Raw genomic sequence first — 72,089 nt, forward strand, 5'->3', positions numbered from 1 at the left:
TGGTCACCTTGCAGCCATGTTTCTGTAATGGCCACCAGATCATACCCATGTGTAGTTATTTGTACCGTCAACTCATCTATTTTGTTACGAATGCTGCGTGCATTCAGATAAAGAACTTTTAAATATGTTTTGTGACAATTTATTCCTGCTTTTACCCCCTTTACTACTTTACCTTTATCTTTATACATTCTGTCCCTTTCTGACATGCTCTGGTTTTTAATTCCCTCACTACTACCTTGCTGTATTGCCTTCTCCGCTCACATTTTTATTTTTTGCTCTCTTGAAACCTCCCCCCCACTAATTAGTTTAAAGCCCTCTCTACAGCCCTAGTTATTCGATTTGCCAGGATTCTAGTCCCAGCACTGGCCAAGTGAAGCCCGTCCCAAAGGAACAGCTCTCTCCTGTCCCAGTACTGGTGCCAGTGTCCCAAGAAGCAAAACCCATTTCTCCCACACCAGTCTTTGAGCCACGCATTTAACTCTCTGATTTTATTTACCCTAGCCAAATTTGCTCGTGGCTCTGGTAATAATCCAGAGATTATTACCCTAGTGGTTCTGTTTTTTAATTTGGCCCCTAGCTGCTCATACTCCCTCAGCAGAACCTCTTTCCTTGTCCTATCTATGTCATTGGTGTAGTGTATGTACCTTTAAGAGGAACTATGTTTTTGAAGCCCTTATATACTGTAGTACCAGTAGTGACCACTCGGGTATATAAGCCTGTGTAGCGTATTGTGTTGTTCGTTCACCTCCAGACTTTGTTCAGTAAACATTTGTTAAATCAACTCCTGCATTCCGTGTCTCCATTAACACACGGATCTAACAGTGGCGACTAGTTAGAAATGAACTTACCTGCAATTCGGCAGCACCTCAAGGGGATCGATTCCTCAGATGAAGGTCGAAGCCAGAAGCAAGAAAAAAAATAATAACTCGAAGAAACTCGAAAACGAGGGCCAGGCTTGGTCTCCAGTCTGTGGTTTCCCCAGCTAAACGGGCTGGTGGCAGGTAGTGCACTGATCCTTCCTGGGCTGTGGCGGGCTAGAGCTCGATTGGGTGGCTCTGCAACGGGGCTGGGCAGCGAGTCGGGAAGCAGAAGCAAAGAGAGAGAGAGAGGGTGGAGCACTCAGGGCATGGCTGGTGCTGCAAAGCAGGTCGGCGTTCGGACCGCGCAGAGGGAGGGGAAAGTCCCAGAGGGTCCGCTCCACGACGGGAACGGTTCTCCAAGTAACGGAGAAACTATTGAAGCGATATATAAAAAAAAATACGAAAAGCTGCAGGTCGCAACGGGAACCGCGGAGAACAGCGTTGACAGCAGCGGCAGGAAAGTGCGGGAGGTGCCATCTTAACTCGGCGGGGAAGAAAGAAAAGCGCGGGAAGCGCCATTTTAGATTTTCAAGATGCCAAAGACTGGCAATATTACTGCTTTCGATAGTGATATAGAAGATTGGACCACATATGTGGAAAGAGTGGAGGTATATTGCAAGGCGAATGAAGTAACGGATGATAAAAAGGCATCGGTACTTCTAAATCTGATGGGCGCAAGGACATACGGGCTGTTACGAAACTTGATCACTCCAGCCAAACCGATGGACAAGAATTTTAAGGAGATTGTTGATAACTTACAGGAACACTTAAACCCAACACCGCTGCTGATAGCGGAACGATTCAAATTCTTCAGCAGGAATCAGCACAAGAATGAAAGTAACGCTGATTACCTCACTGAATTACGAAAGCTGTCAAAGCACTGCCAATTCGGGGCAGGACTGGCAGATTCTCTATGAGACAAATTCGTCTGCGGTCTCCTAAGCGAAGGAACACAGAAAAGACTACTTTCTGAGAAAGATTTGACATTGGACAAGGCTTTCAGTGTGGCTGTATCATACGAAGCAGCAGCAAGAGGAGCTGCAGAGATACAGCAAAAGCCACAGGACTTCGGCACCCATGAAATGACACGGGGTTTCGAGAGATTTTATCGCTGCGGCAGATCCACCCATGACCAGAAGGACTGCTGGTTCAAGGACAAAGCATGCAGGCAATGCGGGAAGATGGGACACATTGCACGTGTATGCAGATCTGGAAAGAAATCCGCTGACAGTAATAAGGTCAATAAGGAAAAGTACAGAAAGGTACAAATGATGACGGACAGTAGCTCCGAAGACCAGAAGAGCGATAGCGACTCCGGAAACAAGAGACTAAGCTGTCTCAAATTACATAATGTAATTGCCAAAGAAGATTACCAGACCATTTGGGTTACCCTCACGATAGCGGGGTCCCCAGTCAAAATGGAGCTAGATACAGGATCAGCTCTGACCGTCATGAGTCGATGGGATTACGAGCGGCTATTTCCGCATATACTTTTGAAAGACACATCCATTGTCTTGAAGACATATACGGGGCAGAAAGTATACCCCAGAGGGAAAATAAGGGTGCCTATTGTATACAACAGCAAGGAAATACGGAAGTTGTATTTATACGTTCTGCAAGATAGTGGTCCACTGTTGTTGGGACATGAATGGATCAGAAAGATACGTTTAGACTGGCACTCCATTCAGGCACTGACGGTGACCAGTAAGAAAAAAAATGATGATGACGTCATACCTGGACTGTCGTGTCCGTGTGTAGATAAAGACACTGAAGACAGGAGTTGGTTCATAGGTATTTACGAAGCAAGTCTGGGGGGGGGTTTCTAAAGGATATACACAATACATAGGCTTATATAGCCCAAGTGGCAATTACCGGCATTACGCACACCTGGGGCTCTTAAAGGCACATACACCATAATTGCTCTTAAAGGCACATACACCACAATTCCTCCCCTTCTAGCTAACTAGTACATCATATTTTAAGTAATTATTAATTACATGTTATATGCAAAATAATATACATTGCTGTATTAATTAATTATAAGTTAGTCTCTCAGGAGGCTTCCTGACTCGGTCCGGATAACGCCTCGGGGGTGTAGTAGTTTCTGGTGGTGTAGTAGGTTCTTCTGGCAAGGCTGATTCGGCTTGAAGGCCAGTGTCGGGTTCATCGGGCTCCAGTATCACCGGATCGGAGGTAGATATGGGTATCTCTACTTCATCGTTAGATGTATAGAGTTGTGGTGTAGGTTGTCCCTTTTCGGATGACTTGATGATTTGGTCAGCATGGCGCCTTTTTATGCTGTCTCCGATGTCCACGGTATACATCAGTGGTCCTAATCGTGTGCAGATAGTTCCAGGCTGCCATTCCTCGGTACGGTCGTCCCGGGCCAAAACCGGTTGGCCTATCTGGAAGGCCCTAGTTGGCCTTTCATTCATGCCCTGAAACTGCCGGTTCTCCACGTCCCTTCGGATGTTGGGCTTGACCAAATCCAGCCGGCATCTTAGGTTTCTATTGTAGAACATCATGGCGGGAGTTTGGATAGTTACCATATGCATTGCATTCCTATATGCAAATAAGAAGTTATCCACCTTGTGCTGAAGTTTTATGTCTTCATTACCCATGGCCTTGATGGCCTTCTTGAAGGTCTGGACAAACCTTTCAGCCAATCCATTGGTGGCGGGATGGTATGGGGCGGACGTGTAGTGCTTTACCCCATTGTTCTTTAAGAACTTTCTGAATTCTTCGGACACAAATTGCGGTCCATTATCAGAACATATCTGCTCCGGCAGCCCATTCCTGGCAAATATGGTCCTTAATACTGTGATGGTTTTTTCCGTGGTGGTGGAGGACATCTTTATTACCTCCGGCCACTTGGAGTGTGCATCAACTGCGATTAAGAACATTGAGTCCAAAAATGGACCAGCAAAGTCGATGTGCACCCTTTGCCAGGGAGATGAGGGCCACTCCCATGGATGTAGAGGGGCCTGTGGCGGAGCATTTTGGACCTTCTGGCATCCTTGGCAGCTCTTGGTCATGTCTTCGATGTCTCCATCGATACCTGGCCACCATACAAACGCCCTAGCTAGGTTCTTCATTTTCACTCCACCCAGATGCCCCTCGTGAAGCTCCTTTAGCACTTTATCCTGGAGTTTGGGTGGAATCACCACTCTGGATCCACACATCAAGGTTCCTCGGCACACTGACAGCTGTTCTCTTCTTTGCGAGAATGCTGGCAACAGTGGTTCGCCATGTGCTGGCCATCCCTTCACTGTTAAATCGTAGACCCGTGAGAGAGTAGGGTCATTTCTTGTCCCCCTTTCAATGGCAGAATTTGTCACCGGTAGACATTCCACTGTGGTAGAGTGGAATATCTCTACTGGGTCTACTGTAGGTGCCTCTTCTATCATTGGCAACGGTAGGCGTGATAAACCGTCAGCATTCCCATGCTGTTTTGACCCTTTGTATTCAATGTTGTATTGGTGTGCCCCTAGAAAAAGGGACCACCTCTGTAGTCTTTGTGCCGTCATAACGGGGACACCTTTTTTCGGGTTGAATATGGAGATGAGGGGTTGATGGTCAGTCAGCAAGGTAAATTTTTGTCCGTGTAGGTAATGGTTGAATTTCTTCACTCCCCATACCAGGCTGAGTGCTTCCCTGTCTATCTGGGCATAGTTACGCTCAGCTGAGTTCAATGAGCGTGACGCAAAAGCTATCGGCCGTTCCGAGCCATCAGGGAATCTATGGGACAATACCGCTCCTATGCCGTAAGGGGTTGCATCGCACGCCAGTCTGATTGGTAGTGATGGGTTGTAATGAGCCAAAATTTTCTCGGATGTGATTAAGTCTTTACATTTATGGAAGGCACGTTTACAGTCTTCGTTCCATTTCCAAATCACTCCTGTCTGTAGAAGATCATTAAGAGGGTATAGAATAATTGATAAGTTCGGTAAAAATTTATGATAGTAATTTATTAATCCCAGGAATGACCTCAATTGTGAAACATTTTCAGGTGCTGGGGCTTTTATAACTGCTTCAATTTTTTCAGGTGACTTATGCAACCCTTCCTTATTAATTATGTGGCCACAATATGATATCTGATTTTGGAAAAATTCGCACTTGGGGCGATTTGCTCGTAGGCCCCGTTCTTTCAGCCTAGTGAGCACCTGCTCCAAATTGGCAAGGTGCTCGTTGTCGTTTTCTCCTGTTATAAGGATGTCGTCTAGGTAGCATTGAGTCCCCGGAATCCCTTGCAGGACTTGCTCCATAGCTCTTTGCCAGATAGCTGGAGCTGATGCTATTCCAAAAACCAGTCGATTGTACTGGTACAGGCCTTTGTGTGTGTTTATTGTGAGATACTTTTTAGATGTCTCCTTTTGTATTTCTTTGCCGTTGTATACCACAGGCACCCTTATTTTTCCTTTGGGGTAGACTTTCTGCCCCGTATATGTTTTTAAGATAATGGATGTGTCTTTTAGAGGTATATGCGAAAATAGCCTCTCGTAATCTCGTCGATTTATTACGGTTAGAGCTGATCCTGTATCTAGCTCCATTTTAACTGGGGACCCTGCTATTGTGAGGGTAACCCAAATGGTTTGGTAATCCTCTTTGGCAAGTACATTATGTAATTTGAGATAGCTTAGTCTCTTGTTTCCGGAGTCGCTATCGCTATTCTGGTCTTCGGAGCTATTGTCCGTCATCATTTGTGCCTTCCTGTACTTTTCTTTATTGATTTTTTGTTTTCTGTCAGTGGATTTATTTTGTCCAGATTGGCATACCCGTGCAATGTGTCCAATCTTACCACATTGCCTGCATGCTTTGCCCTTGAACCAGCAGTAGATATGCCTGTGCCAAGTCAATTTTTGTGAAACATTTCCCTCCGGATAGTGAGGCGAAAATATCTTCTATCCTCGGAAGAGGATACTGTACCGTGTGAAGGACACGGTTTACAGTCACCTTAAAGTCTCCACAGATGCGAATTTTTTTCTGTTCCTCAGAGTTATTTTTCAATGTTTTTTTCATGACTGGAATGATGGGTGTTGCCCATTCGCTCCAATCTATTTTGGATAATACGCCTGCCTTTTCCAAATTCTTCAGCTCTGCCTCGACTGCCGGACGTATTGCGTATGGCACCGGTCTTGCCTTAAAAATTTTTGGAATTGCTGTATCTTCCACTTTTATTGAGGCGGTGATGCCTTTCAAGGTTCCTAGTTTCTGTTGAAACACTTCTTTGGCGTTGGCCAAGATGTCTTTTAATCGTTCAGGTATGATGTCATCATTGTTTTTTTTCTTACTGGTCACCGTCAGTGCCTGAATGGAGTGCCAGTCTAAACGTATCTTCCTTTTCCATTCACGTCCCAACAACGGTGGACCACCATCTTGTAGAATGTATAAATACAACTTTTGTATTTCTTTGCCGTTGTATACCACAGGCACCCTTATTTTTCCTTTGGGGTAGACTTTCTGCCCCGTATATGTTTTTAAGATAATGGATGTGTCTTTTAGAGGTATATGCGAAAATAGCCTCTCGTAATCGCGTCGATTTATTACGGTTAGAGCTGATCCTGTATCTAGCTCCATTTCAACTGGGGACCCTGCTATTGTGAGGGTAACCCAAATGGTTTGGTAATCCTCTTTGGCAAGTACATTATGTAATTTGAGACAGCTTAGTCTCTTGTTTCCGGAGTCGCTATCGCTATTCTGGTCTTCGGAGTTATTGTCCGTCATCATTTGTACCTTCCTGTACTTTTCTTTATTGATTTTTTGTTTTCTGTCAGTGGATTTATTTTGTCCAGATTGGCATACCCGTGCAATGTGTCCAATCTTACCACATTGCCTGCATGCTTTGCCCTTGAACCAGCGGTCCCTCTGGTTATGGGTGGATCTGCCGCAGCGATAACATCTTCCGAACTCCTGTGTCATTTTATGGGTGCCGAAGTCCTGTGTCTCTTGTTGTATCTCTGCAGCTCCTTTTGCTGCTGCTTCGTATGATACAGCCATACTGAAAGCTTTGTCCAATGTTAAATCTTTTTCAGAAAGCAATCTTTTTTGTGTTCCTTCACTTAAGAGGCCGCAAACAAATTTGTCTCGAAGATAATCCGATAGTCCTGCTCTGAATTGGCAGTACTTTGATAGCTTTCTTAATTCGGTTAGGTAATCAGCGTTACTTTCATTCTTGTGTTGCTTTCTCTTGAAGAACTTGAATCGTTCCGCTATCAGCAGCGGTGTTGGGTTTAAATGCTCCTGCAGGGTATCAACAATTTCTTTAAAAGTCTTGTCCTTTGGTTTGGCTGGAGTGATTAAATTTTGTAACAGCCCGTATGTCTTCGCGCCCATTCAGTTCAGAAGTACTGAAGCTTTTTTTTCATCTGTTATTCCATTTGCAGTGCAATAAACCTCTACTCTTTCCACGTATGTGGTCCAATCTTCTATTTCGCCATCAAAAGCCTCAATATTACCAGATTTAGGCATTTCAGAAAAGATATGGCGCTTCCCGCGCTTTTTTTTTTCTCTGTAGCAACGATATGGCGCTTCCCGCGCTTTCCCGCCGCTGCTACCGATAACAACGCTGTTTTACTGTGGTTTCAGTTTATTCACTGTTGGAGACTCGTTCCCGACGGAGGTCTAAACGCTGACCTGCTTGCCGCGCCGGCCGTCCCTCGAGTGCACCCTCCCAGTCCGTTATTGCTTGCCTCCGATTTCGCTGCCTGTCTCAGCTGTAGAGCCTGCCGCTGGAGCTCCAGCCTGACGCCCAGGAAGGATTAGCGCAGTACCTGTCACCAGCTTGGCCAGCTGGTGAAACCACAGTTTCTCTTACTTCCTTGAGTCTTCTGGATGCTGGAGGAATCGATGTCCTTGAGGTGCTGCCGAATTGCAGGTAAGTCCGTTTCCACTTCGTCGCCACTGTAGTGTCCGTGTGTAGATAAAGACACTGAAGACAGGAGTTGGTTCATAGGTATTTACTAAGCAAGTCTGGGGGGGGGGTTCTAAAGGATATACACAATACACAGGCTTATATAGCCCAAGTGGCAATTACCGGCATTACGCACACCTGGGGCTCTTAAAGGCACATACACCATAATTGCTCTTAAAGGCACATACACCACATGGACGATTAAAAGAAATCTTGGCTAACGGCAAAGAAGTGTTTCAACAGGATCTAGGAACCCTGAAAGGTGCCACCGCCTCAACAAAAGTGGAAGATGCGGCAATTCCCAAGTTTTTTAAGGCAAGGCCGGTGCCATACGCAATTCGTCCAGCAGTTGAGGCAGAGCTGGAGAATTTGGAAAAAGCAGGCGTGTTATCCAAGGTAGATTGGAGCGAGTGGGCAACACCCATCGTCCCGGTCATGAAGAAAATGTTGAATAATGATAAATCTGAAGAACAGAGAAAAGTTCGCATCTGTGGGGACTTCAAGATGACTGTAAACCCGATTCTTCACACGGTACAGTATCCTCTTCCGAGGATAGAAGATATTTTCGCCTCACTATCCGGAGGGAAACGTTTCACCAAAATTGACTTAGCATAGGCATGTCTACAGATGGAGGTTGAGGAGGCCTCTAAAAAGTATCTCACGATAAACACACACAAAGGCCTCTACCAGTACAATCGACTGGTTTTCGGAGTGGCATCAGCTCCGGCTATCTGGCAAAGAGCTATGGAGCAAGTCCTGCAAGGGATTCCGGGGACTCAATGCTACCTAGACGACATCCTTGTAACAGGAGAAAATGACAACGAGCACCTTGCCAACTTGGAGCAGGTGCTCACGAGGCTGAGAGAACGGGGCCTACGAGCAAATCGCCCCAAATGCGAATTTTTCCAGAAACAAATATCATATTGTGGCCATGTCATTAACGAAGAAGGGTTGCATAAGTCACCTGAAAAAATTGAAGCGGTCGTAAAGGCCCCAGTGCCTGAAAATGTCTCACAATTAAGGTCGTTCCTGGGATTAGTAAATTACTATCATAAATTTTTACCAAACTTGTCGATGGTTCTGCACCCGCTTAACGCACTGCTACAAACGGGAGTAGTTTGGAAATGGAGCGAAGACTGTAAACGTGCCTTCCATAAATGCAAAGGCTTGATCACGTCCAGGGAAGTGTTCGCTCATTACAACCCATCACTGCCAATCAGACTGGCGTGCGATGCATCCCCTTACGGCGTGGGAGCGGTATTATCGCATAGATTCCCTGATGGCTCGGAGCGGCCGATAGCTTTTGCATCACGCTCATTGAACTCAGCTGAGCGTAACTATGCCCAGATCGACAGGGAAGCACTCAGCCTGGTGTGGGGGGTGAAGAAATTCAACCATGACCTACACGGACAAAAGTTAACCTTGTTGACTGACCATCAACCCCTCATCTCCATATTCAACCCTAAAAAGGGCGTTCCCATTATGACAGAGCAAAGGCTACAGAGGTGGTCCCTTTTCCTAGGGGCACACCAATATGACATAGAGTACAAAGGAACAAAACAGCATGGGAATGCTGACGGGTTATCGCGCCTACCATTGCCGACGGTGGAAGAGGCGCCTACAGTGGACCCAGTGGAGATATTCCACTCGACCACAGTGGAATGTCTACCGGTGACAAATTCCACCATTGAAAAGGAAACGCGAAATGACCCGACTCTCTCACGAGTCTACGATTTAACGGTGAAGGGATGGCCAGCACATGGCGAACCACTGTTGCCAGCATTCTCGTAAAGAAGAGAACAGCTGTCAGTGCGCCGAGGAACCTTGATGTGTGGATCCAGAGTGGTGATTCCACCCAAACTCCAGGATAAAGTGCTAAAGGAGCTTCACGAGGGGCATCTGGGTGGAGTGAAAATGAAGAACTTAGCCAGAGCGTTTGTGTGGTGGCCAGGTATTGATGGAGACATCGAAGAAATGACCAAGAGCTGTCTAGGATGCCAGAAGGTCCAAAACGCCCCACCACAAGCCCCTCTACATCCATGGGAGTGGCCCTCATCTCCATGGCAAAGGGTACATATCGACTTTGCTGGTCCATTTATGGACTCAATGTTCTTAATCGCGGTGGATGCACACTCCAAGTGGCCGGAGGTAATAAAGATGTCCTCCACCACCACGGAAAAAACCATCACAGTATTAAGGACCATATTCGCCAGGAATGGGCTGCCTGAACAGATCTGTTCTGATAATGGACCGCAATTTGTGTCCGAAGATTTCAGGAAGTTCTTAAAATACAATGGGGTTAAGCACTACACGTCCGCCCCATACCATCCCGCCACCAATGGATTGGCTGAAAGGTTTGTCCAGACCTTCAAGAAGGCCATAAAGGCCATGGGTAATGAAGACATAAATCTACAACATAAGGTAGATAACTTCTTGTTTGCGTACAGGAATGCAACACATGTGGTTACAAACCAAACCCCCGCCATGATGTTTTTCAATAGAAGACTAAGATGCCGGCTGGATTTGGTCAAGCCAAACGTCAGAAGGGGCGTAGAGAACCGGCAATTTCAAAGCATGAATGAAAGGCCAACTAGAACCTTCCAGATAGGTCAACCAGTTTTGGCCCGGGACTACCGTACCGAGAAATGGCAGCCTGGAACTATTTGCACACGACTAGGACCGCTGATGTATACCGTGGACATTGGAGAAAGCATAATAAGGCGCCATGCTGACCAGATCATAGAGTCATCCGAAAAAGGACAACCTACACCACAACTCTATATGCCTAGTGATGAAGCAGAGATACCCATAGTATCTACCTCCGATCCGGTGATCTGGAACCAGATGAACCCGACACTAGCATTGAAGCCGAATCGACCTTGCCAAAAGACCTACTACACCACCGAGGCGTTATCCGGACCGAGTCAGGAAGCCTCCAGAGAGACTGAATTTGTAATTGATTAACTTCAGCAAATGTGTATATTATTGTTCTTGTAAAAATGTTATTTAATGATTACTTAAAATGTTATGTACTATTTATCTAAAAGGGGAGGAATTGTAGTGTATGTACCTTTAAGAGGAACTATGTTTTTGAAGCCCTTGTATACTGTAGTACCAGTAGTGACCACTCGGGTATATAAGCCTGTGTAGTGTCTTGTGTTGTTAGTTCACCTCCAGACTTTGTTCAGTAAACACTTGTTAAATCAACTCCTGCATTCCGTGTCTCCATTAACACACAGATCTAACAGTTGGTACCAACATGGACCATGACAACTGGATCCTCCCCCTCCCACTCCAAGTTTCTCTCCAGCCCAGAGGAGATGTCCTTAACTCTGGCACCGGGTAGGCAACACAGCCTTCGGGACTCTCGCTCTCGGCTGCAAAGAACCCTATCTATCCCCCTAATGATACTATCCCCTACCACTACAGCATTTCTTTTTACTCCCCCCATTTGAATGGCCCCCCTTTCCATGGTGCTGTGGCCAGGTTGCTCATCCTCCCTGCAGTCCCCGTTCCCGTCCCCACAGGGAGTAAGAGCCTCGAACCTGTTGGACAAGAGCAAGGGCTGCGGCTCCTCCAACACTACCCCCTGGATCCCCGTACCTGCCTCACTCATAGTCACACCCTCCTGTCCCTGACCACGGACTACATCTGAATTAGTTAATCTAATTGGTGTGACTACTTCCTGGAACACAGAGTCCAGGTAACTCTCCCCCTCCCTGATGTGTCGCAGTGTTTGAAGCTCGGACTTCAGCTCATCAACACGGAGCCGGAGTTCCTCGAGTAGCCAACACTTACTGCAAATGTAATCACTGTGAGCATCAATGGTGTCCACCAGCTCCCACATATTGCAGCAGTAACACATCACCTGCTCTGCCATTCTATGTAATTAATTAAATGTATTATTATTATTTTTAAATGATATATTTAAGCGCCCTGGTTTACAAACTGTCCCACTACACCACAGAGACCTTAAAAACTATAAAACACAGAGTTAAAGTTTTTAAAAAGAGAGAAATATTCCCAACCAATCACTTACCTGCTTTGTGGTGATGTCACACCTCGATTACTTTTTACTGCTCTCCCTCTGAGAGTGGAGATTGGAGATTGGTAAGCTCTGAGGTCTACCCGCGCTCGGGCTCACCTTTTATACTCACCACCACTCGAGTTCCCGCCGCTGCCGCTCTGAGGCCTACCCGCGCTCGGGCTCACCTTTTATATTCACCACCGCTCGAGTTCCTGCCGCTGCCGCTCTGAGGCCTACCCGCGCTCGGGCTCACCTTTTATACTCGCCACCGCTCGAGTTCCTGCCGCTGCCACTCTGAGGCCTACCCGCGCTCGGGCTCACCTTTTATACTCACCACCGCTCGAGTTCCCGCCGCTGCTGCTCACCCACCTGAGGCAGCACAGGCCAGAAGGGGCCAGCGCCTGGAAGCCCGTCGGCGCAGGAGATACCCCCAAACAGGTTCTACAGACACAGGGTCAGCTACCTCAACATGACTGAGCAGCAGTGCCAAAGGCAGCTCTGACTTTCGCGAGAGGTAGTGACTGACATCTGCGCAATGCTACAGCAAGACCTGCTGCCCAGAGGATGAGGTGGACACTCCTTACCAGTGGCCATCAAAGTCACCACGCACTCAACATTTTTGCCTCACGCTCATTCCAGGGATCATCAGCAGACATCAGCGGCATCTCCCAGTCGGCTGCACACACTTGCATCATGCAGGTAACCGATGCCCTCTTTGCCCTCGCGCACAATCACATCCATTTCACCAAGGATCGCGCAAGTGTGACGGCGCGAGCGGTTGGATTAGCTCATCTGGCAGACTTTCCAAGGGTGCAGGGCGTCGTTGACTGCACACATGTGGCCCTTAGGGCACCCCATCACAATCCAGGTACTTTTGTCAACCGCAAGGGCTTCCACTCCCTTAACGTTCAGCTGGTGTGTGACCACAAGAAAGAGATTTTGCAAGTTTGTGCCATGTACCCTAGCAGTTGCCATGACTCCTTCATACTGCGCCAGTCTAGTGTGCCTCCGCTATTCAGGCTGCCAGACCAACTTCACGGATGGCTACTTGGAGACAAGGGCTAGCCCCTGAGGACTTGGCTAATGACGCCATTGAGAAGGCCAGCCAACAAAGCTGAGGAGCGCGACAACTCCAGCCACATTTCCACAAGATCCATTATCGAGCAAACCATCGGTTTGCTGAAGATGCGTTGAGATGCCTGGATAGATCAGGTGGAGCCCTGCAGTACTCAGCGGCCAGGGTCTCAGGAGGAGGAGGAAGAGGAAGAGGAGGAGGAGGAGGAAGAGGAGGAAGAGGAGGAGGAGGAGGAGGAACCACCACCACCACCAGCAGCAGCATTACGCCAGAACATTGCTGCCCGGGATGCAAGGAATGCACTCATCCTGGCCAGATTTGCTTAGCCTAGCCAATCAAGCACTTTTGCCTCAGCTTCTTACCTGAGCATCGACAATGGCCAAGACCCTAGCTTTTTGTCCAGCATGCTGACAATTGCAAGTAATCCTAAGCCCTCAATTTGAAAGTCCCATTCGCGAAATGACACACGCCACAAACACAGCAGTAGCCATCAGACTTTTTATTGACAGAATTCATCTGATGGCTTTTTTTAACAATACATAAAATTTCACCCACGTGACTACCCTTGTGACTACTTGTGCTTTATTTTCCTCTTACGCGTGCTCCTACGTGGTGCCTCCCCTGTGGCTTCAGCAGATGTGGAGGCCCCTTGCTCACTTTCCTGCTGCTCCTGTCTCGACACCTTTGGCGGGCGTCCTCTGGGGTGGCGAGCCTGTGAGGGCTCGTCAACAGTATGCTGCTCCTGCGGCTGTGCAGGGGTTGAGACGTCTATCTCACTTGGGTGTGGACTCTGGTGGGGCTCTGACCGAGGGCTCTGCAGTGGCATGGAAGTGTGAGCGCCTGGAGAGGAACTCCCACTTCCTTGATGTCTGCCACCAACCTCCCTCTCATGGGTCAGCTCCCCTCCACGCCTGCAAGTGGCTGGAGAGCAGCTTGCTGCACATCAGGGGGGCCATGGGGACCCGTATCTGCAATGGCAGTCCTACTCAGAAGGACTTCCATGAAGGTCTGGTTTCTCTGTTCAATAGATGCCCATCGCTCCTCAAGAGATGTCATTCTATTCTGAACACTCACCATGTTTTCCATACCCTGGCGACTAACCTCCTCCATGGCCGTAGCCCTCCTCTCCTCTACCGTAGCCAGCCTTACCACGGAGGCAGCAATCACTTCCACGTAGGTAGCCATCCTTTCCGTGTTGATGCGTTCATGCACCAATGACTCCACAAAGGCTCTGTTCATGTTCGCTATGGACTCCTCCATTCACTCCACACTCGCAATGACCCTAGAGACAAAACCTGCCAGAGACTCCTGCATCTGTGCATGGAGTTCCATCACCTCTGATCTTATGGATGGACCCAGAGGCAGAGGGTCGACATGCAGCTGAGCCGAGCTGGCAGAGTCCTGCGCCCTCAGACGAGGACTCTCCACTGCTGTCCCTGTCTCCTCAATCTGCTGATGCTCACTTGTGAGCTGTGATACACCAGGTGACAGCACTACTCTATGTCCCGAAGGTCCCACCGAGGTGTGAGTGTCTGCGCTGGTGCTGGGTGCGCTTATTTCTGCTGACGCTGCGCCCTCAGAGGTTGCAGATTCCTCTGAGGAGTCTGGAAGCTCAGGCTCTTCCTCCTGGACAATGGGGACGGGGGCTCTCGATGGTCCTGTGGGGGAGTAAAGGAAAGAGTCAGAGATGTGAGGCCAAGGTTACATGCACATTGCATATTGCAGATGATCATAAGTCCATCTGTTATAGCTTCAGAATCATTATCAGCGACTCATGCAATGTCAGTGAGAGGGATGGAAAACTATTCTGTCACCAGCTTGCTGTGATGCACCCATCTGTCCGTCCCCAACGTGCACATCGTTTTCAACCCCGACAATTTCCAGGACGGCTTCCTCCCAGGGGGTGAGCTGGGCTAATGATGGTGGGCCCCCTCCTGTCCTGGCTCTTTTCCTTTTATTGTGAGTTCTCTTTTCCTGCAATGAGGGAAACAAGTGGAGGTTGAGTGAGAATGAAGGAGCGAGTGTAGAGATTGCATAGCATAGCTACTTAGAAGGAGACAAAGATGGAGTGAGGTTGCAAGCCCAAGGGCCCTCCCTGTGTGTTGTCAGTTGTGTTCAAAGCATCAGAGCGATAGGGAGTGTGAGGGCTGCATGGTGGAATAGTTATGTGATTGTGAGCATAGAGAGAGAGGGAATGGGTAAGGGTGCATGGATGTGAGTGTCAAGTGGGATGTGGAGGAAGAGATTGCTAAAGCTGAGTGCTGGTGAGGAAAGGCAATGCGGATCAGATTGAGGGTGATGGGAACTTCATACTTACTTTTCCAGTGTGTTGAAGGTCATGGAATCTTTTCCTGCACTGCATCCAGGTGCGCTGTGTGACCCCCAAGGAGTTGCCCTCCCCAGCCACCTGTATCCACACAGCCTTGGTCTGACTGGGAGGCCTCTTCCTCCCTGATGAAGGGAACAGGACGTCCCTGTGGGCCCTAGCCCCATCCACCAATGCCTGTAGTGCTGCCTCATCAAACTTAGGAGCTGTTCTTGGCCTCCCGCTGGCCATTGTTCCTGCAGGTTCCTGTGCCATCAAATGGAGAAAGCTTGGCAGTCTGCAGAAGAAGCAAGGCTTGCTGTGGCCCTTAAATGCAGCAGCAATGATGATGTCATCGGAGGGGACTTTCAGTCATGAAAAACCCATTTGCAAAGGCTTCCCACATGTTGGAAATCAATTGACCAATTGAGTTAAAATTGCATTAATCTCCCACATCCATTTAGATTCGTGTGGGAAACACGAAATTCGGGGAACACGCCAATAGCCCGCAGCTGAGTTAAAATCGAGGCCATGATGTGAATGACAATGGGCATAAAACACATTTCCTCCACAATACCTCCCACTCCACTTCCAGAGAATAGCCTGCCTTTATTGGGCACTCCACCCTTCAATTACAAATATGATTTACAATAGCAGCCAGGTTGCGTTTTCCCCATAGTAATGGACTGTAGTATTTGTAGAGCATTACACATTCATTTCAACTGTCATACCATCTTTGTTTCGTGTTGTGATGGCAATGGCTCATTTAGATTCCAAAGCAGCTTGCCATGAATGGCCCCGAAGTCCATGTATGTCCATGGCACTATTTCGAAGAAGAGCAGGGGAGTTATCCCCGGTGTCCTGGCCAATATTTATCCCTCAACCAACATAACAAAAGCAGATTATCTGGTCATTATCACATTGCTGTTTATGGGACCTTGCTTAGTGTAAATTGGCTGCCATATTTCCCACGTTACAACAATGACTCCACTTCAAAAGTACTTCATTGGCTGTAAAGCACTTTGAGACATCCAGTGGTCGTGAAAGGTGCTATATAAATGCAAGTCTTCCTTTTTTTCTTTCTTTAACCCTTCATTTATGTATTAGTGTTGGCTTACATTTGTATTTTTGTACAAGTTGTTGAATTTCCACTGTTCAGGGTCAAGGCACAGCATTCACCCTTTAGCAACTTAATCCCAGACACACTACACTTGTCTTGGCAGTGTTGACATTTGCTGACTCAAAAAGAGCCTCCATCCTCACCAGCACTGCATTTATTTGAACAGGCAGGAACTTATTTATGAAGTATGCATTTCTTGTGCGCGGCTGAGGCATAGTTGCCCTGGAATTAGGCTCTCTGTAGCAGGTTAACATTGGCATGTGCTTTATGTACTAGTTAAGTGGCTGTTAAGGAACCTATGAAGTATGAAACCAGCATTTTCAGAGTTGGGAATGGATAAGGGGCCTGAAAACCCGGGCCCACTCCGTTGCACGTCCACTGTAACTCCAGTGGCAGTACAATCGTGGGCTAGAAATTAGGCTGGTACCTGGATATGCTGGGTCCTAGCCTGACTTCAGGGATTCCAGGTGCTTTGTAGGGGGTGAAGCCTCTTACAAGGCTAGCGGTGTAGAATGGGGAGGGGGCGGGTGCTGGAATTCCCAATGCCAGGAGTTCCTGTGTCCTTGGCCTCACAGGGACCCTGCAGTATATGTGGGCCCCATCTGTTACAAAGGAGGCCAATGGGTCAATTTCAATTGCTAGCTGGGGGTAGGACCCACTATTCACGCCTCTCCTGGACCAAACACAGGACAGCTGATTTTCCAGCCTCTGGGGAAAGCAGGTGCCTTTGATTCATTCCTAATGGTGTAGGCCATTGCCATTTGGATACAAATCAAGGGACCTCCCGCTTAATCTGCAAATTTTGGCAGATGTCCTGGTGGGCACATCCTGGGTAACATGCGAGGATGTGTACCCCTATAGAGCTTTTACCCCAGGTTTCCAGCATTAACATGAACATGAAGCTGGTGGAATATTGCTGTCAGTGGAAAAAACGGGGATATCAACTAGAAGAATATTTAATAATCAAGAAAAATAAGGATACTAAGCAGACATAAATGTGGCAGCTTCTTCCAAAGAATCAGTTTGTTGAGATTTGGATGATTAATCTATGTAAATGTTCAAGTGCGACTGATGAACTAATGCACATGATTTTGGATTCTCTATTGCCTAAGGAAACTTTTTAGTCTTTTTTTAAGACTGCTACATCTGGCCTTGAACTCTGCTTTATGAAATGCATTTTCATGTGGATAATGAACATTCCAACAGTGTTTTCAGAATCTTAATGAAGTCTTACTGATATCCATTTCCTACAAGCCAACATTCATCAATCTTCTTAAACAGTGACTGACATGATACAATCTTAAATTACAGTTTACCAGAACCAGTGCTGCCCTCACCCATCTCATAACCTCAGACTCTTTCCAGAGTCTCCATGGTAAGAAATTCAGCCATTCTCTCCTTTGGGAGATGGGGGTGGTGGTGGGGAGGGGTGTGGGGAAGGGGGTGGTGGTGGGGAGGGGTGTGGGGAGGGGGGAGTCGGATCAGTGATCTCAGGCCACAAGGCCTCCCATTAGCACCTTTCAAGCTTGCTTGTTGAGTGAGATCACCATTTTGGCAGCCTTCTTGACATTTGCGTCCTTTTCTGGTATTCCTGCCAAGTGTATTTGTTATGATAGAATGCTCTCAACTACTTAGCAGACACACATTTGGCCCATTAATAAAAGAAAATAGGAGCTTTTAGTCATTTTGTACTTTGTTTACTCTTGTAAGCCAACCTGCTTTGTATTATCACAGTTTGCAATTCTATTTACTTTTTGTACTATTCTTCCATTCCTGAAAGAGTACACAAGTAATAAGTGCTTTTGAAGCTTGCAGTGCAAACATATTGCTCTAAAAGTTATAGAAGTGACCTAAGATAAACAATCAAAACCTAACACTATTTGGAAGCACTATCCACACAAGGGCACATCAGTTCAAGGAGAAGCCCCACCATTATCTTCTCAGGGCAACTAGCAGTGGACAATAAATTTGGCCTAGGCAGTGTTGCCCTCATCATTGAATTGAAAAACAGAATCAGAAGAGGAAGAAGAAAGATGTTGCCAGACTGTGAGCTCATGTTATCTGTCAACTGTATAGGTAATGTATTAGTGTCCTATTGCGCCTGTCTTCAGACAGGAGTTAATACAGGAGCAATGGGGATTTGCAATATCTTTTGAGTCCACCATAAGCAGACTGTAACTGCTGAGAATGTACAGCAGTGTACCTACGACAACACTGCAATCTGCGGGAAGGATGTACTCAAATACAAAGTACCATGGAGCAAGTTCACAGCTTCACAGTTAAAATGAGGGGGGCCCAAAGCAGTGGGGGAACAAGTGAATAACAATATCCTATCACAAGCATTGTGAGTGGTGCCATTGACACATTGGACACCCAATTATAGGAGTCTATCACTACTGGATTTGGCAGACTGGGAAATCAGTTGGAAAGAGTTGTGACAGCAGTTTTTACCCACATCAGAAACATTCCACAGACTGCTCTCATGTCGATCGTGGGGTGCCCAGCATCAGGGATATGATATTGGTCCAATCAGGTGATATGCCTCAAGGGGTCTGTATATCCTCCAACTTCCTCAGAAGATGTGGATACAGATTCAATAGTAGCCTTCAAAAGGGAATTGGATAAATACTTGAAGGAGAAAAAAAATTGCAGGGATATGGGGAAAGACTGGGGGATGGGACTGACTGGCTTGCTCTTTGAAAGAACCGGCGCAGACTCGATGGGCCGAATGGCCTCCTTCTGTGCTGTTCTATTCTATGATTCAATCCAATCATCAATACTGAAGCCAATACTGGTAGTATATAATCCAACATTTTATTTTGATGATTCTCAATATGTATGCTTGGCAATCTTCTAAAAGGATTTTACTACGCAGCCTTAATGCTGTACCACGCCTGCTTTTACCAGGTGTAAGAATTTCAAGGGCATTCGCTGAGTAGAAGTTGGGCAAATAGCGCAACTCTCCGCCCACGGAGGCCCTTTTCTTGATTCTTGACAGTTTGCAAGTTCTGGGTTTTTGCGCATGCACTTCGCATGCCTAAACCCGGAACTTGCGCGGCCCCTACGGGCGCATGTGCACCTCGTACACACCCATAGGGGTTGCAAATTATGGCCCAATGACAATATATCAGAATTAATGAGAATCAGTGTGCTAATGGTGGAACAGCCAATAAAACCTTAAACAAGACGCGGGTACAGAATTGGAATAATTAAGTTACCAAACATTGTATTTGGGATATGATCTGTTCTTGAGATTATATTAATTTTCCTAGTTAAGATTGAAAATTATAACTCACAGAATGTTTATGGATTGTGTTGACGTAAATCTGTGGTGTTATTCCTATTTATCTAGGAGGCAGGGAGCAACATCAAAGATTCCATGTTTCCACATCAGGGTAATTTACACACACACACACATAAACACACATTACAGTCCTGAAATGTTATTGTATTTCTGGTAAATCCATTATTTCAATTCTGTACTTTAAACCCAAATATCAGATTTTTTTTTGCTACTTTGGCTTCAGTCCTCCTGCATCCAACCATCCAATAATCCAAGGAAGAGGTTAACAATACCATAGCAAGAGTTTTCATCTGAAATGTAACTGTATGTTCAGTCTGGTGACCTATATGCTGCATTTGATACATTTACTCAAAATGAAAAGCTGTCTGCATCAACTGAAAGTTTTCAGTCATATTTCTAACTAGATAGCAAATAATTTTCAGTTTAAGTAAGTTCTGGGTTATTAAATCTTTAATTACTTTTGAGGGAAACCCTATAGAGAAAACTGCTGCTTGATAAATAAGTTATTTTATGTAAGGGTTGATTTTTAATGAGCGCTGCACCATTAGTAATTATTCTGGTAGATACCACGATACCTTACTGATTGAAAGAAGACATTATGCTAGCTCAGAGGCTGTTTGCATTACCGTCAGTCGATTGTATAGTGACAGGTCAAAGATTACATTTACTAAATGCAGTTGACACTCTTGTAAACAAAGCTATAAATTAACAAGCATGTTTATAGAAACATAAGCATTTAAAAACTTAAATGTGTGAGGAACACTGATTGCTGCCTTGTGTTACCTTTATAATTTTATGCTAAAGTAACTCTATTAAAGTTTTCATTTATCAAGCTGCTAAATAACTCTTATCTTTTTGTAAATTTGCACTGCTATATTAGTGAGAAAAATTAAATCTGAATTTGAACTGACTGTATATATAGTCATATTAAAAATGTTAATGTAGTTTCTTTTAGAATTTACTTTTTCTGTTACAAATTGCCATGAAATCATCAGTGATGTTTGTGCGTGATAGTACTCTTATCTCCTTTGAATCTTGTTCAAAGATTATGAGAATTAAAATAAAAGAGAATGTTCTGTACCTTAGGTAGAATGTTCAGAATGATTCAGGGTATTGTCATGAGTGTCACTATTTTTAATAACATATTGACATTGGTGCATCTAAGTTGGTGTTCTGCCTGTTACTTTATTTAAAATCTAGGAAGATTGGTATACTGTCCAGTGAATGATAATTCATATGTGAAAAATAAGAGATAAAATAGAAATAGAAACAGAAAATGATGCGGAGAAACGGAGTTAACATTTCAGGTTGATGACCTTTCATCAGAACTGGAACTTGTTAGAGATGAACAGCTTTTAAGCAAGTACAGAGCCAGTGAAAAGGGAAAATCAACCTGAAATGTTAGCTTTGTTTCTCTGCCCACAGATGCTGCCTGACCCACTGAGTGTTTCCAGTATTTTCTGTTCTTATTTCAGATTTCCAGCATCCGCAGTATTTTGCTTTTTTTTAACAGATAAAACAGATGTATTGGCCCCACAGGGAAACCTTGGGCCTCCCCTGCCATGGACTCCTATCTGCTCCCCTGACTGGAATTTCCCTCCAGGAGCACTCACCTTGTGCCGGAGACTGTTCCCCTGGGTCCCTGGCAGCGGCCTCAACAGCAGCCTGATTTTAACAGCTGGGTAGCTGCTTCCTGCCGACGTTCTAGCTCTTTTGGTCAGGAAGTTGGAAAGCTAATGAGACATAACTATTAAGATCAGCTGGACCTGCCTGCAGCCGCTCCTGGACGGGCATTGTTTAAGAAGAGTAAAACAAGGTTACACTGCAGTAGGAGTAAATTGGCACAGCAGGCAGTGAAAACCAGTTTTCTAACCAATCAGCAGGGGTGACTCATTTGACTGTAAACAAACAAACAGTATAAAAAGACCATTGCTAGTGCGAGCAAGCACTGAGTGCGAGGTCAGCAGAGAGTGCTGTGAGTTTGGGTAAGTGTGAGAGTTCTTTAATTGTTATTTCTCTTTAAATCATTCTTGATAAGATTACTTAAGCAGTTTAAGTAAAGGGGAAAAGTTAAGTATTTGGGATTCTGTTGGTTTAAGAAGAGTAAAACAAGGTTACACTGCAGTAGGAGTAAATTGGCACAGCAGGCAGTGAAAACCAGTTTTCTAACCAATCAGCAGGGGTAACTCATTTGGCTGTAAACAAACAAACAGTATAAAAAGACCATTGCTAGTGCGAGCAAGCACTGAGTGTGAGGTCAGCAGAGAGTGCTGTGAGTTTGGGTAAGTGTGAGTTAGGGTAAGTGGGGTGTTAGGTGCTCTTTTCAAACTTTAACTCTGTGGGTTGCAGTTAATAAGGCCTTTCTGGTGCAGAGTGACTGTTGGCGAACCATTTAACTGGTATAATTAGAGGGATTGATTTAATTTAAATCCAATAAATTAAAGGGGATACTAGCATCTATAATCGGGCAGAGGGTGTCCATAACTAACAATAAAAAATTTAATTAATTACATAGAATGGAGCAGGTGATGTGTTACTGTTGCGAGATGTGGGAGCCGGTGAACCCCATTGAGGCTCACGGTGATTACATCTGTGACAAGTGTCTGCTGCTACAGGCACTCCAGCTCCGTGTTGATGAGCTGGAGTCTGAGCTTCAGACACTGTGACACATCAGGGAGGGGGAGAAGTTCCTGGACTCTGTGTTTCAGGAGATGGTCACACCTATGAAGTTAATTAATTCAGATGTAGCCCATGGTCAGGGACAGGACGGTGTGACTATGAGTGAGGCAGGTACGGGGATCCAGGAGGTAGTGTTGGAGGAGCCGCAGCCCTTGCTCTTGTCCAACAGGTTCGAGGTTCTTACTCCCTGTGGAGACAGGAGCAGGGACTGCAGGGAGGATGAGCAACCTGGCCACAGCACCATGGAACAGGGGGCCATTCAAGAGGGGGGTGTAAATAGAAATGTTGTAGTGGTAGGGGATAGTATTATTAGGGGGATAGATAGAGTTCTCTGCAGCCGAGAGCGAGAGTCCCGTAGGCTGTGTTGCCTACCCAGTGCCAGGGTTAAGGACATCTCCTCTGGGCTGGAAAGAAACTTGCAGTGGGAGGGGGTGGATCCAGTTGTCGTGGTCCATGTTGTTACAAATGACATAGATAGGACTAGGAAGCCGGTTCTGTTAAAGGAGTATGAGCAGCTAGGGGTCAAATTAAAAGACAGAACCTCAAGGGTAATAATCTCTGGATTATTACCTGAGCCACGAGCGAATTTGGCAAGGACAAATAAAATTAGAGAGTTAAATGCGTGGCTCAAAGACTGGTGTGGGAGAAATGGGTTTTGCTTCCTGGGACACTGGCACCAGTACTGGGGCAGGAGGGAGCTGTTCCGTTGGGACGGGCTTCACTTGGCCAGTGCTGGGGCTAGAGTCCTGGCGGATCATATAACTAGGGCTGTAGAGAGGGCTTTAAACTAACTAGTGGGGGGGGAGGTTCCTAGAGCGCAAATAATAAAAATGACAACAGAGAAGGTCATAGACTTAGGTAGCAGTGGGGAAATTAAAAACCAGAGCATGCCAGGAAGGGGCAGAAGGTATGGAGTAAAAGGTAAAGTAATAAAAAGGGCAAAAGCAGGAACTAAGTGTCACAAAACATATTTGAAAGTTCTCCATCTGAATGCATGTAGCATTCGTAACAAAATAGACGAGTTAATGGCACAAATAACTACATATGGGTATGATCTTGTGGCCATTACAGAAACATGGCTGCAGGGTGACAATGCCTGGGAATTAAACATACCAGGTTATTTAACGATCAGGAAGGACAGGCAGGAAGGAAGGGGAGGTGGGGTGGCTATGTTAATAAAGGAAGGAATCACTGTAATACAGAGAAATGATATTGGGTCAAAAGATCAGGATAATGAAACAGTTTGGGTGGAGATAAGGAATAATAAGGGGAAAAAAACACTAGTGGGCATAGTCTATAGGCCTCCGAACAGTTGCAACTCTGTTGGACGGAGTATCAATCAGGAAATAGTTGAGGCTTGTAATAAGGGAACATCTATAATTATGGGGGATTTTAACTATCATATTAATTGGACAAATCAAATTGGGCAGGGCTGCCTTGAGGATGAGTTCATTGAGTGTATTAGGGATGGGTTTCTTGAGCAGTATGTAACTGAACTGACCAGGGGGCAAGCAACCTTAGATCTGGTCCTGTGTAACGAGACAGGATTAATTAAAAATGTCCTAGTAAAGGATCCCCTTGGAATGAGGGACCATAACGTGGTTGAATTCCATATTCAATTAGAGGGTGAGAAGGTTGGATCTCAAACAAGCGTGCTAAGCTTGAATAAAGGAGACTATGAAGGAATGAGAGCGGAATTGAGTAGAGTGGATTGGGAAAATAGATTAAAGGGTAAGACGATACATGATCAGTGGTGTACATTTAAGGAGTTATTTTACAGCTTCCAAAAAATATATATTCCACTGAGAAGAAGAGGGTGTAAAAGAAAAGACAGCCATCCGTGGCTAAGTAAAGAACTTAAGGATAGTATTCGACTAAAAACAAGGGCATATAAGGTAGCCAAATCTAGTGGGAGGATAGAGGATTGGGAAAACTTTAAAAGACAGCAAAAAATAACAAAAAGATTAATTAAGAAAGGGAAGATAGATTATGAAAGTAAATTAGCAAAAAATATAAAAACAGATAGTAAGAGTTTTTATAGTTATATAAAAAGAAAAAGGGTGGCTAAAGTAAATGTTGGTTCCTTAGAGGATGAGACCGGGAAATTAATGGTGGGAAATATGGAGATGGCAAAAACACTGAATGAATATTTTGTATCAGTCTTTACAGTAGAGGACACTAAGAATATCCCAACACTGGACAAACAGGGGGCTATGGGGGGGAGGAGCTAAACATGATCAAAATCACTAAGGAAGTGGTACTCGGTAAAATAATGGGACTCAAGGCGGATAAATCACCTGGACCGGATGGCTTACATCCTAGGGTCTTGAGGAAAGTGGCGGTAGGGATTGTGAATGCATTGGTAATAATTTTCCAAAACTCCCTGGACTCGGCAAAGGTCCCGGCAGACTGGAAAACTGCTAATGTAACACCCTTATTTAAAAAGGGCAGTAGACAGAAGGCTGGAAACTATAGACTGGTTAGCCTAACATCTGTGGTAGGTAAAATTTTGGAGTCCATTATTAAGGAGACAGTAACAGGACATTTGGATAATCATAATTTAATAGGACAAAGTCAGCATGGTTTTATGAAGGGGAAGTCATGTTTGACAAATTTGCTGGAGTTCTTTGAGGAAGTAACATATAGGGTGGATAAAGGGGAACCAGTGGACGTAGTGTATTTAGACTTCCAAAAGGCATTTGACAAGGTGCCACACAAAAGATTATTGCTTAAGATAAAAAATCAAGGGATTGGGGGTAATATTCTGGCATGGATAGAGGATTGGCTATCTAACAGAAGGCAGAGAGTTGGGATAAATGGTTCATTCTCAGACTGGCAATCAGTAACTAGTGGTGTTCCGCAGGGGTCAGTGCTGGGTCCCCAACTCTTTACAATCTATATTAACGATTTGGAGGAGGGGACCGAGTGTAACATATCAAAGTTTGCAGATGATGCTAAGATGGGGGGGAAAGTAGTGAGTGAGGAGGACATAAAAAACCTGCAAAGGGACATAGACAGGCTAAGTAAGTGGGCAGAGATTTGGCAGATGGAATACAATACTGGAAAGTGTGAGGTTATGCACTTTGGCAGGAAAAATCGTAGAGCAAGTTATTATCTTAATGGCAAGAAACTGGAAAGCACTGAAGTACAAAGGGATCTGGGGGTCCTGGTGCACGAAACTCAAAAAGTTAGTATACAGGTGCAGCAAGTGATTAAGAAGGCCAATGGAATGTTGGCTTTCATTGCTAGGGGGATAGAATATAAAAATAGGGAGGTATTGCTTCAGTTGTACAAGGTATTGGTGAGACCGCGCCTGGAATACTGCATACAGTTTTGGTGTCCATACTTAAGAAAAGACATACTTGCTCTCGAGTCAGTACAAAGAAGGTTCACTCGGTTAATCCCGGGGATGAGGGGATGGACATATGAGGAGAGGTTGAGTAGATTGGGACTCTACTCATTGGAGTTCAGAAGAATGAGAGGCAATCTTATTGAAACATATAAGATTGTGAACTCATTGGAGTTCAGAAGAATGAGAGGCAATCTTATTGAAACATATAAGATTGTGAAGGGGTTGGATCGGGTGGATGCGGGGAGGATGTTCCCGATGATGGGTAGAACTAGAACTAGGGGGCATAGTCTTAGAATAAGGGGCTGCTCTTTCAAAACTGAGATGAGGAGGAACTACTTCACTCAGAGCGTGGTAGGTCCATGGAATATGCTGCCCAAAAAAGCTGTAGAAGCTGCATCATTACATAAATTTAAAACAGAAATAGACAGTTTCCTAGAAGTAAAGGGAATTAAGGGTTACGGGGAGCGGGCAGGAATTTGGACATGAGTCTAGGTTCGGATCGGTCATGGCCCTGTGGGTAGCGGAGCGGGCCCAGGGGCCGTGTAGCCTGATCCTGCTCCTATTTCATGTGTCTAATTCTGTTAGGTTCAGGAGATGGTTCTGTGATAGTAGTTTGGCGGTTAGGATCAGATCAGCCATGATCTTATTGAATGGCGGAGCAGGCTCGAGGGGCCGATTGGCCTACTCCTGCTCCTATTTCTTATGTTCTTATGTTCTTATGTTCCTGCCTGAGAGTTAAAATTGACCCCAAATTGGCTCTTGATATCAGGCTGCAACAGAAATCATTCTAAATGTCTAACATGAGTCTGTACCTTTAACATTTCAAAGACATGATGGACCAGCCAAACCAACTTGACATAAATAGTTTTTGATCAGACAGCAAACACCAAAACAATAGCTGGCTGTCTCCCCATGAAACTAACAACTAATTTTAGATAATTTTGTTGCACTGTTTGGCATCATCCCCAGAAGACAGCATTGCAACATGCCTGCTGGGAGCTGACAGCCAGGATCAATGCTATTTAAGCACCTCCAGGATCTCAAATATTGTAGTCGGTTTACCTTTTGTAAAGTCCGCGCTTCAATAATACACGGACTTCGGGAGAACAGTTTAACAGGTACTTTACTGAACAAGAGGCAGCTTGAAACTGAAACTACAGAAGCCTGCTAGGGCCTTTTATACAGGGGTGGTCACTGCCGGTACTGCAGTCTAAGACCAGTTATTCCCTTAAAGGGACATACACAACAATTCCTCCCCTTTTAGATAAACAGTACATAACATTCATTTAACAACTAAATAATAACTAATTATGTAAAGTCTGTGTGTTCTAGTTGTAATTAATAACACACAGGCTACAAGATTAAAGTTCAACAGGTCTTTACTGGTTGGAGGTCAGGACTATCTGAAATACATCTTACTACACAGTGCTTATATACCGGTGGTCACCACCGGTATTACGTATACAGCAGCCAGAGAAAGTAGTACATCTCTTAAGGTGGAACAGGCTTAAGTTCTCTTAAGGTGGAACAGGTTACATACACCACAATCCTCCCTTTTTAGCTTAATAGTCATATCCCCATTTAACATAACATCATAACATATATACATATATAACTTCAGGTATAAGCAGTTCAAAGGTTCAGTCTCTCAGGAGGCCTTCTGATTCGGTCTGGATAATACCTTTCAGTGGTCTCTGATTCTTGTTGCTGAGGTGACTCTGCTTGTTGGTTCCCTATGTATTGGACGTCATCATCAGGTACAGTCCCTGCCGAGGTAGATGCTTCAGGTTCATTAACGTCTTCCACAGTTGTCTCTGTCGCAACCATGGGTTCGACTCTTGCTCTTGATTCCACCAGTTGATCCACATGATGCCTTATCACATTGTTACCAATATCTACTGTGTACATCAGAGGTCCTTGTCTGGCCCGAATTGTTCCGGGCTGCCATTTTTCGTTTCCATAGCCCCTTGCCAACACTGGTTGTCCTACTTCGAAACTTCGAGTGGACTTGTTATTAATATGCCGGAACTGTTTGTTTTCCACTTCCCTCCGCACATTTGGTTTTAACAAGTCCAACCTGGACCGCAACCTCCTGTTATAAAACATCATGGCAGGACTTTGGTTAGTCACTGCATGAGCGGCGTTTCGATACGCCTTTAGGAAATTGTCCACCTTGTGCTGTAGCGGAATCTGATCATCGTTCATGGCCTTTATTGCCTTTTTGAATGTTTGGACAAATCTCTCGGCCAACCCGTTTGTCGCCGGGTGATATGGGGCAGAGGTATAATGTTTCACCCCATTCTTCTTTAAGAATTTTTGGAATTCTTCCGACACGAACTGTGGTCCGTTGTCCGAACAGATCTGTTCTGGCAATCCGTTCCTTGCGAATATTGTTCTTAACACCGCAATTGTCTTTTCTGAAGTAATGGTATTCATCTTGATCACTTCTGGCCATTTGGAATGTGCGTCCACCGCAATTAGGAACATGGAGTCCATGAATGGACCAGCAAAGTCAATATGTACGCGTTGCCATGGGGCTGAAGGCCATTCCCATGGGTGTAGTGGTGCGATCGGAGGTGCATTTTGCACTTTTTGGCACCCAGCGCAGCTTTTTGTCAACTCCTCTATCTGTTGGTCAATACCTGGCCACCATACATAAGCCCGAGCAAGACTTTTCATCTTAACTCCCCCCAGATGACCTTCATGCAGTTCTTTTAGAACTCTTTCCCTTAACTTGGGAGGAATAATCACTCTTGTCCCGTACATCAAAGTACCATGGCAGACGGACAGCTGGTCTCGCCTTGCCGAGAATGCCGGTAACAGAGGATCACCACGTGTTGGCCATCCTTTCACTGTCACCTCGTAGACTCTGGACAGTGTTGGGTCGTTCCTGGTTTCTCTTTCAATACTTGCATTGGTGACTGGTAAACACTCGATGATGGTCGAATGAAATAACTCAACAGGGTCAACTTTCGTCGTTTCTTCTTCTTCAGGTAGTGGCAGGCGCGACAGCCCATCAGCATTGCCATGCTGCTTCGTACCTTTGAATTCTATTTGATATTGATGTGCCCCTAGGAAAAGGGACCATCTCTGGAGACGCTGTGCTGTCATCACTGAAACACCCTTCTTAGGGTTAAAAATGGATACCAACGGCTGATGGTCTGTCAGAAGTGTGAATTTTTGGCCCTGCAGGTAATGATTAAACTTCTTCACTCCCCATACAAGGCTGAGAGCCTCCCTATCGATCTGCGCATAGTTGCGCTCAGCGGAGGTCAATGATCTGGATGCAAACGCGACTGGCCTTTCCGTGCCATTTGGCAACTTGTGTGAGAGTACTGCCCCAATACCATATGGAGAAGCATCACAAGCCAACTGAATAGGCAGTGTCGGGTTGAAGTGAGCCAACACTTCCTCTGAGGTGATCAATTCTTTGCTTTTGCGAAATGCCTTCTTACAGTTTTCGCTCCATTCCCATGGTACCCCCTTCTGTAAAAGAGCGTTTAGCAGGTGCAGTACCGTGGATAGATTTGGTAGAAATTTATGGTAATAGTTAATCAATCCTAGAAACGACCTCAACTGAGAGACATTATCCAGAGTGGGAGCCTTTACAACTGCCTCTATCTTGTCAGGAGACTTATGAAGCCCCTCCCGGTCAATGACATGACCACAGTACGAGATCCGCTTCTGGAAGAACTCGCATTTCTGCCGATTAACTCTAAGTCCATACTCTTTCAGTCTGTTGAGCACCAGTTCCAAGTTTGCGAGGTGTTCTTCATCACCATCACCTGTAATCAGAATATCGTCCAGGTAACATTGTGTGCCTGGAATTCCCTGTAATACCTGCTCCATGGCCCTCTGCCAAATTGCTGGAGCCGATGCCACTCCAAAAACCAGTCTATTGTACCGGTACAAACCTCGATGCGTGTTGATCATGAGGTATTGGCGTGACTCTTCTTCAACCTCCATCTGCAAGTACGCCTGCGCCAGGTCTATCTTGGTGAAGTGTTTCCCTCCAGACAACGAAGCAAAAATATCCTCAATCCGCGGAAGCGGATACTGCACCGTGTGGAGCACCGGATTAACGGTGATTTTGAAATCTCCACAGATGCGAACCTTCCCTGGTTCTCCTGGCTTGTTGCTCGAAGGACGTTTCTGTGGTAAACCACTGTTGTTGTTGTTGTTGTTGTTGTTACACACTGTTGTACCTATGCATGCCTCAACATGTCTCGGCTGGCTCCACCCACACAGGCCCAGGTATAAAGGTGATTGACCTGCAGCCCCCTGCCTTCTTGGAACCCAGTCAACCACGAGAGGCATGCTCTGTTCTTTGCTAATAAAAGCCTTTAGTTACTCTCTTAACTCTCAGTCTTTTATGAGTAATTGATAGCGCATCAATTTTATTAGCAAAAACAAAATGTCGACATTTGCTGAACAGCAGGCTGCTGCACCAAACGCTGAACAGCAGGCTGCTGCACCAAACGCTGAACAGCAGGCTGCTGCACCAAACGCTGAGCAACAGGAGCTGCTGCGAGCCCTCAGACCAACATGCCTGGACCTAGACCCCCAAGAAGCGGGTTCGGCTACCAAATTCGCGCATTGGCTGCGTTGCTTCGAGGCCTACCTGCAAGCCTCACTGTGACCCTGGACGAAAACAAGTTGGAAATCCTGGCCTCAAAGGTGAGCCACCAAGTTTATACAATAATCCAGGACGCGACGACCTACGCGGCGGCTATTGGTCTGCTAAAAGGGCAATACGCACGCCCGGTAAATACGGTCTATGCCCGGCATCTCTTAAGATCCCGCAGACAGCAGCCCGGGGAATCGGTGGAGGCCTTCCTACGGGCACTACGGATACTCAGCCGAGACTGCGATTGCAAAGAAGCATCAGCCGCAGCACACACGGAGGGACTGATCCGAGATGCTTTCGTTGCGGGTCTAAGGTCCGACTACTCCCGGCAGAGACTGTTGGAAAAGGGAGAAATGGACCTGAGAAAGGCAGTGTCCCTCGCGCTCTCGCTCGACACGACCCACAGGAATATGGACGCCTTCTCCCCTAACCGCTCTGCAACGTGGACGCCACAACCTTGGGTCATGGGACTGCCACCTTCAACTGCTGCTGCGATGTCCAAGGCACAGAAATGTTATTTTTGTGGCCAGGCAAAACACCCCAGAGCACGCTGCCCGGCGAGAAACGCTACCTGCTCCGGCTGCGGGAAGAAAGGACACTATGCCAGCGCCTGCAAAGGTAAAACCGCTAACGCCAGCAGCGCCGCATGCGAACCGTGGGGGCAGCCATCTTGTCCGCCATCTTGGACTCCCCCAGCCGCGTGGGGATCGGGACCATGGGCGCCGCCATTTTGTCCGCCATCTCGGACGTCTCCAACTTCAACCACGGGGACCCGGACTCAACCACCGCCTCATCTGACGACCACATCGACTCGCTCGACCATACGCTGGCCTCTGTGACGCTGGACCAATCTCTCCCTCATCAACTGTCCAGGTCCATGATGGACATTAAGGTAAACGGCCGCGCCACTACCTGCCTTTTTGACAGCGGGAGCACGGAAAGCTTTATCCACCCCGACACGGTGCGGAGTTACTCTCTCCCGGTCCTGCCGATGCGACATCGGATCTCTTTGGCTTCCAAAGCCCAGTCAGCGGACGTCGGTGGCTACTGTGTAGTGACCCTTTCAGTAAGGGGCACAGAATACAAAAATTTTAAACTCCTGGTCCTGCCCCATCTTTGCGCTGCCGTTCTACTGGGGTTGGATTTTCAGTGCAACCTTAAGAGTGTCACATTAGCGTACGACGGACCCCTCCCCCCACTCACAGTCTGCAGCCAGCAGCTTTTAAATCGCCCGCCGCGCACCATTTGCAGCCTCTCCACCCTTAAAGTCCCCCCCCCTCCTTGTTCGCTAACCTCACCCGCGACTGTAAGCCCATCGCTACCAAAAGCAGGCGTTACAGTGCCGGGGATAGGAGCTTCATTAAATCCGAGGTAGCAAGACTCCTGAAGGAAGGGATTATTGAAAGTAGCACCAGCCCATGGCGAGCACAAGTGGTGGTAGTGAAGACTGGCGAAAAACAGCACCTAGTTATTGACTACAGCCAGACGATCAATCGCTACACCCAGCTAGATGCATACCCACTCCCCCGCATATCTGACATGGTCAATCAGATAGCACAATACCGGGTGTTCTCGACGATTGATCTGAAGTCGGCATACCACCAGCTCCCCATCAGGGCTGAGGACCGCCAGTACACAGCTTTTGAAGCTGACGGTCGTCTCTACCACTTCCTCAGAGTTCCCTTCGGCGTCACCAACGGGGTTTCAGTCTTCCAACGGGAGATGGACCGGATGGTCGACCAGAACGCGCTCCAGGCCACTTTCCCCTATCTAGACAATGTCACCATCTGCGGCCGCGACCAGCAGGACCATGATGTTAATCTAGAGAAATTCCTCCGTACGGCCCAGCGGCTGAACCTAACATACAACAAGGACAAATGTATGTTTCGTACCAAGCGCCTTGCCATTCTTGGCTGTGTAGTGGAGAATGGAGTCATCGGTCCCGACCACGACAGGATACGCCCCCTTATGGAGCTCCCCCTCCCCCACTGCCAAAAAGCACTGAAGAGATGCCTAGGGTTTTTCTCGTACTATGCTCAGTGGGTGCCCAACTATGCGGACAAAGCCAGACCCCTCATCAAGTCCACCTCCTTCCCCCTGACAGCAGAGGCCTGTGCAGCCTTCACTCTCATAAAAGGAGATATTGCGAAGGCCACAATGCACGCAGTGGATGAGTCCATCCCTTTCCAAGTGGAGAGCGACGCATCCGACTTTGCCCTAGCTGCAACCCTTAACCAGGCGGGGAGACCCGTGGCCTTTTTCTCAAGGACCCTCCAGGGCTCCGAGATTCGACACTCCTCTGTCGAAAAGGAGGCCCAGGCCATTGTGGAAGCTGTGCGACATTGGAGGCATTACCTGGCCGGAAAACGATTTACCCTGCTCACTGACCAGCGTTCAGTAGCTTTTATGTTTAATAATAAGCAGAGGGGCAAAATCAAGAACGACAAGATCTTGAGGTGGAGAATCGAACTCTCCACCTACAATTACGATATCTTGTACCGGCCCGGGAAACTCAATGAGCCCCCAGATGCCCTATCACGTGGTACATGCGCCAACGCGCAGGTCGATAGACTGAAGACCCTCCACAATGACCTCTGCCACCCGGGGGTCACCAGGTTTTTTCACTTCATCAAATCCCGTAACCTGCCCTACTCCATCGAGGAGGTCAGGACCATGACCAGGAACTGCCAAATCTGTGCCGAGTGCAAACCGCATTTTTATAGGCCAGACAGAGCAAGCCTGATCAAAGCCACGCGCCCCTTTGAACGGCTGAGCGTCGATTTTAAAGGGCCCCTCCCCTCCTCCGACCGCAATGTGTACTTCCTCAACATAATTGATGAGTACTCCCGTTTCCCGTTTGCCATCCCTTGCTCAGACATGACCAGTACCACGGTCATTAAATGTCTGAATGACCTCTTCGCCTTGTTCGGTTTCCCTAGCTATATTCATAGCGACAGGGGCTCATCCTTTATGAGCGACGAACTCCGGCAGTACCTGCTCTCGAGAGGTATCGCTACAAGCAGGACCACCAGCTACAACCCCCGGGGGAATGGCCAGGTAGAAGGGGAGAATGCGACGGTCTGGAAGGCAGTCCTTTTAAACTTGAAATCTAAGGGCCTTCCGACCTCTCGCTGGCAGGAAGTCCTCCCTGCGGCGCTCCATTCCATTCGGTCACTGCTCTGTACAGCCACCAATGCTACCCCTCACGAGAGAATGTTCTCCTTCCCCAGGAAGTCCACATCGGGGATCTCGTTACCGACATGGCTGACTTCTCCAGGACCCGTCCTACTGCGGAAGCACGTGAGGTCCCATAAGATGGACCCCCTGGTCGAGAGGGTGAGCCTCCTCCATGCCAACCCTCAGTATGCTTACGTGGTGTACCCGGACGGGCGGGAGGACACAGTCTCCATACGAGACCTCGCACCTTCGGGTGCTCCCGAAACACCCCCCTCGCCATCCACCACTACCCACGCCTACCCCCAGTATGCTTACGTAGCCTACCCGGACGGGCGGGAGGACACAGCCCCCACACGAGATCTCGCACCTTTGGGTGCCCCTAAAACACTACCATTGCCATCCACCACTACCCACAACCCAACCCCGCTAGACGGCATGCCGCAGCCCCAGGACCCGTCATTGACCACCCAACCACTCAATGAGACGCCAGACTCAACGCTGGATGCTGCACCATCACCGCCGCCACCACGACGATCAGGACGGCATACAAGGCCACCTGATAGACTTACTTACACAAACCTTTAGTACACTTCACCCCGCCGGACTCAATTTTAAACAAGGGGTGAATGTGGTAAACCACTGTTGTTGTTGTTGTTGTTGTTGTTGTTGTTGTTACACACTGTTGTACCTATGCATGCCTCAACATGTCTCGGCTGGCTCCACCCACACAGGCCCAGGTATAAAGGTGATTGACCTGCAGCCCCCTGCCTTCTTGGAACCCAGTCAACCACGAGAGGCATGCTCTGTTCTTTGCTAATAAAAGCCTTTAGTTACTCTCTTAACTCTCAGTCTTTTATGAGTAATTGATAGCGCATCAGTTTCATAACGGGAACAATGGGCGTAGCCCACTCACTCCAATCTACCTTAGACAGTACACCTGAACGTTCTAGCGCTTCCAGTTCCGCTTCTACAGTAGGTCGTATTGCATAGGGTACAGGCCTGGCTTTAAAAAAATTTGGTTGTGCATGTTCATCAATCTTGATGTTTGCCGTAATTCCTCTCAGTGTTCCCAGTCCCTGCTGGAACACCTCTTTAGCATCATCCAATATTCTGGACAATCGTTTAGGTTTGACATCTGTTTCCCCGGAATCTACCGTTAGTGCCTTCAAGGAGTGCCAGTCCATATTCATTTTCCTAATCCACTCCCGTCCCAGTAGTGGTGGACCTCCTTCAGGTAGCACATATAAGTCCATTACTTGGCTTTCTTCGCCCTTGTGGACCACTTTTACCTCTATCTTTCCGACGGGGTACACTCTTTGCCCCGTGTAGGTTTTCAATATAATCTCCGTATCCCGCAGGGGAATATGTTGGAATAACCTTTTGTAATCTTTCTTATTCATGACCGTCAATGCCGATCCAGTGTCCAATTCCATCTTTACTTGGACTCCTGCTATCTGAAGGGTGACCCAAATTGTCTGGAGATCTGCATCCTTACCAACGTTGTGTACTCTTAAGCTACCCAGTTCATTACTGCTAGCGTCTGAATCTGACTTCTGTTCGGTCAAACTGTTCTTTGTCACCTTGTGTACCTTTATGTATTTTCCTTGCGGTGACTTTTTGTTGCTGGTCTTCTTTCCTGACCGGCATACTTTAGCTATGTGGCCAAGCCTGCCACACGTTCTGCATTCTTGGTTTTTAAACCAACACTGGTTCTGATCGTGCGTTGTCTTTCCGCAACGATAACATTTTACAGTACTCAAACCCAATTTATTTGTACTGAGTTCCGGTGACCGTAGCTGCATTACTGCCGTGCCTCTCGCTGCGGCTTCGTGTGCTGCTGCCATAGTGACCGCTTTCTCAAGCGTCAGCTCATTCTCCTCGAGCAATCGCTTTTGTGTATCTTCTTTTAATAAACCACACACAAATTTATCTCGTAGCGCCTCTGTCAATCTCGTTCTGAATTGACAGTACTTTGCTGGCTTACGCAATTCCATTAAATATTCAGCATTGCTTTCATCCTTCAGCTGCCTTCTGCTGTAAAATTTAAATCGTTCCGCTAGCATCAGCGGCGTGGGGTTTAGGTGATTTTTCAGGACAGTAACAATCTCCTCGAATGTCTTATCCGCCGGTTCATCTGGTGATACAAGGTGTTTCAATTGCCCGTATGTCTTCGCACCCATTAAGTTTAATAATGTTAGTGCTTTCTCTGCATCTGGGATTTTATTTGCTTTACAATAATTTTGTATGCGTTCTACATACATAGCCCAATCTTCGATGTCGCTATCAAAGGTATTAATGTTCCCATGTTTAGGCATCGTTGCAATTTAATTTATTTTTATTTTTATCCAAGATGGCGGCTTCCGCGCTCTTTTCTTCATCCTCCGCCTACAAAATGGCGGTTTTCCCGCGCTTGGCGGTCTTCACCCTTCCCCCGACGCTGTCTCCGCTTCACCGCGGCTCTCGCGCCTTCAGTTGCCCCCAGACACTGCGCCTTTTTAGCCCGAATGCGGCCCGGCCCTTATCACCAGCCGCGATCGATATCCCCGCGCTGCGCCTTTCGGCCCGAATGCGGCCCGGCCCTTATCTCCGGTCGCGATCGATCTCACCGCCCTTATTCCTCCGTCTTCCCTCCCCGTCTGTACAGCCAACGTGGCCGATTTTCTGGTCGCGTCGCTGCCCGGCTTACCCACTACCGAGGTAGAAAGAAGATAGCTGACAGCGCTGATGGAGGCTTCGAGTTCAGGGTGTCTTCTGCACTCTGGTTTCTCGATGTCTGCCGCGCGACGTGTCTTCCAGCAGGGTGATGAGGGTGGAAACCTCTCTTCGACGTCCGTTCAGTGGACGAAGCCGCCGTGGATATAACTGCCGCAGGGTAAGAATCTGACTCGTCGCCACTGTAAAGTCTGTGTTTTCTAGTTGTAATTAATAACACACAGGCTACAAGATTAAAGTTCAACAGGTCTTTACTGGTTGGAGGTCAGGACTATCTGAAATACATCTTACTACACAGTGCTTATATACTGGTGGTCACCACCAGTATTACGTATACAGCAGCCAGAGAAAGTAGTACATCTCTTAAGGTGGAACAGGCTTAAGTTCTCTTAAGGTGGAACAGGTTACATACACCACAAATTACAATTACAATTTTCTCAGTAATATATACATCAACTGGAATAGTCATTTATAAGTTCAGTCTTTGAGGAGGCTTCCTGATCCGGACTGGATAGCGCCTTTCTCGAGTATCCTGTTCTGGCGGTGGAGTCAATTCTGGCTCATTGTCATTGGTTGGTTCATCAGCTTCCAATACCCCTGCTTCTGAGGTAGACGCAATCTGTACTTCGGGCTCATTACCAGGTGCACATGCTTGTGGTACAGGTTTGGCTTGTTCCTGTGACTCTAGAATCTGGTCAGCATGGCGTCTCACAATGCTCTCTCCAACGTCCACTGTGTACATTAGTGGTCCCTGCTGTGTGCATATCGTGCCTGGCTGCCATTTTTCTGTTCGGTAGTCGCGGGCCAAGACAGGTTGCCCTATCTTGAAGCTCCTGGTTGGCTTCTCATTTATGTGCTGGAACTGCTTATCCTCAACATCTCGTCTTATGTTTGGTTTGAGCAAATCCAAGCGACATCTTAGTCACCAGTTGAAAAACAGTACGGCTGGAGTTTGGTTGGTTACTGTATGTGTCGCATTCCGGTAAGCAAACAGGAAGTTATCCACCTTGTGTTGCAGTGGTATGTCGTCATTATACATTGCCTTTATGGCCTTTTTAAAGGTCTGAACAAACCTCTCAGCCAATCCATTTGTGGCTGGATGATATGGGGCAGATGTGTAATGTTTCACCCCATTATTCTTCAGGAACCTCCAGAAATCCTCAGACATAAACTGTGGGCCATTGTCGGAACAGATCTGTTCTGGCAACCCATTCCTGGCGAAGATGGTCCTTAGGACTGCAATAGTTTTCTCCGTGGTGGTGGAGGACATTTTAATGACCTCTGGCCATTTCGAATGGGCATCCACAACAATTAGAAACATTGAGTCCATAAATGGACCAGCAAAATCAATGTGTACCCGTTGCCATGGAGATGAGGGCCACTCCCATGGATGTAGCGGGGCCTGTGGTGGAGCGTTTTGGATCTTCTGGCATCCTGTGCATCTCTTGGTCATATCCTCGATTTCTTTATCGATTCCCGGCCACCACACAAACGCCCTGGCTAGGCTCTTCATTTTTACCCCTCCCAGATGACCCTCGTGAAGCTCATTGGGCACTCTATCTCTCAACTTGGGTGGAATTACCACTCGGGATCCACACATCAAGGTTCCCCGGCACACTGACAGCTGTTCCCTCCTTGGCGAGAATGCTGGCAACAGTGAGTCGCCATATGCTGGCCATCCCTTCACCGTCAAATCATAGACCCGAGAGAGTGTCGGGTCATTTTGGGTTTCCTTCTCAATACTTGCGTTTGTAACAGGCAAACATTCGACTATGGTCGCATGGAATATCTCCACCGGGTCCACTGCAGGTGCTTCTTCCGCCGTAGGCAACGGTAGGTGCGACAACCCATCAGCGTTTCCATGTTGTTTTGTACCTTTGTACTCTATGTCATACTGATGTGCCCCTAGAAAAAGTGACCATTTTTGCAGCCGTTGCGCCGTCATCACCGGAACGCCCTTCTTTGGGTTAAAAATTGAGATCAGTGGTTGATGATCAGTCAGTAGGGTGAATTTCTGCCCGTGCAGATAGTTATTGAACTTCTTCACCCCCCACACCAGGCTGAGGGCCTCCCTGTCAATCTGGGCATAGTTACGCTTGGCTGAGGTTAGCGAGCGCGATGCAAAGGCTATTGGCCTCTCTGAACCATCACGGAATTTGTGTGACAGCACCGCTCCAATGCCGTAAGACATACCAACCGAATCGGTAGTGTTGGGTTGTAGTGGGCCAATACTTCTTTTGAAGTGATTTGGCATTTACATTCCTGAAAGGCATGCTTACACTCATCACTCCATTTCCATGTTACACCAGTTTGAAGGAGGGCGTTCAGTGGGTGCAGAATTGTAGATAAATTCGGCAAGAACTTATGGTAGTAGTTCACCAACCCGAGGAACAACCTCAGTTGCGACACATTTTCTGGTGCTGGAGCCTTGACTACAGCCTCAATCTTGTCCGGCGACTTATGCAACCCTTCCTCATCAATCATGTGGCCACAATACGAGATTTGTCTCCTGAAGAACTCGTATTTAGGACGGTTGGCTCGTAGCCCATATTCCTGCAATCTCGTGAGCACCTGTTCCAGGTTGGCAAGGTGTTCATTGTCATTTTCGCCCGTAACCAGGATGTCGTCCAAATAACACTGGGTCCCCGGGATCCCTTACAGGACTTGTTCCATTGCCCTCTGCCACATAGCTGGGACCGATGCTACCCCAAATACCAGTCGATTGTACTGGTAAAGGCCTTTGTGAGTGTTTATCGTGAGGTATTTCCTAGATGCTTCTTCCACCTCCATTTGTAGATACGCTTGAGCCAGGTCAATCTTTGTAAAACGTTTCCCTCCAGATAGTGAGGCGAAAATATCTTCTATCCGCGGAAGCGGATACTGTACTGTGTGCAGGACTGGGTTCACAGTCACCTTGAAGTCCCCACAGATGCGAACCTTCCTTGGCTCCCCAGGCGTGCTGCTCAATGCTTTCTTCATTACAGGAACGATGGGTGTGGCCCACTCGCTCCAATCCACCTTAGACAGCACCCCCGAACACTCCAGACTCTCCAGTTCACCTTCCACAGCTGGGCGTATCGCGTATGGCACCGGTCTGGTCTTGAAAAATTTTGGGGTTGCGTTATCCTCAATCTTTATGGTTGCCTTTACTCCTTTTAGAGTCCCAAGTCCTTGTTGGAACACCTCTTCCGCGTCAGATAGAATTTGTGACAGACGTCCAGGTGCGACGTCATCATCTTTTTTGTCAGTCACAGTTAGTGCCAGAATGGAATGCCAATCCAATTGTAGTCTTCGGATCCATTCACATCCCAATAATGGTGGTCCTCCATCTCGTAGTATATACATGTATAGTTTCTGTGCTTCCTTTCCGTTATATTCAACTGGCACCCTTATTTTTCCTCTGGGGTAGACCTTTTGCCCCATGTATGTCTTCAATACAATGGACGTGTCCTGTAAGGGTATGTGTGAGAATAGCCGCTCATAGTCTCGTCGATTCATGACAGTTAGGGCTAATCCTGTGTCCAATTCCATCTTCACTGGGGACCCTGCTATCATGAGGGTGACCCAAATAGTTCGGTGATCTTCTTTTGCGATCACGTTGTGTAACTTTAAACAACTTAGTCGCCTGCTCCCGGAGTCCTTATCACTCTCCTGATCTTCTGAACTACTATCTGTCAGTTTCTTTACTTTCCTGTACTGTTCCTTGGTAGTTCTTGTCGAGTTGGTCTTCTCTCCCGACCTGCAGACTCTTGCTATATGTCCCATTTTCCCACATTGCCTGCATATTTTGTCTTTAAACCAGCAGTCCTGCTGCTCATGGGTTGTTCTGCTGCAGCGATAGCACTTTTTGGCTCCATACGCCATTTCGTTAGCGCTGTATTCTTGTGGTTTCTGTTGTATTTCCGCAGCTCCCCGTGCTGCTGCTTCGTAGGATACTGCCACGCTGAAAGCCTGTTCTAGCGTCAGGTCCTTTTTTGAAAGTAGTCGTTTCTGGGTTCCTTCACTCTGGAGCCCGCAGACAAACTTATCCCGTAAGGTGTCTGCCAGTCCTGCTCCGAACTGGCAGTGCTTCGATAACTTGCGTTGTTCCGTAAGATAGTCAGCATTGCTCTCATCTTTGTGCTGGTTTCTTTTATGGAACTTGAATCTTTCTGCTATCAGCAGTGGTGTAGGGCTTAGATGTTCCTGTAAGATATGAACAATCTCCTCAAAACTTTTCTCCATTGGTTTAGCTGGGGTAATTAAATTCCGCAATAGGCCGTACGTACTCGCACCCATCAGATTTAATAATACCGACGCCCTCTTTCCATCAGCCACCTCATTTGCCTTGCAGTACACTTCAATTCTTTCTACATACGTGGTCCAGTCTTCTACCTCGTTGTCGAAAGCAGTGATACTGCCACTTTTCAGCATCTTGGGCGATTTAAAATGGCGCCTCCCGCGCATTTGCTTCTTCCCCAATGGAATAAAATGGCGCCTCCCGCACTTTTGCTTCTTCCCCAATGGGATTAAATGGCGCCTCCCGCGCTTTTGCTTCTTCCCCTTACTGCCACGCTGCCCCTAGCGTTCTACGGGGTAATGGCGGCGACCCGCAGCTTTGGCGCATCTCGCTTTCCTTCCCCCCCGTTTAGTTTCTCTCCGCTGTCCTGTTCTCAAGCACCGACCGTGCCCTGTGCGCTCCACCCTCTCTCTCTTGTTTTCTTTTCCCGGCGACGCTGCGCGGCCCGATTTGTAGAGCCGCTCGATCGAGCTTGAGCCCGCCGCAGTCCGGAAGGGTCAGCGCGCTACCTGCTACCAGCACGATTCGCTGGAACCACAGTCTCTCCCACAATTCTCCAAACACCGATGGATTCTTCGGGCGGTTGCCCTCGGTCGATGCCCATTGCTCAGACTACGACCTTCCAGGACCTTCCTTTCAGGCGAGATCCCCGTGAGATGATGCCACACTGCAGGTGAGTTCGAACTTACTCGTCGCCACTGTAAAGTCCGCGCCTCAATAATACACGGACTTCGGGAGAACAGTTTAACAGGTACTTTACTGAACAAGAGGCAGCTTGAAACTGAAACTACAGAAGCCTGCTAGGGCCTTTTATACAGGGGTGGTCACTGCCAGTACTGCAGTCTAAGACCAGTTATTCCCTTAAAGGTACATACACAACACCTTTCGCATCACTTTGCAATTCAAAGAGGTATTATGATGGCTCAGGTGGAAGTGGAGGCCTAGGAGCCAGCATTGGCAGAAGACACTGAGACTGAGCCTGAAGATATGTCTTCTGGACCCCAGACTATAATGACAAGACCTTCACTTAAGTATCTGTTCCACCCAATGCACAGTCATGTCCACATGTGTCCAATCAAGTGGGCCAATCATTATTCTGACCATTGCCCTCCGTATTACCTCAATTACCATGGATGCCAATCTATTTCTTTGCTGTTATCTTATTCCTCCCAAATTCAGGACATATGTGAAACCCATTTTATTCTCTCTAACACTGTGAGGTGCATGTATGTCTTTGTGAAAGTTTATGTGCTACATTTAATTGTGCAAAGGCTGCCTGGTCCTGCATGTTTTCCCTGCACATCATAAGTCATTTGAGTAGAGTGGCATGGTGGGATGGATATAGTGTTGGCCTGAGAAACAGCTGCATCATCCATGACAACCCCTGCCATTTTCCTGCTGCTGGGCAGTCCCTAAGCATGTCCAGCGATCTGTGTAGGAACAGACCACTGGGCAGCAATGAGATCAATGAAACCCCGTGTTATGGATCTCTCAATTCGATCCCCCAGAATGTCGAAACTGGACAAGAGAGACTGCTGTATATGGGAGTCTAAGGTGTCTATAGCACAATTCAGAGCATTTATTAGAGAAAATAAACTTGGACATAGGACCTTGGCCATTGGCAGCTCTGCTGCAGATAACCCTAGAGTATTACAGAATTATTACAGGGCTTGATAGGGTGGATGCTGGGAGAATGTTTTCCTTGGCTGAGGAGTCTAGAACCAGGGGCCACAGCCTCAGGATAAAGGGTAGGCCATTCAGGACTGAGATGAGAAGAAATTTCTTCACACAGAAGGTGGTGAATCATTGGAATTCTCTACCCCAGAGGGCTGTGGAGACTCAGTCATTGGGTATATTCAAAACAGAAGTCGATAGATTTCTGACTAGTAAGGGCATCAAGGGATATGGTGATAAAGCTGGTGAATGGAATTGAGGCAGAAGATCTGCCATGATCTCATTGAATGGCGGAGCAGGCTCAAAGGGCCGAATGGCCTACTTCTGCTCCTATTTCTTATGTTCTTATGTTCACCCTCTCCAAGGTGACCCATTGCCATGCATTATTCCCTTCCCCAATCCTGCATTCTGCCTTCAATTCTTTCCCTCTTTTCCCTCTTGTCCTCCCCTTTTATTCTCTCTCCACCTTGCTTCCTGAGTGCCATGACTCATGCACTGGATAGGCCCAGCTCCTCCGCTTTATGGACTGCCAGTGCCACTGGCCTGCATTGTTGCCTCTAAGTACTGGAGATGGGACTCTCATCTTGTGAGAGTCCTGGCTCCAGTATAAGGATGTGGAAATCTGGTCTAGTAGCACTGGGACTGCGCAAAGAGGGGGCAAAGTCTGTCTGGTGCATTATCCATTGGACTTGGGAGGAGCAGGTGGAGGGTGCAGTGTGTCCAATTTTGCTGATTTGTGTCAGCAAACACTGACATGAGGCACCATCACTCAGCTAAGCCTAAAGGTGGTTGGTGTGGGAAATTGAAAATAAACACCACACAGTAGAGGGGGTGCTCTTTTCAGGTAGGGGCCAAGGCACATAGTCGGGGTAAAGTGTAGGGAGCTTTGCTTTGTATCTGGCTGTGCTCTGTCTGACCTGGGAGTACTTGATGCTGACACTGGGTGCCTGAAAAGTGTTCCATTCCTCAGCACTGACATCCTTCATCTTGATGAGCACAAAATAAAAGAGAAGAAAAACTTTGCAGCTCCCAGAAATATTGAGATGGAAGATGCAGATAAAGAAATTGGAAAGACTATTCAGATACAGTAACTCAGAGAATTCAAATCCAGTAAGATAAATTGCAGCACAAAACACTCCATCACACCTTTAAGATAACAAGCTCTGAAAAGGCCAGAATTTGCCTTCGTAAGTATTGCCCTTTTTATATGGGTTCAAAAAGCAGACGGCAAACTGCTGGTGAGGAAGCCAGGAAATCGTGCCTTCCAGGTATTTAAATTAATTTACATAATTATGAGAACATAATGAAGCTCTCACACATTTTGTACAAAGCCACTCTCAGGCTCCAAATCCTGCTGATCAGAAAATTGTGCTCTGTAGAATCAGGCAATAAACAGACCTGAGGTCTGCTCATCTGATTCCCCACACCATCCAACTCGTCTGGTCCATGCCTGCACAACTGACAAGCAGAGCAGAGAATCTACCTTTAAATGAAGCTACAGATCCTTTTTGGAGTGACCACTTTAAGCCAGTCTGAAAAGCCCTCTGGAAAATTACACTCATTACTAAAGTGATGCAGGGCTGGCTGTATGAATCTGAGCCAGATTTTCCAGGCCCCCAGCACCTGCTCTGATTCAGCACCACCAGCCTTAGCGACTGGGAAATATACTTATTTAAAATCAAGAAGTCACTTATCAAAAATTGTGCTTTTAGTGTTCAGTATTGAAGATATTTACATTTTTCTCATAAAGTTGGTAAGTATTTTGAAATACAAGGCTTGCTTATAAATTGCACTGATGTGGATCCTGCATTGATAGTTCCTGGATCCATAACTGTAAGAATTAAGCAGTGCAGGATCCATATTGGTGAGAAATTTAAGTTCTATATTAAACGTGCTAATGACTCAGTTTTTGGCAAATGACTTTGCTTAATGTTGGATTTTAAAACCACATAAAGTGGTTTGCGGGGCACTGCAGCTTTAATGGTCACCCACAGATCTACCCTTTATTGGCCATTATGAACACATCAGCTCTATCTTTTGAGAGTCCTCTGCAGGCATGAAATAGAACTCACAGTACAGATAATGATCTTTGCATGTAACCACTAAGCACCACATCCGATTGCTGTAGCAGGATAAGTGCTGCTTGGCGAGGTCATTCGATTCTGAAATAGGCTAGACAAGGTGCATGGCTATTGAACAGTGCGCACAGCCTTCAGCAGCAAGTGTTCTTCAAACCTGGCTGGGGATTTCATCCACAGTTGTCAGATTTCAGGCCAAATGATTGTACAGTAACTGCTGCGTGAACAGTATATGAGGATGCCTGAGTAATGCTTGATGATTTAGGACTGTATTTAACAGCACTTTCTGCTGTGTACAATTTTAGTTTGTAATTTGTATGTGTTGATTGCTAAAAAAGCATCTAGGTGAGAAATATTGATCACAATTTTCTCTCTTTGTAAAATTTATTGTTTCTTCAATTGTACAATGGCAATTAATTACAGGAAGCAATATTAACTATTTAACTACTTTTATTTGCAATTTCTTTATGTGCAAACCAAAATAACATCATCAAATAAAATAGCTTAATAGATCAGCATTAGTACAAAAGCCTTCTTCTCTTCCGCAACACAGCCTTTGCAAGCTGCACAACAATTCCTATTAGTGAAGCAGTCATAACCACAGCATATTAAATCAGACTGAGCAATAAATATACTGTGTCTGAGAGCCTTATAAAGGTGGTTTAATTTATGCTAATTTTGAAAAATGGTAATGTTAATAGTCAATCAATAGTTGTGTGGTGCTGTATTTTATAATGTAATATTTTCTAGGCTGGAGTAATGAAATAGTAACAAAGTTGTTAGGATTGAGCTATAAGGGCTGATTTTTCTACTCCCCCTTAGCCTAGGTGCTAGTCAGATGGAGCGCACCGATTTGTGCTCCTTCTGACATGACCTGAACCTGCTTGTATTTCCAAGTTCAAGTTATTAGCATAGGCTCAATATTCCCCAGACGCAGGCCCACCCCTTGGCAAAGTGCTGCGCCAAGAATCAGAGGCAGAAATCTAGCCGCTGATGTAGGACGCCAAGATCTGCAGCAGCGATAATGGTTTTCGACTGCGGCGCTTCCTGGGCGCTGTCCAAAAACAGCAGCCAGAAGGCCTCCAACCCAAACATCAATAGAGGACCTGCAATAAAATAAAAAGGTCACCCATGACCTTGTTGCCTGGCTTCTCAGTTCCTTCGATCTGAGGGGGGCAAAGCCTAAGACCCACTTCTTTTTGTAGCCCTTGGATTTGGATGCACCTGCAGGATTAAGGTCCCTCCTGCCTCATTTGCATAGTACCTCCATGTTTGTGCTTGACCTCGCTACAAGCAGACGGCCACTCCCGCCAGGGGAAACTCTGAACATTACTGGGAAAACTAAAGGGTGTGGAGATCCAGTGTCATATGTCTTCACCCTTTTTTCCTTCATTTTGCACCCAGAAACTGAGGCCGGAATTTTTACTTCTGAGTTGGGTTGGGTGCATGCGGGCTGCGTAATGAGTCAGGAACGCGATGTCTTTATCAGCCCGCTCTTCAGTGCGACTTTAGCGTAATGGCCCCAATTAAGTCAGCCATGCATGTTTCCAGGCCCTATTATAGAGTGTGGATCTGATGACGTCATCGATGACTCATTTCCAGCGCCCATATTTAAGCAGCCTTGCACACAACTCATTTGATGGTTGGTAAAGGAGTTTGAAAGGAGCATTGGAAAGGCTGGAGTTATTGTGCAAAGTGAAAAATATGAATACCCAAAAGCAGAGGGCTGCACCACGCTTTACAGATGCCTCACTGCATATTCTGGTGGAGGCAGTAAGAGCACGCAGGGAGGTCCTCTTCCCAGCAGGTGGGCACAAGAGACCTCCCCAAGAGACCAAATGGGCCTGGCTGGAAATAGCAGAGGTCAGTAGCAGGGAGGTCATGAGAAGGATCTGGATCCAGTGCAAGAAGAGATTCAATGATCTGATGAGGTCAGGAAAAGTGAGTGCAAAGCCACCCTCACCTTCATCCTGCTGTGCCTGTCACCACATCCCCATCACTCTGCTTTCCCAAGCCTACTCCTGCACATCAGTCCTCACACCAACATATCTTGTCATCCACCCATCCCTCTCTATGTACAGACTCATATCCCCACCTGATTAACAACCACTCACACTCACCCTCATCCTAATGTAATCATAGCAAGTAACACCACAGAAGGAGGCAATTTGGCATTGGCACCCCACTCCCTCATAGTCACTCTTTACAGATGTAACCCATCCATTCCTTACACTCATTCCATCACTCTCACTCAAACTTCTCTTCTCTAAAAGAGCCCAGAACAACAGAGAGGGAGAGAACCGGAGGTGGCCCTCCAGTCTTTGCAGACCTAACAGCAGCAGAGGAGGGGGCTCTGGAGATCTCGGGAGTACAAGAGATGCTGGCGGTGGGAGACAGAGGGAGGGGGACACCCCAGGCGGTGGGAGACAGAGGGAGGGGGACACCCCAGCAATGTGGTGACAGATCACATCTCATAAAGCCACATGGCATACAACAGTCACCCATATGGTGACTGATGTCACCAGCCAGTGAAATGTCATCATGTGCATAATGGCAACCTTACCCATTCTTATTATAACAGTTCTTTTTACTATCCCACAGGTCCATCAACTGCTCCCCTCCACACTGTCCAGCTGGAGGAGGAAGACGATTCCTCAGAGGAACCTCTAGCCTCTGAGGGGGCAGCGTCAGCAGACCTTAGCGCACCCAGCACCAGCGCAGGTATGCATACCTCGGTGGGTCCTTTGCACCATAGAGTAGAATTGTCACCTGGTGTTGCACAATTCACAAGTGAGCAAGAGCAGAAGCTGTTGACAGGGACAGCAGTGGCGAGCCCTCGGCGGAGGGTGCAGGACGTTCCAAGCTCTGCTGAGCTGCATGCAGACACTGCGCCTCAGGGGCCATCGAGAAAGCGGGTAATCTTGGAGGGGCAGCAACAATTGCACGAGGCTCTGGCATCTTTTGCAGCCGCGGTGTCTGCAAATGTTCAGAGAATGGAGGAGTCCATCTCCAACATGAACACCACCATGTCGCAGGCGATGGCGACGATGTGCTCCTCCATGAAAAGGATGGCCACCTCCATGGAGCAGCAAATGTGCCACTCACACGAGCACATGCTAGCTGTGGACAACAGATGGCAGACGCTCATAGACTTCCTCTCAAGGAGGGATGTAAACTTTGACTTGGGCCTTCATCGCCCCACTGCTGGGCAGCAAGGTGCTCACCAGCTCCTTGCCAGCAGGAATGTGCAGATGGCCCATGAGAGAGATGATGGTGAGAGGGGACATGGAAGTGGGGGCTCTTCTCAAAGTGTTCCCACTTCTCCCCCATTGCCTCTCCCTCAGTCAGAGCCCCACATGTTTCCTCGGATCCCGATGGTCGAGTCTACCCCTGCACAGTCGCAGAAGGAGCAGACTTTGGCGGGGCCCTCACAGGCTCCAAAACCCAGAGGACGTCCGCCAAAAGTGTCTGACGAATTGAGCAGCTGGCCTCTACCTCTGCTGAAGCCACAGGGGTTGCACCTTGGAGAAGCACTCGGAACAGAAAAATGACACAAAAATTAGATGCACAAGGGTGTGCACGTGGGTGTATCAAAAAATGTTAGTGGTAATTTTCAGTTATTTTGATGACACACATAAATGTTTTTCTATGCACCACTTTTGGGTCTTGTCCATTTTTACCTCAAACTTGGAAGTGGCTTTGTCACTTGGAGTGAATGGTGAGACATTGCTTAACCTTGAGCACTGTGGCTTTGGTTGAAATAAATGGCTTGGTCATTGTAGTGATGCTTTATGTTGTTGTTGGCAGGGGGGAGCTCAGTACAGCATGTGGCAATGATGTGGCTGCATTGGAGCAAGTTAAGTAAATCTGGCCATGGATAGGCCATCCTGGGCCTCCCAGGTAGTAATGTGCACCACTGCTGGTACTATCTGCACCTCAGGTTTCTCCTCCTCCTCCTCTTCGTCTTCCTCCTCATCCTCCTCCTCCTCTGAAGAAGCTGTGTACTGTGCGCCTTGCTTGTCCTGCAGCTCCAATCCTCGTTGCTGCATTATATTGTACAGTGTGCAGCGTGCATCAGACGATGATGATTCTGGAGACGCTGGCTGGTACGTACTGAAGGGCTCCTCCAGATCTATCAAGGCATCTGAAGCACACCTTCAGCATGCCTATTGCTTGCTCTATGACACATCTAGTGGACATGTGGCTCTCATTATAATGCTCCTGGGCCTCAGTACTTGGCGTCCTCAGGGGTGTCATGAGCCACGTCTTCAGTGTATAGCCCTTGACTCCAAGCAGTCAGCCGATAAGTCTGGAGGTGCGCAGAGCTGAGGGAGGGTGGACTGGTGTAGCATGGAAGAGTCACAACAGCTGACAGGGAATCTGGCACACACATGCATAATCATCTTTTTATGGTTGCTGACGAGCTGCACATTGAGGGAGTGGAAGTCCTTGTGGTTCACAAAGGCTCCTGGGTGATGAAGGGGTGCCGTCATGGCCACATGTGTGCAGTTGATGGCGCCCTGCACCCATGGGAAGCCAGCCAGCCGCAATGCCGAGTGCCCACTCAGTAACACTGGCTTCATCAGTGGCAAAGTTGATAGAATTGGCTGACTTGTGAAACATGGCATCGGTCACCTGGGTGATGCATCTGTGGATGGCCGACTGCGAGATGCCACAAATATTTGCTGCAGATCCCTAGAAGCAGCCTGAGGCGAAGAAGTTGAGGGCGGTGGTGACTTTAACAGCCACTGGTAGGGTGTGTCCACCAGGTCCTCTGGGCAGCAGGTCTTGTTCCAGCAAGCTACAAATGTCTGCGATGACCTGGCGCAATAGTCTGAGCCTCCTGAAGCATTGCTGCTCCGTCATGTTGAAGAAGCTCATCCTCTGCCTGTATACCCTGTGCTGGGGGTATCACCTCCGACACACTGCAGCCCTGTGGTGCCCCACTCCCTCCTGTGGAGCATCAGTTCATTGAGGATAAAGCTGCTGTTGTGGTTGCTGCTGCTGCTAGTGTTGCGGCTGTTGTTGTTGGTGGTGTTGAGTCTGTGTGTCCCAGTTATGTTTAGGATCAATCACTGGACACAGACAACAAGAATAACTTTTAACAGGTCTTTACTGTTCGGAGGTCAGGGCTGAACTGCCCAGCAAATCCCTACACAACACTTATATACCGGTGTGGTCACCACCGGTATTACAGTATTACAGTATACAGCAGCCAAGAGAAAGTAGTACATCTCTTAAGGTAGTTCTCTTAAGGTGGAACAGGTTACATACACCACAATCTTCCCTTTTTAGCTTAACAGTTATATCCCCATTTAACATAACATAATAACATATATATATATATACAACTTCATGCAAAACAGTTCAAAGATTCAGTCTCTGAGGAGGCCTCCTGATTCGAGTTGGATAACGCCTTTCAGGGGTCTCTGATTCTCGTTGCTGGGGTGACTCATCTAGTTGGTCTCTTATGGATTGGACATCATCATCAGGTACATTCACTTCTGAGGTAGATGCTTCAGGTTCACTAACTTCTTCCACGGTTGTCTCTGCCGTAACCATGGGTTCGACCCTTGTTCTCGATTCTACCAGTTGGTCAGCATGACGCCGTATTACATTTTCACCAATATCTACCGTGTACATCAGGGGTCCTTGTCTGGCCCGAATTGTTCCAGATTGCCATTTCTCATTTTTATAGTCCCGGGCTAACACTGGTTGTCCTATTTCGAAGCTCCGAGTGGTCTTGTTATTTATATGCTGGAACTGTTTGTTTTCAACTTCCCTCCGCACATTTGGTTTTAACAAGTCCAACCTGGACCGCAACCTCCTGTTATAGAACATCATGGCAGGACTTTGGTTTGTCACTGCATGAGTGGCGTTTCGATATGCCAGTAGGAATTTGTCCACCTTGTGTTGTAGTGGAATCTGATCTTCGCTCATGGCCTTTATTGCTTTTTTGAACGTTTGTACAAATCTCTCAGCCAACCCGTTTGTAGCCGGATGAAATGGGGCAGAGGTATAATGTTTCACCCCATTCTTCTTCCTGAATTTCTGGAATTCTTCTGACACGAACTGCGGTCCGTTGTCTGAACATATTTGTTCTGGCAATCCATTTCTTGCAAATATCGTTCTTAGCACCGCGATCGTCTTTTCCGAGGTAGTGGTAGTCATCTTAATCACTTCTGGCCATTTAGAATGTGCGTCCACCGCAATTAAAAACATGGAGTCCATGAATGGACCAGCAAAGTCAATATGTACACGTTGCCATGGGGTTGAAGGCCATTCCCATGGATGCAGCGGTGCAATCAGAGGTGCATTTTGCACTTTTTGGCACCCTGAGCAGCTTTTCGTCAGATCCTCTATCTGTTGGTCGATACCCGGCCACCACACATAAGCCCTAGCAAGGCTTTTCATCTTGACTCCCCCCAGATGACCTTCATGCAGTTCCTTTAGAACTCTCTCTCTTAACTTAGGAGGAATAATCACCCTTGTTCCATACATCAATGTTCCTTGACAGACGGACAGCTGTTCTCGTCTTGCTGAGAATGCCAGTAACAGTGGATCACCATGTGCTGGCCATCCCTTCACTGTTACTTCGTAGACCCGGGACAGTGTCGGGTCGTTCCTGGTTTCTCTTTCAATACTTGCATTGGTGACTGGTAAACATTCGATGATGGTCGAGTGAAATAACTCAACAGGGTCAACCGTCGGTGCCTCCTCCTCTGTAGGTAGTGGCAGGCGCGACAGCCCATCAGCATTACCATGCTGCTTTGTACCTTTGAATTCAATCTGATATTGATGTGCCCCTAGGAAAAGGGACCATCTCTGGAGTCTCTGTGCTGTCATCACCGAAACACCCTTCTTAGGGTTGAAAATGGATACCAATGGCTGGTGGTCTGTCAGAAGCGTGAACTTTTGGCCCTGCAGGTAATGATTAAACTTCTTTACTCCCCACACAAGGCTGAGAGCCTCCCTATCTATCTGAGCATAGTTGCACTCAGCGGAGGTCAATGATCTGGATGCGAACGCAACTGGCCTCTCCTGGCCATTTGGCAACTTGTGTGAGAGTACTGCCCCAGTACCATATGGAGAAGCATCACAAGCCAAATGAATAGGCAGTGTCGGGTTGAAGTGAGCCAACACTTCCTCTGAGGTGATCAATGCCTTGCTTTTGCGAAAGGCCCTCTTACAGTCCTCGCTCCACTTCCATGGTACTCCCTTCTGCAAAAGAGCGTTCAGCGGGTGCAGCACCGTGGATAAATTTGGCAGAAACTTATGGTAATAGTTAATCAACCCTAGGAACGACCTCAACTGGGATACATTATCCGGAGCGGGAGCCTTCACAACAGCTTCGATCTTGTCAGGAGACTTATGCAGCCCCTCCTGGTCAATGACATGACCACAGTACGAGATCCTCTTCTGAAAGAACTCACATTTCTGGCGATTAACTCGAAGTCCATATTCTTTCAATCTGGTGAGCACCAGTTCCAAATTTGCAAGGTGTTCCTCGTCATCATCTCCTGTAAATAGAATATCGTCCAGGTAACATTGTGTGCCTGGAATTCCCTGTAATACCTGCTCCATGGCCCTCTGCCAAATTGCTGGCGCCGATGCCACTCCAAAAACCAGTCTATTATACCGGTACAAGCCTCTATGCATGTTGATCGTGAGATACTGGCATGACTCTTCCTCAACTTCCATCTGTAAGTACGCCTGCGCCAGGTCTATCTTGGTGAAGTGTTTCCCGCCAGACAACGAAGCGAAGATATCCTCAATCCGCGGAAGCGGATACTGCACCGTGTGAAGCATCGGATTAACAGTGATCTTGAAATCTCCACAGATGCGAACCTTCCCCGGTTCCCCCGGCTTGTTGCTCAATGAACGCTTCATGACGGGAACAATGGGCGTGGCCCACTCACTCCAGTCTACCTTAGACAGTACTCCTGAACGTTCTAGACCTTCCAGCTCAGCTTCCACAGCAGGTCGTATCGCATAAGGTACCGGTCTGGCTTTGAAAAATTTCGGGTTTGCATGTTCTTCAACCTTGATGTTTGCCGTAATTCCTCTCAGTGTTCCCAGTCCCTGTTGAAACACCTCTTTAGCATCGTCCAATATTCTGGACAATCGTTTAGGTTTGACATCTTTTTTACCGGAATCTACCGTTAGTGCTTTTAAGGAATGCCAGTCCATATTTATTTTCCTAATCCACTCCCGTCCCAGTAGTGGTGGACCTCCCTCAGGTAGCACATATAAGTCCATTCCTCGGCTTTCTTTGCCCTTGTGGACGACCACCTTTACCTCTATCTTCCCGATGGGGTATACTCTTTGCCCCGTGTATGTTTTCAATACAATCTCCGTATCCCATAGGGTAATATGTGGGAATAACCTTTTGTAATCTTGCTTATTCATGACCGTCAATGCCGATCCAGTGTCCAATTCCATCTTCACTTGGACTCCTGCTATCTGAAGTGTGACCCAAATTGTTTGGAGGTCTGCTTCCTTACCAACATTGTGTACTCTTAGACTACCCAGTTCATTACTGCTGGAGTCTGAATCTGACTTCTGTTCGTTCGAACTGTTCTCTGTCACCTTGTGTACCTTTCTGTACTTTTCCTGCGGTGACTTTTTGTTGCTGGTCTTCTTTCCTGACCGGCATACTTTAGCTATGTGACCAAGCCTGCCACATTTTCTGCATTCCTGATTTTTGAACCAGCACTGGTTCTGATCGTGCGTTGTCTTTCCACAACGATAACATTTTACTGTACCCAAGACCATTTGATTGGTGCTGAGTTCCGGTGACCATAGCTGCATTTCCGCCGTGCCTCTCGCTGCGGCTTCTTGCGATGCTGCAATAGTGACAGCTTTATCAAGCGTAAGATCATTCTCCTCAAGCAGTCGCTTTTGTGTTCCTTCTTTTAACAATCCACACACAAATTTATCTCTCAGCGCATCTGCTAGTCCTGTTCCAAACTGACAGTACTTCGATAGCTTACGCAGTTCAATTAAAAATTCAGCGTTGCTTTCGTCTTTCAGCTGCGTTCTTCTGTAAAATTTAAATCGTTCCGCTATCATCAGCGGCGTGGGGTTTAAATGATTTTTCAGGACAGTAACAATATTCGCGAAAGTCTGATCCGCCGGTTTATTTGGTGATAGAAGGTGCTTCAATAGCCCATATGTCTTTGCACCCATTGAGCTTAATAAGGTTAGTGCTTTCTCATCATCTGGTACCTTATTTGCTTTACAATAAACTTCCATGCATTCTACATACGTGGTCCAATCTTCAATATCACTATCAAAGGTATTAATGCTCCCATGTTTAGGCATCCTTGCAAGTTTTTAAATTTTTTTTTTTTTTCAAAATGGCGGCTTCCCGCGCTTGTCTTCTTCCCCCGCCTACTAAAATGGTGGCTTCCCACGCTTGGCGGTCTTTCCCGCGCTCGTCTTCTTCCCCCCGCCGACTACAATGGCGGATTCCCGCGTTTGCCTTCTTCCCCCGCTGGCTGCAATGGCGATTGCCGTGCTGCTGCCGTTCTCGCCTCCCCAGCGGTTCTCAATTCCCCGACGCTGCTTTGCCTCGCAGCCCCGCTTGCAGCCCGGTCCTTTACACCGGCTGCGTTTGATTTCTCCGCGGCTCTCGTGCCTTAAGCTGCCCCAGTCGCTGCGCCTCTCGGCCTCGATTGCAGCGCGGCCCTTTTTACCGGCCGTGGTCGAGTGCTCCGCCCTTATTCCTCCGTTTTCCCTCCCCTACTCCACAGCCAACGTGGCCGACTTTCTGCTCGTGTCGCTGATCAGCTTACCCACCACCGTGGTAGAAGGGATGATCACTGCCTGTCGCTGATGGAGGGCTTCGTGGTCAGAATTTTTCTTTTTAACCCGGGTTCTCGATGCCTCCTGTGCGATGGTGCTCAGCAGGATGATGAGGGTGGATGCCTCTTCTCGACGCCCGTTCTGAGGACGAAGCTGCCTTGGATGTAAAACTGCCGCAGGGTAAGATCGGACTCGTCGCCACTGTTGAGTCTGTGTGTCCCAGTTATGTTTAGGATCAATCACTGGACACAGACAACAAGAATAATTTTTAACAGGTCTTTACTATTCGGAGGTCAGGGCTGAACTGCCCAGCAAGTCCCTACACAACACTTATATACCGGTGTGGTCACCACCGGAATTACAGTATTACAGTATACAGCAGCCAAGAGAAAGTAGTACATCTCTTAAGGTAGTTCTCTTAAGGTGGAACAGGTTACATACACCACAGGTGCTGGGGCTCATCTTGGTCTGATGCTGAGGACCAAGGTGAGACAGTATAAGTGGCATCCATGCTGATATAGTAGATGGCAGGTAAAGTGGAGATCAGAGGGCCAATCCCTCAGTGTTGTGATAGTAAGTAGCAATGTGGTGAGTGGCTTCCAAGGTTTCAAATATTACCTGCAATCTGCTGATACCCAAATCTGTGGACAAAATGGAGAGAGCAAGAGCATTTACATGAGGCAAGTAATGAGGTGTAATGTTGCAGTATTTATGTGCTTTACCCAGCTGTTAATGAATGAAGTCGCCAATAGCCACTGAGCTTCCGCCTCCCCTTCACAAGCGAGGTACCCAAACTCTGTGAATTCCGTGCTCCTGCGGTAAAACTCAGAAGCTGCCGTTAAAATCACTCTTAAGGGTCTCTCAACTAGAATTTAATGATTTCAATGAGGTTCGCCCGCCTCTGCGGATTGGGTCCATGTCACGCTTTCAAAGCCACCCGAGTTAAATGCGCAAGGGGGCGGGATGACAGCGAGTTCCCGATGCACTCGCTATTTCTCGGATTTTTACTGTCGACCCGCAAAAGCCCCCAAACCTGCACGCTTGGCAATGGGAAAATTTTGGCCTAAGTGTTTCCCAGGCGCATAGCAGAGGAAAGTTGGCCCTATGATCTATTAGATATCCATGTTTTCACTGTAATATACTTAAGGGAACAAATTTCTTTTGATAATATCAGTTCCCACCACTATGCCCAAACCATAGGTTGCAGTAGAGATAACATATGTGCTGAAGGATAGACATGAGCAATATTAAAGTGTCATTCATTTTTAACAGTTTGAAGTTTGCTCTATATTGATATATTGCCAGTGCCCAACCTCACAATTTGTTTTAGTATAGTTGTAATTGTTCTTTAGTGAAAGTACATTGTGGCACATTGTTTTCATGGTATACAGTAGGAATTGTGTGCTTTATTATGTATCTTGCTGATGACAGTGCTGCCCCATTCTGGTAAGTAGTAATTGTGTTTGGATGAAATGCTGTGCCTGCCTGCCACATTGATGTCTGTTGAACATTTGGTTATGCTGTCCTAGATTTGTGCATTTCTTCAGTTGCACAGAAGCGTATCACTGTGCTATGTATACAGTACTACTGATGTGCTGGTCAGGTATTGACACAAAATGTCACAAATTTTAACCTCCAAAACATCTTTATTAAAACAATGGCATCATCAGCAGTATAAGTGGTTAGAAACACCAATGTATATATCTCTTTCACTTGTCTTGGATCCATTTTGTCCCCTGCGCTATCTGGTCTTTATCAGCTGTTCTTTGGCAAGGATCCATTATAAACAGACTTTCTACTTAACTAGGCCATTCAGGGTTATTCTGCAATATAAATATTGGTCATAAAAATGTCAAAGCATTTAGAGTTATCCGTTCCTGAAGATGAAATCTGTAGTACTGATGTTAATTGCTGTATCTTTGTTTCATTTAACATTTGGGGGCATGTGAAGACTGAACGAAATATTTCAACAACTGCTTCCCCCCCCAACATATTTATGTTAAGATTTGTCCATGATAAAAGGATGTTGCACAACCTTTCCCCGTTAACTTCAACAAGTGTAATTGAGCTTTTTCCAGAACAACTCACATCTGCGTCACAACCACATGCTCCATTACTTTTTGCTGTGTGCGTTGGCTTGGCTCAGTTGGTAACACTTTTTGCCTCTGAAGTAGAAGGTTATGGGTTCAAGTCCCACTACTGACTGAAGCACATAATCTAAGCTGGCACTTCAACACAGTACTGAGAGTGTGTACATACCAAGCCTCAACTTTTTATGATGACAGCTTTTCAGCCCATGTATCAGCCTGTCAGTGTTTCACAGAAAGAAAATCAGCTTTTTCACTGAGATTGGAAGTTGTTAATATGAACCTATTAGATTAGTTGAAAGAACTGAATGCTGTTAGAACCAATTTTTAACTCCAACCTTCCCAATGCTCCTTTCACACTCCTTTACCAACCATCTGCAGAGGAACTTGAAGCAGAAAAGTTTTGCGATTGTATAATGGTTTTTTGAAAGTTATTGATGTTTTTAATTTAATGATGTCCCCATATAAGTTTTATGTAACAAAGAATCTGCTAAAATGCTCAAAGGAACTTCCTGGGGCATGCCCAGCTGTTGTCTTATATGAAGGTTTCCTCAAGACCAGTTGCAACCACGTTTTTGAGATAATGAGAATATTCCCTGGTGTGAATGCATTAAATAGCTTCAATGGACATTCCTGTCACTGTACACCTGGAATTACCAGGGTTTGGAAATAAAAATGATGTGGAAATGGTGATGGGCTTTACTTAATTTAATCAAATTACACTGAGATCCCCATTTTGCAGATTGTTGGCTTGTTTGTCTGTGAGTCACATTTCCTGGTTACGTTCTGTAACTCAACTGTTTTCAATGTGTTTATATGGTTGCGATCCATATTACTGTTATTACCACGCCATATATATTAGTGTGGTCATTAGTCACAGGGAAATATGAGGAGTGACATTAATATACAATACAAGTGCAATAGATTACAAACCCCCGACTAGAGGCAAACATTCAAGTCCATTTAAAGGCATATGTTCACCTACCCATGTCTGGACCTGGAAAACACATTTTTGTGCAGTTTGCTTTTTCAATGATTGCTGTATATTTTACTCCAATAGAAGAATATAAATCTTTTTGACAAGTTCAAAACAGCAACATAGTAATTACTGTTGGTGATAATAGTGGCCGAATGCTTATCACATTCATATGACATTCTTCTATCCATTATTTCAATTGGTGGTCGTTAACACCTATATTTTGACTTATTGAAGTCTGTACAACTACCTTTAGATTTGTATTTCAAGTATCTCCAATCTTTCCAGAATAAATTATTTTGGCTTAAAAGGCAGAATTCCACTAGGCTCCAAAATATCTATCCAACAATATGGAAGATTGCCCAGGTGTGTCTTATCTACAAAAAACAAGATAAATCTAACCCAACCAATTATTGTCCTATCAGCCTCCTCCCATTAATTAGTAAATTGATGGAAGGGGTCACCAATAATTCCATCAAGCGACACCTACTCACCAATAAACTGCTCACTGGAGGCCAGAACCACAGCCTTGACGTAGACCTGGACATGAGCTGAATGCCAGAGGAGAGGTGACCGTGAAAGTATCTGCTCTTGAAATAAAGACAGCATTAGAACTAAGTATGGCACCAAGGAACCCTATTGAAACTGAGTTCAATAGGGGTCAAAACTCCACAGTGGCTGGAGTCATACCTGACCCAAAGGAATTTGTCAGAAGCCATTCATTATTGCCCCATGACATTACTGCAGGTGTTCTTCTGGAAAACATCCTCGGCCCAAACAAGCCCAGCTGCTTCATCAATGAGCTTCCCTCTGTCATAAGGCCAGGAGTGGGGCTGTTCGCTGATGATTTCATAGTGTTGAGCTCCATTCACAACTTCTCCGATAATGAATCAGTGCATGCCAGCTTACAGCAGGACCTGAATAACAGCCAAGCCTGGGATGACAACTGGTAAGTAATATTTGCACCACCTAAGTGTCAGCTAGTAACAATCTAAAATAAAAGAAAGCCCAGCCATTTCCCCTTGACCTTCAATGGCATCACCATTGCAAAGAGCCTTACTATCAAATTCTTAGGGGGTAACCATTGACCAACAACATAACTGAACCAGCCATATCAGCACCATGGCTACAAGAACAGTGATGGGTGGCTCACCTCCTCCTCCTCAAAACCACCCAAAGCTCAAATCTGGAGTGTGATGGAATACTCACCACTCACTTGGATAAATGCAACTGTAGCAGCACTCGGGAAGCTGGACACCATCACGACAGTTCACAGATCAGTTCACTTAATCGGTGACCCTGCCATTCAGCTCAATATCCACCACTGGTGCACTATGGCTGCAATATGTAATGATCTACACTATGCATTGACGCAACTCACCAAGGTTACTTCAATAGTCCCTCTCTCTCCTGTGACTTCTACCACTGAGAAGGACAGAGAGCAATATCATGGGAAGACTATCACCTGCTAGTTCACTTCCAAGTTACACAATCCTGACTTAAAGGAAAGGGAATTTATATAGCACCTATCATGACAACAGGATGTCCCAAAATGTTTTACAATCACTGAAGTATTTTTGGAATGTAGTCACTGTTGTAATGCAGAGAAACATGGCAGACAATTTGCATACAGAAAGGCCCCCAAAACAGCAATGAGATACAATGCTCTTCTTTGAATAGTGCCATAGGATCTTTTACGTCCAACTGGGAAGGCAGACGTTGACTCTGTTTAACGTCTCATTTGAAAGACTGTACCTCCTATAGTACAAATCTCCCTCAGTGCTGCACTGAAGATTCAGTCTAGATTATGTAGTGATCAATAACATGTCATTCTGTGGTGGACACTAGGTGGAGCAGTAGAGCTGTATATAGCTGTATGTATAAGACTACACTACCCAGCTATATATTATATTAAGACTACATTACCCATGAGGCTAGGCTACCCACAAGGCAGCAGTCAAGATGGAAGCCTCTACAAGATGCTGTACAAGTCCACATGTGCTCAATAAAAGTAGCTAGCAAAAGCTAGCTGTGTTCATAATAAGAACGTCTATTTATTAATGAACATAACATGGTACCAGGGTGGTGAAGATCTGCTGAAAATTGTGAAAAGCGACATGGAGAATTTGAAGCCACCAGAGCGTTTGAATCTCACAGAAAAAATCGACTACAACTGGCAGACTTTTAAACAGCAATTCGAACTCTACATTGCAGCCATCGGATTCGGTACGAAGCCAGACGCAAGGAAGATAGCGTTGCTGCTTACGGTTGCAGGCCCACAGGCGATAGAGGTATTTAATACATTTGTATTTAATCTAGCGGAGAACAGAGACAAATTAGACGATGTGCTACAGAAATTTGATGCACATTGTTCTCCCAAAAAGAATGAGATGTATGAAAGATACATCTTCCGTTCTCGGACACAGCAACAAAATGAGACTTTTGATAGCTTTTAGATCTGAAACTGAAAGCACAGACATGTAATTTCTCTGAGCTCAAAGCATCCATGATTCGTGACCAGATTGTGTTTGGTATTCATGATAAAAAAGTCAGGGAACGTCTGTTGAGAGAAACCGAACTAAATTTGGAAAATGCGGTGAAAATATGCCAAGCCAGCGAGCTAGCTCAAAATCACGTGAAGACTTTCAGTGAAATCAATAATGATGCGAATGTAATGAGTGATAATGCTGCTGTCGGTGCTGTGTCCTACAAGGGGAAGAAACGTGGGCAGAACAGAAATGAAAAGTAATCGGAGGATGAAATTTTTAATTGTAAACGCTGTGATTACAAACACCAGTTAAGACAATGCCCAGCATTTGGAAAAATGTGCACAAAGTGTAATGGAAAGAATCACTTTGCCAAACAATGCTTTTCAAAAGTAAAAACGACAAAAGGGCAACGAGTTAATGTGATTGAGGACACTGATTTAAGTGAGACATTTTTTGTAGGAATGGTGTCATGTGACGATACCAAAAAAGATACAGAAAATGTGCAGCCCTCAGAAATAGACAATGCTGAACATAAAGTTAATGCAGTAAAAGAGGACAAATGGATGATCCCACTGCAGATAAATGGAGCATTAGTTACATTGAAACTGGACACTGGGGCAAAAGCAAACTTAATCAGTATGAGTGACATTAACAATATGAAAGAAAAGCCCAAAATACAGAAAAAGTCAGTACTACTGAAGGACTATAATGGACAGAAAATAGATAGCTTAGGTGTATGCAGACTTAAAGTGACAGTCAAAGACAAAGTACATCATCTCATGTTTTCTGTTGTGGCTGAAAGGCTTGATTCACTACTGGGTGACAAAGGTTGTGAGGACTTAGAACTGGTCAAAAGAGTTTACCGTATAAACTGTGCCATAAGCAGACCAGATGACTCAGGTGATGAAGCAGAGAGCCCATCAAGGATGAAAAGGCCAAAGGATATCCATGTCTTCAGAAAGCCTAGTTTCTCCAAGAAGAAAGAAAAAGACTTTAAGGTCAAAGAGAAGCCAAAGGAAGAAAAGCACAAAGAGGAAAAACACAAGGAGAAAAAGTCCAAAGATATAACCGCAGCAGATGTTGTTAAGCAGTGGAAAGAGAAAAAGAAAAAGAAGAAGCCTGCACCAGAGCAGGAAGCAGTTCTGGTGGATACTCCTTCTTTCCTCAGGCCAATCTTTGGTGTTCCATTAGCCGAGGCTGCTGAGAGGACCATGCTGTATGATGGGATCCAGCTGCCAGCAGTTTTTCGAGAGTGCATTGACTACATTGAGAGTTATGGCATGAAGAGTGAAGGAAACACTGAAACCCTCCCCAAGCAAAGATCGCAAGGAGACCTCGATCTATACAAGAGCAGATTGATGACAATGCCGCAACTGCATCTTGCCATTCACCGCCAGAACAATCTCATGAAGACACATCAGACTTACCCGTGTTGAGAAGATCCACACGTGAAGTAAAAGAGCCTGATAGACTTAATCTTTGAGTACAATGTAAAGCTTTGAAAATGTGTTGACTGTTTTGAAAATGTTTATGTTTATAGAGCACTAACAAAGTGTTGCTGATATTATCTTTATTGTTTTCTTGAAAGTTGATTGATATTGATTTTGTTAAACCACAAAGAAAGGAGGATGTAGTGATCAATAACATGTCATTCTGTGGTGGACACTAGGTGGAGCAGTAGAGCTGTATATAGCTGTATGTATAAGACTACACTACCCAGCTATATATTATATTAAGACTACATTACCCATGAGGCTAGGCTACCCACAAGGCAGCAGTCAAGATGGAAGCCTCTACAAGATGCTGTACAAGTCCACATGTGCTCAATAAAAGTAGCTAGCAAAAGCTAGCTGTGTTCATAATAAGAATGTCTATTTATTAATGAACAGAACAGATTATGTGCCCAAGTCTCTGGAGTGTGACTTGAACCCACACAACCTTCTGACTCAGATGTGAGAGTGTTCCAAATGAGCCAAGGTTGACGCTACATTAAACTTCTCTCGGAACTGGATCCATGTCCTGGGGGAAAGACCAGTGGTACTGACTGCTTCATCGATCTCCTCCAGCTGCCTTCACACAGTGCGTCTGGAAAGCCACCTGCCCCCCTGTGGGTAGAGAACCTGTCTCCTCCTGTAGACTCCCTGCACCAAGGTCTCCACTACTATATTGGAGAACCGAGGTGGCTATTCTCTGTCCTGTCCTGTTGAGGTATTGCTAACTTATCGCTCTAGTCACAATGAGGTACTTTTTTCACAAAGCACCTCCTCTTTAAGAAGTGCAGACAGCCTTTCACTCTGCAGGCAACCTTTAAATACAGAACAGACTTCCACCCTTGGGCCCCCTGTTGAGCACTGAGCCAACCAGCAGCATGTTTAGCCCTGCACTCAGCACTTCATTCATCATGTTAATAAGCAGGCAGCATGAATTTTGCGTGCTACCTATATTACTTTGAACCGGCATAGGCAGATTGCACATTGCGATCCCTGCGCCCAATTTCAGGCCTTATCCAATTTAGCCCCCACTATTCCAAGAGGACCAGGGAGTTGCCCAGTCTCTTGGCTCACATTCCCATCCTCAAGCTAAAAGCAGATTAATCATTCATTTTTGTGGGACCTTGATGTACACAGATTGACTGCTGAATTACAGACTGCACTTCAAAAAGTAATCAATTTGTTCACTTTGGGATGCACTCAGGATGTAATAGGCACTATATCAATATATATTGGGCCGGATATTCCGATCCCTACGGGTGGGGGTATGCGCTGTGCACTCACCCATAGGGACATCGGAAATGCCGGTTTCAGGCATGCACTGTGCATGCGTTGGAAACCGACACTTCCGATCTGTCAAGAAAGCTCTTGACAGATCCTCTGGCTGCCCGGGAGAAGGGCCTCTGCAGGTGGAGAGTTCCGCTTTTTGGAGATCCTCTGCCCGCAGAAAACCCTTACAATTCTTGCAGGCGTAAGGCCTGCTTTTACCAGGATAAGAGATGAAAATTTTTTCCCATTGATTTATCATTTAAAAATACTTTAAAAAAGGTAAGTTTATGTTTAGCCCCGTTAAAAACTTTAATTTTTTTTTTCAAAAATTGGAATTTTTGTTTAAAATGGTTAATTTATGTAATTTCAAGTCATTTTAAACATGTGATTAAAAAAAAAAATTAGTTTAAGTTTTACTATGTTTTGGGGGTGATTTCCATTCATATATTTGACAGGTTGAAGGGGCGGGTGGGTGGGGTGCTTGGGTTGAGGTGCTCTCCTTCCGCTGTTTGCGATTGGCTTCTGCTTGCTCCCGGCGAAGAGACTCGAGGTGTTCAGCGCCTTCCCGGATGTATTATGTCCATGTGTAATTGAGACACGGACTGCAGGAGTTGGTTATAACAGGTCTTTACTGAGTGGAGACAAACTGGAACTAACTATGCAAAGTTACTACACAGGCTTATATACGGGGTGGTCACTACTGGTACTGCAGTATACAGGGGCTGCAGAATATAGTTCCTTCTGCAAAGTACATACACTACAATTCCTCCCCTTTTAGCTAAACAGTACATAACATTCGATTAATAATTAAATAACATATCTACAATTACAGTTGTCATATATATTAGCTGAAGTTAAGCAATTATAAGTTCAGTCTTTGAGGAGGCTTCCTGATTCTGTCTGGATAACGCCTCTTTGGGGTATCAGGTTCTTCTGGCAGAGTTGATTCGGAATCAATGTCGTTGTTGGGTTCGTCTGCTTCCAATATTCCCGATTCTGAGGTAGGTGCAATTGGTACTTCGGTTTCATCACCAGGTGTATCGGATCGTGGTGTGGAATTAACGTTTTCCAGTGACTCTAGAATCTGGTCAGCATGGCGTCTTACAATGCTCTCTCCAACGTCCACGGTATACATTAGAGGTCCTTGCCGTGTACAGATCGTTCCTGGCTGCCATTTCTCTGTGCGGTAGTCCCGGGCCAAAACTGGTTGACCTATCTTAAAACTCCTGGTCGGCCTTTCATTCATATTCTGAAACTGCCTGTTCTCCACATCTCTTCTGATGTTTGGCTTAACCAAATCCAAGCGGCATCGTAGTCTTCAATTGAAGATCATGGCTGGAGTTTGGTTGGTAACCGCATGTGTCGCATTCCGGTAGGCAAACAAGAAGTTATCCACCTTGTGTTGTAGGGGTATGTCTTCATTACACATTGCCTTGATAGGCTTCTTGAATGTTTGAACGAACCTCTCAGCCAATCCATTGGTGGCTGGATGATATGGGGCGGATGTGTAATGCTTAACACCATTGTTCTTTAAGAACCTCTGGAACTCTTCAGACACAAACTGTGGTCCATTGTCGGAGCAAATCTGTTCAGGCAGCCCATTTCTGGCGAATATGGTTCGTAAGACTGTGATAGTTTTTTCTGTGGTGGTTGAGGACATTTTTATTACCTCTGGCCACTTTGAATGTGCATCCACCGCAATTAAAAACATCGAGTCCATAAATGGACCAGCAAAATCAATGTGCACCCTTTGCCATGGAGATGAAGGCCACTCCCATGGATGTAGAGGGGCTTGTGGTGGGGCGTTTTGGACCTTCTGGCACCCTGTACAGCTCTTGGTCATCTCTTTGATTTCTCTATCGATTCCCGGCCACCACACAAATGCTCTGGCTAAGTTCTTCATTTTTACCCCTCCCAGATGACCCTCATGAAGCTCATTGAGCACTCTATCCTTCAATTTGGGTGGAATTACTACTCTGGATCCACACATCAAGGTTCCTCGGCACACTGACAGCTGTTCTCTTCTCGGCGAGAATGCTGGCAACAGTGGTTCGCCATGTGCTGGCCATCCCTTCACCGTTAAATCATAGACCCAGGCGAGTGTCGGGTCATTTCGTGGGTGCCGTATTCCTGTGGCTTTTGCTGTATTTCCGCAGCTCCCCTTGCTGCTGCTTCGTATGACACTGCCATGCTGAAAGCCTTATCTAGCGTCAGCTCTTTCTCTGAGAGTAACCTCTTCTGGGTTCCTTCACTCAGGAGTCCACAGACAAATTTGTCCCGTAGGGTATCTGCCAGTCCTGCTCCGAACTGGCAGTGCTTTGATAGCTTGCGTAGTTCCGTAAGGTAATCAGCATTGCTCTCATCTTTATGCTGATTTCTCCTGTGGAATTTAAATCTTTCTGCTATCAGCAGCGGTGTAGGATTTAGGTGTTCCTGTAGGATATCAACAATTTCATTAAAACTCTTCGCCATCGGTTTGGCTGGTGTAATCAGGTTCCGCAATAGGCCGTACGTTCTTCGCCCATTAAGTTTAGTAGTACCGATGCCTTTTTCTCATCGGCTACTTCGTTTGCCTCGCAATATACTTCGACTCTTTCCACATACGTGGTCCAGTCTTCTATTTCATTATCGAAGGCAGTGATATTGCCAGTCTTCAGCATCTTGGAAATCTAAGATGGCGCCTCCCGCGCTTTGCCTTCTTCCCCGATTTAACAAAATGGCGCCTCCCGCGCTTTCCGCCTTCTCCGCTGCTGCTAGCGCTGTTGCTGGCGTTTTATGCCTTGATGGCGATGCCCTATGGTCTTCGCGCACTTCCCCCCGCGCTGCTGCAACGCCGCTCTCCGCGGTTCCCGTGGCAAATGGCAGCTCCTTGCGGCTTTCTGCGCTTCTAATTTCTTTTATTTCCCCGTCGTCGGAGCAACCCTGCGGGACACTTTCCTCCCCCTTCTCGGGTCTTTACGCTGCCCGGCTTCATAGCACCGGCCGCGCCCTGTGTGCTCCACCCTCTCTCTCTCTCTCCTCTTCCCGACAACGCTGCTCAGCCCCGTTCAAAAGCCACCCGATCGAGCTCTAGCCCGCCACAGCCCAGGAAGGATCAGTGTACTACCTGCCATCAGCCCGATTAGCTGGAACACCATCGACAGGATAACCAAGCCCCGCTCTCGACAGCCTCTCCTGCAAATCTTTCACTCCGATGAATCAGAGGCGGTTGCCCCACGGTCGACGCCCGTTTCTTCTGATCGTTTTTTTTTTCTTTCTTCTGGCCTCGGCCTCTGACAACTTCGCTTCAGGGATGGATCCCCATGAGGTGGTGCAGACTGTAGGTAAGTTCGGATCTGCTCGTCGCCAGTATTATGTCCGTGTGTAATTGAGACACGGACTGCAGGAGTTGGTTATAACAGGTCTTTACTGAGTGGAGACAAACTGGAACTAACTATGCAAAGTTACTACACAGGCTTATATACAGGGGTGGTCACTACTGGTACTGCAGTATACAGGGGCTGCAGAATATAGTTCCTTCTGCAAAGTACACACACTACAGGATGCTTCTCCTCCACTTTGTGTGGTCTTGGGTCAGGGGTTCCCAGGTGTCAGTGGGGATGTTGCACTTTTTCAAGGAGGCTTTGAGGATGTCCTTGAAGCATTTCCTCTGCCCACCTGGGGCTCTCTTGCTGTGTCGGAGCTCCGAGTAGAATGCTTGATTTGGGAGTCTCATATCGGGCATGCGGACGATGCGACCCGTCCATCGGAGCTGATCGAGCGTGGTCAAAGCTTCAATGCTGGGGATGTTGGCCTGAGCGAGAACACTGATGTTGGGGCGCCTATTTGCCAATGGATTTGCAGGATCTTGTGGAGGCAGCATTGGTTGTACCTCTCCAGTGCTTTGAGATGCCTGCTGTACATGGTCCATGTCTCTGAATCATACAGGAGTGCGGGTATCACTACTGCTCTGTAGACCATGAGCTTGGTGCTGAGTTTGAGGTCCTGGTCTTCAAACACTCTCTTCCTCAGGCAACTGAAGGCTGCACTGGCACACTGAAGGCGGTGTTGGACTTCATCTTCGACGTCTGCCCTTGTTGACAGTAGGCTCCCGAGGTATGGAAAGTGGTCCACGTTGTCCAAGGCCTCGTCATGGGTTTTGATAATCGGGGGGGCAGTACTGTGTAGTGGGGGCAGATTGGTAGAAGACCTTTGTCTTACAGATGTTTAGTGTAAGGCCCATGCTCTTGTATGCTTCGGTGAAGGTGTTGACGATGGTTTGGAGTTCGGCCTCAGAGTGTGCGTAGACGCAAGCATCATCTGCATACTGTAATTTGACGACAGAGAATGGGACAACCTTGGATCTGGACTGGAGGCGACGGAGGTTGTACAGTTTCGCATTTGTTCTGTAGATTAGCTCCACTCCAATGGGGAGCTTACTGAGGGTGAGATGGAGCATTGCAGCCAGGAAGATCGAGAAGAGCATTGGTGCGATGACACAGCCTTGCTTGACCCCAGTCCATACGTGAATTGGGTCTGTGGTTGATCTGTTGTTCAGGATCACAGCTTGCATGTCGTCATGAAGCAGGTGGAGGATGGTATTAAACTTTTGAGGGCAGCCGAATTTGAAGAGGACACACCATAATCCCTCATGGTTGACAGAGTCAAAGGCCTTTGTGAGGTCAAAGAAGGCCATTTACGGCGGTTGGTGCTGTTCCTTGCATTTCTCTTGTAGTTGATGCGCGGTGAAGATCATGTCCATTGTGCCCCTTAGTGGGCGGAATCCACATTGCAATTCTGGGAGGAGCTCTTCAGCCACTGGGAAAAGGCGATTGAGGAGGATTCTTGCGATGATTTTCCCTGTAGCAGATAGCAGGGACACTCCTCTGTAATTACCGCAATCGGACTTGGCACCTTTCTTGAAGATGGTCACGATTATGGCGTCTCTGAGATCCCCTGGCATGCTCTCCTCCTTCCAAATAAGAGAAATGAGTTCATGTATTCGCGCCAATAGTGCTTCTCCACTATGTTTTAGCATCTCAGCGGGGATTCCATCTACTCCTGAGGCTTTGTTGTTCATTTTTCGGATGGCCTTTTGAACCTCATGCCGGGTTGGGGTTGTGCTGACGTGGTGGCGGGTAACATGCTGCGGGATGGAGTTGAGGACACTTGCGTTGAAGACAGAGTCTCGGTTAAGGAGATCTTCGAAGTGCTCCTTCCAGCAGGCACTGAGTGCCTCACTGTCCTGGATGAGTACCTGTCTGTTCTTTGCCTGCAGTGGAGTAGGACCTTGGGTGCTTGAGCCATAGGTGGTCTTGACTGTGCTAAAGAATCCACGCACGTCATGGCTGCCGACTAGCTGCTGGATCTCCTACGCTTTCTCCACCCACCATCTGTTCTTTAGGTCGCAAGTTTTTTGTTGGACCTCGGCCTTCAGGTGTCTGTAGAGCTGCTTTCTTGCTCTCGAGTCCTGTTGTTGATTCCAGATCAGGAATGCCTTGCGCTTGCAGCTTATTAGCTCCTGGTTCTCCTGGTCATTCTCGTCGAACCAGTCTTGGTGTTTCCTGGTCGAGTGACCGAGCGTCTCTTCACAGGTTCTGATTATGGAGGCCTTGAGTGCAGACCAGGCGCTGTGGACACTCTGTGTCTCTGAATCTCTGGGCGTCGTCAGGTTGGTTGTGAGGCACAGGCTGAATAGGGCTTTCTTAGCAGTGTCTTTGAGTGCTCCAGCGTTGATTTTCCTGCAGTCATTGCTTCTGTTGCCATTGCTGTTTTGGGGCTACATTGATGGAGATAACAGGCCCAGAGGACTGTGTCTTTTCTAACTCTGGCGTTGAAGTCACCAAGGAGGATCAGCTTGTCACCCGTTGGGACTCGGGACAGGGATTGTTCGAGGCTAGAGTAGAATTCCTCTTTGGTCTCATCTGTGGCTTCCAATGTTGGGGTGTACACGCACTGATGACCGTAGCGCACTGGTTCCAGGCTTGGGTGAGCCGTAGAATCATGAGGCTTTTGTTTATTCCACAAGGGGAGTCTCTGAGATGTTCAACTAGCTCATTTTTTATGGCGAAGCTTACCCCATGGAGGCGGCGATCTTCGTCAGGTTTGCCTTTCCAGAAGAAGGTGTAACCACCGCCTTGCTCCTTGAGCTGGCCTTCCCATGCCTGCCGGGTCTCGCTTAGGGCGGCGATGTCTATGTCGAAACGTCTGAGCTCCCAGGCAACGATAGCAGTACGGCGTTCCGGTCTGTCGCTGTTGGGGTTGTCCATGAGGGTCCTGACGTTCCAGGTCCCGAACTTCATTTTAAAGAGTGGAAGATGCCTGTGCGTGAATTCTTTTAACGTGGGATGGCCGTTGCACACCAGCTACCACACGGGCTTGACAGAGCAAGGTCTTGGTCCAATGGCAAGGGGATCCAAGACGATTGGAGACCAGGCTCTGCTACAACGGCCTAGCACATACACACAAACATACTCCTACTGTCCTCCTCCCTCCTTCCCACAGGCCCTCTCTGCCTGGGTTTCATAGGCTGCAGTGTGGTCCTCCCGACCCCGCTGCTGGTCCATGCTGTGCCACTCCTGGGCCTCGACCTCACTGCTGGGCTCATCCTTGCTCCTGGGTCTCGACCCCACCCCAGACCTCAACCTTGCTCCTGGGTCCTGACCTCACTCCTGGGCCTCGACCTCGCTTCTGGGTCCCGTCCTCGCTCCTGGATCCAGTCTCGCTCCTGGATCCCGACCTTGCTCCTGGGACTCGACCTTGCCCCTGGGCCTCATCCTCACCCTGGGCCTCGTCCTTGCTCCTGGGTCCCGATCTCACTCCTAGGCCTCGACCTCGCCCCAGGGTCCCATCCTCATTCCTGAGTCCCGTCCTCGCTTCTGGGTCCCGAACTCGCTTCTGGGTCCCGAACTCACTCCTGGGCCTCGACCTCGCTCCTGGGTCCCGTCCTCGCTCCTGGGCCTCGACCTCGCTCCTGGGTCCCGTCCTCGCTCCTGGGCCTCGACCTCGCTCCTGGATCCCGAACTCACTCCTGGGCCTCGACCTCGCTCCTGGGCCTCATCCTCGCTCCTGGGCCTCGACCTCGCTCCTGGATCCCAAACTCGCTCCTGGGTCCCGTCCTCGCTCCTGGATCCCGAACTCGCTCCTGGGTCCCGTCCTCGCTCCTGGGTCCCGTTCTCGCTCCTGGATCCCGAACTCGCTCCTGGGCCTCATCCTCGCTCCTGAGCCTCGATCTCGCCCCTGGGCCTCGACCTCGCTCCTGGGTCCCGTCCTCGCTCCCGGGTCCTGAACTCGCTCCTGGGTCCCGTCCTCGCTCCTGGGCCTCGACCTCGCTCCTGGGCCTCAACCTCGCTCCTGGATCCCGACCTCGCTCCTGAGCCTCGTCTTCGCCCCTGGGTCCCGTCCTCGCTCCTGGGCCCTGAACTCGCTCCTGAGTCCCGTCCTCGCTCCTGGGCCTCGACCTCGCTCCTGGATCCCGAACTCACTCCTGGGCCTCGACCTCGCTCCTGGGCCTCATCCTCGCTCCTGGGCCTCGACCTCGCTCCTGGATCCCGAACTCGCTCCTGGGCCTCGACCTCGCTCCTGGGCCCCATCTCGCTCCTGGATCCCGAACTCGCTCCTGGGTCCCATCCTCGCTCCTGGATCCCGAACTCGCTCCTGGGTCCCGTCCTCGCTCCTGGGTCCCGTTCTCGCTCCTGGATCCCGAACTCGCTCCTGGGCCTCATCCTCGCTCCTGAGCCTCGATCTCGCCCCTGGGCCTCGACCTCGCTCCTGGGTCCCGTCCTCGCTCCCGGGTCCTGAACTCGCTCCTGGGTCCCGTCCTCGCTCCTGGGCCTCGACCTCGCTCCTGGGCCTCAACCTCGCTCCTGGGCCTCGACCTCGCTCCTGGGTCCCGACCTCGCTCCTGAGCCTCGTCTTCGCCCCTGGGTCCCGTCCTCGCTCCTGGGCCCTGAACTCGCTCCTGAGTCCCGTCCTCACTCCTGGGCCTCGACCTCGCTCCTGGGCCTCGACCTCGCTCCTGGGTCCCAACCTCGCTCCTGAGCCTCATCCTCGCTCCTGGGCCTCGACCTCACTCCTGGGCCTCGACCTCGCTCCTGGGTCCCGACCTCGCCCCTGGGTCCCGTCCTCGCTCCTGAGCCTCGTCTTCGCCCCTGGGTCCCGACCTCGCTCCCGGGCCCTGAACTCGCTCCTGGGTCCCGACCTCGCTCCTGAGCCTCGTCTTCGCCCCTGGGTCCCGACCTCGCTCCCGGGCCCTGAACTCGCTCCTGGGCCTCGACCTCGCTCCTGGGCCTCGACCTCGCTCCTGGGCCTCGACCTCGCTCCTGGGCCTCGACCTCGCTCCTGGGTCCCGTCCTCGCTCCCGGGTCCTGAACTCGCTCCTGGGTCCTGTCCTCGCTCCTGGGTCCCGTCCTCGCTCCCGGGTCCTGAACTCGCTCCTGGGCCTCGACCTCGCTCCTGGGCCTCGACCTCGCTCCTGGGTCCCGTCCTCGCTCCTGGGTCCCGTCCTCGCTCCCGGGTCCTGAACTCGCTCCTGGGCCTCGACCTCGCTCCTGGGCCTCGACCTCGCTCCTGGGTCCCGACCTCGCTCCTGGGCCTCGACCTCGCTCCTGGGCCTCGACCTCGCCCCTGGGTCCCGACCTCGCTCCTGGGTCCCGACATCGCTCCTGGGTCCCGACCTCGCTCCTGGGCCTCGACCTCGCTCCTGGGTCCCGACCTCGCCCCTGGGCCTCGACCTCGCTCCTGGGCCTCGACCTCGCCCCTGGGCCTCGACCTCGCCCCTGGGCCTCGACCTCGCTCCTGGGTCCCGTCCTCGCTCCTGGGTCCCGTCCTCGCTCCCGGGTCCTGAACTCGCTCCTGGGCCTCGACCTCGCTCCTGGGCCTCGACCTCGCTCCTGGGTCCCGACCTCGCTCCTGGGCCTCGACCTCGCTCCTGGGCCTCGACCTCGCCCCTGGGTCCCGACCTCGCTCCTGGGTCCCGACATCGCTCCTGGGTCCCGACCTCGCTCCTCGGCCTCGACCTCGCTCCTGGGTCCCGACCTCGCTCCTGGGCCTCGACCTCGCTCCTGGGTCCCGACCTCGCTCCTGGGTCCCGACCTCGCTCCTGGGCCTCGACCTCGCTCCTGGGCCTCGACCTCGCCCCTGGGCCTCGACCTCGCTCCTGGGCCTCGACCTCGCCCCTGGGCCTCGACCTCGCTCCTGGGCCTCGACCTCGCTCCTGGGCCTCGACCTCGCCCCTGGGCCTCGACCTCGCTCCTGGGCCTCGACCTCGCTCCTGGGTCCCGAACTCGCTCCTGGGGCCTCGGCCTCGCTCCTGGGCCTCGACCTCGCTCCTGAGCATCAACCTCGCCCCTGGGCCTTGTCTTCGCCCCTGGGTCCCGTCCTCGCTCCCGGGTCCTGAACTCGCTCCTGGGCCCCGACCTCGCTCCTGGGTCCCGACCTCGCTCCTGGGTCCCGACCTCGCTCCTGGGTCCCGTCCTCGCTCCCGGGTCCTGAACTCGCTCCCGGGTCCTGAACTCGCTCCTGGGCCTCGACCTCGCTCCTGGGTCCCGACCTCGCTCCTGGGTCCCGACCTCGCTCCTGGGTCCTGACCTCGCCCCTGGGCCTCGACCTCGCTCCTGAGCCTCGACCTCGCCCCTGGGCCTCGACCTCGCTCCTGAGCCTCGACCTCGCCCCTGGGCCTCGTCTTCGCCCCTGGGTCCCGTCCTCGCTCCCGGGTCCTGAACTCGCTCCTGGGCCTCGACCTCGCTCCTGGGTCCCGACCTCGCTCCTGGGTCCCGACCTCGCTCCTGGGTCCCGACCTCGCTCCTGGGTCCC

The sequence above is a fragment of the Somniosus microcephalus genome, chromosome 1 (genome assembly GCF_052327205.1).
Source record: "Somniosus microcephalus isolate GS21.2 chromosome 1, FLI_Smic_1.0, whole genome shotgun sequence".
Taxonomy (NCBI): domain Eukaryota; kingdom Metazoa; phylum Chordata; class Chondrichthyes; order Squaliformes; family Somniosidae; genus Somniosus; species Somniosus microcephalus.